The sequence below is a fragment of the Mixophyes fleayi genome, chromosome 4, assembly GCF_038048845.1.
Source record: "Mixophyes fleayi isolate aMixFle1 chromosome 4, aMixFle1.hap1, whole genome shotgun sequence".
Lineage (NCBI taxonomy): Eukaryota > Metazoa > Chordata > Amphibia > Anura > Limnodynastidae > Mixophyes > Mixophyes fleayi.
This window is the reverse complement of record NC_134405.1, coordinates 16,209,310-16,281,398: the sequence shown is the minus strand read 5'-3', so window position 1 is coordinate 16,281,398 and position 72,089 is coordinate 16,209,310. Positions and strand designations below refer to the sequence as shown.

Genomic DNA, 72,089 nt, shown 5'->3' with positions numbered 1-72,089 from the left:
ATAGCAGAGACACTTACTATGTGACCAAAATTCAGAGGTCTGAGAAGTAACATTTAGGTAACGGGTTTTGGTCTCCATTGCTTCACATGCAGACCCAACCATATGTTGGGTTGATGACACACAGAGTATTAACCCTTTAAAACACAAAGTTGATACAATTAATTTTTCCTTCTTGACTAAACTGCAAATGGGTGCAACCTTTCCCACCATCCATTGACTTTATCGGCTTAGCTCAAAGGAACTCAGTACCCATTCTATTAGGATACTATTAGTATTGAGGCAGCTACTGCTGCGGCTTTTGGGCCTGCTATTGAGGCTATAATTCTGTTATGAAGAGAGAGATCCGATTGCTACAAGGCCTCGCAGCTGACACACATTGATTAACATAGGTTGCTCAATAGGTACATGTTACTCAGAAGCACACATATTGTGCCTGATTCATTAAAGAAAGTAAAGCAAAACCAAGGAGTAACTTTGCACCTTGGCAAAACCATGTTGCATTGGAGGGATAGGTACATTCAAAGTGTGGGGAAAGATTTATAATTGGGGTAGGGATTGTCCTAGATCAATTTTAAATTTCAGTGTACAAATAAAGCTATCAAGTATTTGTGTTCTAGATGAAGAAACAGCCAATATTTAACTTATGTGCCTCTGAGGTTTAATAGTATTTTTTAACTTCATATGGGTTACTACACCTCCCCTTTTCCACCCCTACTCCCTACTTTTCCCAGTGACTCTTTGCTGTTGTATGTTGTTTATTTGTGCACCCGGGCAACATTTGACAAGAAGGTATTTGGTTTGCAGGTGATCTCAGGGCACACATGGATGGCTGGTCACCCATTGGTGTCCTCGGCATTCAGGCACTATATGACCCATGTGTGGTCATTCTTTCCCCACCCCGTTTAATTTCTTGGCTGGTTAAAAAGGGTGCACTGGCTGGATCTATGGCCATGTTAGTCTCAAAGGATCTGACTCGAGGCCCTCCCAACATACTTGTTGTGCTTCTAGGAGGTAACGTTTTGATAACAGCAGATCTGTCGCATTGCTAATTAAAATCAGGCTCGATTATAGAGAGATCAAACTTAGATGATCAGCGATAAGTTGCGCTGGCCAGACATATCCCTAGGATCTGCTTTCAAGGAATGGTTAGTGCCTCCAGCACAAGACAATGGTTGCAACCTGAACGGGTCAACTAGCCTTTAGTTATGGAGTTCCAGGGGACTGGTAATGGTATACCCTTGATTCAGTGAACATGTCTTTCCCTAGGCACAATTAGTTTCACCTTCAAGGTTTAAAGAGGAATATTAATGCCCATCATTAGAAGTCTCCATGAGAAGAGCTACATGAATATAATTAGGGCCGATGACACTGTTGTTAAGATTTGCAAGGGCATTGGCAACTAAATGTCCCTTAAGTACGCTGGAACAGTATACCTTGATTAGACAAGATGGGGTTCACCTCACTGGAGATGGTTTGTGACTGGTCCTAGAATGGCTCTGATGGGGGGTAAGGGGTTTCACTTTCAGTTGTTTTATGGTGGTCTGTTTGTCTGTTGAAGGACCACAGCTGTGTAGGAAAACACTGCGATCAGTGACTGATACATACAGCACAATCGTTGATTAATCGCAGGTTGCTGCCCCCTTCGAGGTAAAGGTGGCTCTTTGTCCTTTTGTGTGGAGGACCTCTTGACCAGCTTTGTGTGGGCACCTCCTTGTGAGTCTAGAAGGGGTGTAGTCACTCTGGCGCCAGATTTAGCACCAGCCATTCAGTAAGGGACTTTCTCCTTAGTTTAGTATATTTAGGGCCATTTAATCAACCACTAGTTTGGTTCAGTGTTTATTTGTTTTAGATGTCTCACATTGTGCTTTCACCACCATTAATTTATTATAAATAAAACTATGACCTAATTTTGCCAAACTTACAATTGTGTCCGAGTCTTTATTTGTAATTTACAGTATTATGCAATAACATGTGGGAAGGTGATTGTGCGGTGGAAAGGGGGCATCAACAATATGCAGTCTATGGGGATCTACTCCCTCACCCTCTTTTCTGCCATCCTGTAACAATCCTGTCCAAGTTTGCTACTTTTCCTGTCTGCTCTGTTCTCCTGTGGATCACATGACTCGCCCTCAGGGCGGATCATTCAAACCTGTTCTATTTAAACTCAGCACTGACACCTGCTCACTGTCAGTGCAACTTGTTTCCTATCCTGACTCCATGGATCCCTGAGTATCCTAACCCTGTGTATTCCTTGTGAAAGATTTCCATTTCTTTAGCCAAGTGCTGTAGCACTTCTCCTGGGATTTCCTTGTTGCAAGTATCTTCATGTGCATATTCCAAGACTCTGTTTACTCTCAAGTGTGCCTCTACTGTGATACACAGACTCTCATTACCTTCAACCCTGCTGTATAAGAACCTTTGTCATACCAAACAGGCTGGTTCGCTTACACTGCTAATTCCTGGACTCTGCGGTGTATAGACTTTACCTTGCATCTCTGTGTAGTGTCATCTACTAATTATTGAACCCTGTGGTATCCTGGATATTGGTTATTGCTACCTTCCCTATGGTGCACAGAGCGCTGACTATTCTCATCTTTGCTATGGCTATTGTAGCTGATATCATTTGTGCTGTGAACAAGACTGCTGTTGTATATATCACCTTGCCACGCTCCGCCGTGGCTAATTGACAGTTGAGAGTCTTTTTGGAATTATAGGGTATTACTGGTGGTTCATCCCTAATTTTGCCACCACAGTGGTCCCATGATCAGACCTTACAAAGGGAAATCAGTCTAAAATGTTGAAGTGGTGCCCTGAGTCAGAGGAAGCCTTCCTGACATTAAAAACGGTTTTGTACGCAGCCAGTATTATTAACGCTAGATTTTTTTAAAGAGTTTGTGGTGAAGAAAGATGCCTCAGATGTATGGGTAGGTGCCTTGTTAGCCCATACCAGAGATGGGGCAAAGCACCCAATTATGTATTTGAATAGAAAGTTCAATGAGCATGAGAAGAGGTATGACAATGTAGAGAAGGAAGCAATAGCTATTAGGTGGGCGTTAGACATTCTGAGGTATTACCTTTTGGGAAGACAGTTTAATCTTGTGAAGGATCATGTCCCATTAAAGTGGATGTCCACAAATAAAAGTCTAAATGCCCGGTTTATGGAATGGTTTCTAGCCTTACATGAATTTAGGTATACAGTTGAACATAGACCCAGTATGCCAATGCGTTGGCTCGTATCTCCTGCTTAGGGACTACAGGTGTTTCGGTCCCTAGATCGAATCAGGAGATGGGGATGTGTGACAAAGTCACTGATATGGTGTATGAAAACAGCTATAAGTCGCCTAGGTTCCTAACCTACTGCTTTTAAAACCCCAGGAGAATGTGTGTCTGTTGTAATTGTGAGCTGCTGAAGGACTAGAGGCATGTTGAAAAGCCAGAAAAGGGTCCTGGAGTTTATAGATGGAGAGAGAAGTACAGGCTCCATCCTTTAGGTCTGTTAGCCGGGTCTGCTGGGTTACGTGTGAACTTGCTGGAAATCAGGAGTTGTACCTGAATGGGGCTAGTAAAAGGCTGCTGACCAGCTCAGTCAGTCTCTCACGGCCTGGGGACTGAGACTGTACAGTCTCTGTGGGAGAAAAGCCTGATATTTGTCTGTAAGTGAACTGTGCTGATACTGCTTTCAATTTACTTTAGTTTATTAGACAGAAGTGACAAATGTTTAGTTAGAGCCAGATGACAAGGTGTTTATTTTGAAGTTCTCTTTAATTTCTCTGCTTAATAAAACTGGCTGAGGCCAGTTGCGCCAAACGCTTAGTCTTGTGTGACTTATCTGCTGCATTACATTGCCGTTTACCCCAGGAGACGGCACCTGATCCCCTCACTTGCTTACAATATACACACAGAAATATGTGTGTGTTTGTGTGTGTATAGGTTGTGTGCAGTATTCCCTCTAAGCTGAGCGATCTGGAAAGGAAAGAGTTAAAAGGTGGTCTGTTTGTCTGTTGAAGGACCACAGCTGTGTAGGAAAACACTGCGATCAGTGACTGATACATACGGCACAATCGTTGATTAATCGCAGGTTGCTGCCCTCTTTGAGGTAAAAGTGGCTCTTTGTCCTTTTGTGTGAAGGACCTCTTGACCAGCTTTGTGTGGGCACCTCCTTGTGAGTCTAGAAGGGATGTAGTCACTCTGGCGAAAGATTTAGCACCAGCCATTCAGTAAGGGACTTTCTCCTTAGTTTAGTATATTTAGGGCCATTTAATCAACCACTAGTTTGGTTCAGTGTTTATTTGTTTTAGATGTCTCACATTGTGCTTTCACCACCATTAATTTATTATAAATAAAACTATGACCTAATTTTGCCAAACTTACAATTGTGTCCGAGTCTTTATTTGTAATTTACAGTATTATGCAATAACATGTGGGAAGGTGATTGTGCGGTGGAAAGGGGGCATCAACAATATGCAGTCTATGGGGATCTACTCCCTCACCCTCTTTTCTGCCATCCTGTAACAATCCTGTCCAAGTTTGCTACTTTTCCTGTCTGCTCTGTTCTCCTGTGGATCACATGACTCGCCCTCAGGGCGGATCATTCAAACCTGTTCTATTTAAACTCAGCACTGACACCTGCTCACTGTCAGTGCAACTTGTTTCCTATCCTGACTCCATGGATCCCTGAGTATCCTAACCCTGTGTATTCCTTGTGAAAGATTTCCATTTCTTTAGCCAAGTGCTGTAGCACTTCTCCTGGGATTTCCTTGTTGCAAGTATCTTCATGTGCATATTCCAAGACTCTGTTTACTCTCAAGTGTGCCTCTACTGTGATACACAGACTCTCATTACCTTCAACCCTGCTGTATAAGAACCTTTGTCATACCAAACAGTATTCCCTCTAAGCTGAGCGATCTGGAAAGGAAAGAGTTAAAAGGTCACTCTAATGAGGGCTTCACCCGAAAGGGTTGCATTCACAATATGCAGGATGTTTCCTAGTAAGATACAGGTTTAACTCTATCATTTCCAGATTGCTCAGCTTAGAGGTAACACTGGTTGTGTGTATAGCCATCTAATAGTTCATAACATCATCTACAAAATTAATTGATAAGTGGTGCACTTTAGAATTGTAACCTTGTGCCTTTTTCAGACTGGTGGCCAAGATAGATTCTTCTCCAGGTACTTAAATTTATTTGGCCAAGAAATTAGGTAGCCATGAATTGTAGCTTTGATAACAGGGTAGGAGTTACAAGTATAACATTACATCTATTTCTGCTTTCTCAATCAACACAGGAGAACAACCATACTACCATCACTGAGTTCATCCTCTTGGGATTTAAGGGTTCTCAAAGTGGAAGGATTTTACTTTTTACTTTCCTACTTGTGGCATACTGTTTGACTTTATGTGGGAACCTCCTGATCATCACACTGGTGTCCTACAACAAGAACCTCCACTCTCCTATGTATTTCTTCCTCTCACAACTGTCTTTGAGTGACATCTTGTTGACAACAGATATTGTTCCCAACGTACTTTATATTGTATTGAATAATGGAGGATACATTAGTTTCACTGGCTGTTTTGCACAATTTTATATCTTCTGTGCTTCAGAAACATCTGAGGTCCTTCTTCTCACAGTGATGTCTTATGATAGATATGTGGCCATCTGTAGCCCCTTGCACTATGCTTCTATAATGAACAGTGCATATTGCACTAACTTAGCCATCATCTCTTTGGTGTTGAGTTTTTCCATTGCTTTGATTGACACTTTGCCAACAGCATTGCTGGAATATTGTGGACCAAACATTGTTGATCATTTCTTCTGTGATCTAAATCCCCTACTAGAAATTTCTTGTTCAGATACAAATAATGTACAATTAGAACTTTATTTACTAAGTGCTCCTGTTCTTATCATACCATGCACAATAATAGTAGTATCTTATGTTAATATCCTTTTAAACATCTTAAGGACTCCATCTACCACTGTCAAACAGAAAGCCTTCTCCACCTGTAGCTCCCATCTGACTGTGGTGGTTATATATTATGGAAGCATAGTCAGTGTTTATGTTCCACCAAGAAGTATGCAATCATTGAGCGTAAGTAAAATGTTATCCCTCCTTTACACAGTGGTGACCCCTTTGTTAAACCCCTTTATATATAGTTTGAGGAATAAGGACATCAAGAAAGCTTTGAACAAAACAATCTATAAAAATGTAAAGTGATTCAATTCTGTTTGAGTCACAATTAATCAAATTATTTTAAACAATGATTTATTGTGTTTTATCATGCCCGGGCTTACTTTTGCCATGTTGCATTTAATCCAATAATATACATGTGTATATATATAGATATATTAAGGGTGTGCACCGGCCACTTTTGGGGTTTTGGGTTTTGGGTTCTGATTAGCTTGAGGTTTTGGGTTCTGATTTGTTTTGCCAAAACACCCCACAAAAGATTTTGGTTCTGATTTCGGGTTTTGGGTTCTGATTTTTTTTTTAAAAAAGCATAAAAAGTGCTAAAATCCATTATTTTGTTTTTTTTTTCACTCCTACACTATTATTACCCTCAATAACATTCATTTCCACTAATTTCTAGTCTATTCTGAACACCACACAATATTATTTTTAGTCCAAAAGGTTGCACCGAGGTAGCTGGATGAATAAGCTAAGCGACACAAGTTTAATGTAGTGAGCAAGAAAGATCATCCTGAATAACTGGAACCCTTGTTTGCTTTGTGTAGGAGGAAGAATATTCATAAACTATACTTACACCGCACCTTGGATTCACATGATGTCTGCTATTATAAGCAATTACTTTTTTGTAGCATTAGCTTTTTTTTATATGTATACTATTCATCTTTTTATATATCTTATATGCTGTGAATATCATTTACAGCAAATTTCTGTGAAATGCGCGATTTGATAAATAATATGGTGCTTAATAAGCAAGAGCTGAAGACATCCATACTAACACATTAATACAAATGGTTTTGCAGAAAAACACACTCTTGAAGTTCTTTAGAGGATATTAAAAATAACATCTCATTCCTCACTTGTGCAGATGAAAGTTATTTTGTTTTCTTGTGTTCATTTTTCTAGCCTGAGTCATAAAAAGATGATCATAGGCAGATTTATTCAAATTAATATCTAAATGTCAAATCAAATTGCTGGAGGGGTTAAAATGGAAATTGGCAGCTAACACTGGGACATGTGATGCTTTTTTATGGCAATCTCTGAAGTGCCTAACAGATTAATACATTAGGTCCTCTGACCTTAATGAAATTCATCTAAAAATGTTAATTGACACATATGTCTGTGCATTTAGTTTCACAGGGATCTTTATTTTCTGCATATCTGTATGTGGGAGATAATGCACTACCTAGTTAAAAAGAAATATCATCCAGAGAATCCAGTTTGTAGATGAGCTCACTATCAAACAATCTGCGGGGGATCAAGTCTTTCAGCAATCGGTATGTTGCTAGATACATGTGTCAGTCACAAACAAGTTCCACGGATCAAGAGATAAAAAATATACAATTATTATTCCATTATAAAAATGTTTTTCACATAGCCATCGATCTGCCTTGTATGCTAGGCACCTGTACTGTAATTACTCACAATAGATGTCACCGGCTGACGCACGCCACCCATATGGTTGTCACTGCTTAATAAAGCTGTCCACATTCAAACTGGATGTTCAACTGGATGTACAAGTGCTGCGGATCTCAGTAGTCGTCATCACGCCGTCGGATCTCGCGAGATCCGACGACATGATGACGAGGTTTTGCCTCGTTCTGAGGTTCGTGATCTGCGGGAACCCCCGAACAGTGCTTGGATACGGGCTCGGATCAGCACTGTTCAGGGGGGTTCTGATTTTCTAATTCCGGACCCGCTCATCTCTAATATATATATATATATATATATATATATATATATATATATATATATACATACACACAGTATGTCTTTAAATGTCTACTTGTTGATTGTGTTCTAAGTACAGAGGGAGTGACTTTGTTAAGATGAATAGACACTAAATATTTGAATCAATGCAATGCAATGTGTAATAGTTTCTCTGCCCATGTAGGTATGTGGTCCTTAAATAGGGAATTTTAAACTTTTGTCTTTACACTTTAGAGAATATATTTATTGGTTAGATACCGATTGCCTCATTTAGAGTTTGGCGTAAGTGCTGCATGCACAGTAAAGCAATGTTACATTCGTTTGCCCATTAAAAGTCATGATTGTCGGCATGTATATGCAACTCAAGTACAGTAGGGAGGTGCACACAAAGTGTGGTATGCCCTCTGGAGATGTGGCCTATTCTCAGTAGGGTTCAACTCCAGTTATTCCTGTTTCCAGGCTTAGCTTTTGCCCCTGTAGCAAAGATTCATGACAGTCAATAAAATGGATTATTTACCGTATTTCCCCATGTATAAGACGCACCTTTTTCCCAAAAATGTTGGGTCTAAAAAGTGGGTGCGTCTTATACAGTGCCAGCGCTATTTACCTCCCTCCAGAATGAAGAAGAAGAAGAAGACCCCTGTTGGACTGGGACCACTTACTACCCCCACCCACAGTGGAATAACGGGACAATGATCCCACCGCTCTCCGCCTGCGGTGACACAGATCCGGTACCGAAGAGTACCCAATACACCCTATAAATACTAATCAGTCTAACTGTTTCCTCTCCCCGCACCTTTTTGGATCTCAGTGCCTGAGCGCTGATCGCGGTGTGAGGATAAGAGAGAGGAGTCGCCGCCCCGCCACTGCCATCTCAGAGGAAGCGAAGGGATTTACACGGCCAGGGTCCTACATGGTGGTGTCCGCTCTGCTGCCTGCAATTCGTCCAAGACAAGTATGAGCGTTCACTCACCACAGTACTTGTACCCGTAGAATTGATCAGCTCATTCTGTGAACAAACTCCTTTTTTGTTTCCTAGTTTCGGTATTCTAAAAGAGCAAAGGTCCCTCAGGCGTCTCCCGCTCTGTGTGTTCAGCGAGGGAGAGCTTTGCACTGCCTACACAAGATGCTAATGAGTTTGGGAAGCAGAGCTTACAGAACAGAGCAACTCTTGAAAATAGCTTGAGTTCAATAACTTTGTGTAATACATCTTTTTTAAAATTTTGGGCCCCAAAATTAAGATGCGTCTTATACATGGGTGCATCTTATACATGGAAATACGGTAAAAAAATTTTTTATTGCTGTTCATCATGGGTTGCATTTCCTAGAGGAATAGGGCCTGTAACAAAATGCACTGAGGACTCATACCAACACTCTTTAGTGGTTGGGTGGTGGGGGTAACAATGTAAAGCTGGTCAAAAATTTTAATATGTGGTACTACTCATCTCTTATGCAGACCTTTTTTGCTTGCTTGGTACCTTTCCATTCTTCTTTCCTATTAGCAATTTATTTAAGCTCCAATGCCACTTTAAAGACCACAGAGTTAATCCCTTTATCACAAGCCACTTTCCCAGAGAGAAATCTACTGGATTTATGAACTTGGGACTCTGTTACCGCAAGGTCTGAATGAAAGTTATGAGATAGTTCCCTTTCTATGTTAACCGACTAAATAATATTACTCTGTATTTTAAAAATTATGAATTTTATGAATTATACAATGGGTTTAATAATAATCTCGGCCTATGCAAAGCAGGAACTTTTTTTGTTTTTATGATTACATTTATTCTTATATATGATTTTAGGCTTTTTCTGACAACTGAATGTCTGATGAATGAGGTTCTTTTTTCTATATGATCCATCCTGTATTTTATTACTAGGCTGTTATTGTTCTTTTGCCAAGTGGTTATCACTATATCTTATATATTTTGATTTTAGTTAGAGCTAGGAGGTTTTTATTTGATGTTTCACATTTTTCAACATAATCCTAATTTTATTCTTATTTCAATGTAAACATAGACAGGCAATATCTATGTAGAGATATAGGTAACAATTCATATAATGTGCTATTTATTGATTTTTTTTTATAATTGTGTACCGTATGTTGCTGTCATATTGCTGGTTATGAAACTGCATGTAAAGGATGCATGGTTAATCTGCCCTCTATAAAAATGGCTGCCATAATAGTTATACCTGGCTAATGGTATGAGAATAGCACCAGGAAGCAAGATGGCCACAATAGAAAATGCCAGTTATACCTATAGGGGCATATTCAATTGTTGAATATCCCCGCCACGTAAAAACTATTACCGTTATTACGGTAATAGTTAGCTGGATTTCAGCCCGTGGCTCAGGGAGCTGTGAGCTGAAATCCACAAAGAAAACTACCGTAATAACGTTTTTTCAGCGCACTATTATCGTAATAACGTTAATTATGCGCGGACCGCAAGATTTTCGGCGTTTCCGCCGACAATTGAATATGCCCCATAAAGATCAAATTATACTAGGTACACTTGCTGATTAAAGATTGTAACTACTAAGGTTAAATACAAAGTAGGTCCCCACTTAGACAGAAAATGATGCATTTTACTGATGCGCACATGCGCAGACGTGCGATGCACCGAGTGCGCATGCACAAGATAGCGCAGCACATTATTTACCACCAATGAGTGTATACACAATACTTATTCCTCATAATGAAGTTAGTTTGATAGGAATGAAACGTGTTGAGGGTGTTCTTAATAATTATTATTTACTATTGGTTTGTTGCATTTGTGTCCTATAAAGGCCTGGGAAACATTCTCCAGCTAACTTTTTGTGTGGAAGTTGAGTGGAAGACATAACATTTATATACCAGGAAGAGGACACATTCTACATTTGGATTCCAGATAAGCAAGTTATCTTTTTATGTTTTGTAAGAGCAAAATGTATATGTTAATGTGCAATAAAAAGTCTGTATAAATATACTACACTATATAGTATTCCTATTTCTCGGTTCCTGGATAATGGAGACTACTAGTTATTATACCTATGGAATTAACTGGACCCATTGGAAACAGACATAAGGACCATTTACAGATAAGCATTCCTTATATCTATTCTAGTACGCATATATACCTAAAGATGCTGGGTGACAGATGTTTCGCTAACAGGTTTTGACAATATAACACTAATATTGTTTTTCTACTATTTTGTCTTTATCTAGCACAAACAATCGAGGACCCATTTGAAGGACATTTATGAATTTTAAATACATGGTGATATCAAGAGGCGAAATACAAACGGATACTAAATAGATAAGCGTGATTTATGCTTTTATTTGCTATGCACATATACTGTTCTGCTGTATCTAAGGATGATACACTATCTCTGGTGCTTTTGTTTTATTTATTACAAGATTGAGAGCCCTTCAGGACGAGAGATTAATCACTGGGGATTTTGATCCAGATGAGCTACCTTTACTTATATATTCGGTACGCTTAAATTTGTAATCTTGGGTATTGGACATTATTAGTGCATACTACACTATTGGGCTCATTTTCTGCGGTAGAATATAAATATATATATATAAAATGTGTAACTAATCTGACGCATTTCAGATGAGTTACACTTTTCCCACATTGTAATCGGCTTTACTAACAGGCAAGGATTCAAAAATCTATGATTGGTGCTTCATACTTATCAGTGCTGCATTCTCATAAAGCAGAGTTTCCCAAACCCAGTCCTCAGGGCTCTCCAACAGTGCAGGTTTTCCCATATCTCCTTGCTGGAGAACAGGTGTAATCATTACTGACTGACACAGTGTAACAGATCCACAGGTGGTCCTAATTATGTCACATGTGATCCAGAAAACCTGTACTGTTGGGGAGCCCTGAGGACTGGCGTTATGAAACCCTGTCATAGAGTGACCCTATTCAAATCATCTGGGACCCTTGCTGACTATTATGTTGGATATGGTGGAGAATTCCTGACTTGGAGATAAATCGGGCTGTGTGAAGATCAAGAGAGGGGATAATATTCCCTAAACAGTAACCACTCCACGATTGGGTGAGACTGCTCCTAATTGACATTTGCCACTTTTGTAACATAGAAGTATTCTGACTATTTTATTCAGCTGGGTCCTGTATTATTATTCATATATTGTCAGCTGGTGCAACATAGGAAGCATGTATAGATTACAAACAAACGCTGCTTCTACATTGCATTCAATGAATTTTCAGCAATAACTACAACAAGAGGTTCACACTACTGTACTTTTTAGATCAGTAATAGTCAATAAAAAAGTATAACGTTTGGTGCAGTATTTGTTAGATAGAATTCCTTTTATCACATATAAGTATCTATTTGAACATCAGATAACATTTTAGATCAACTTAAGGAAGAAATACAGACATAAAAAATTGTTCACAAACCTCTCACAGCTGTAACACAAAATATAATCCTCATTATAGGTTGTAAGGATACAACAAAACTGTATTTTTAAAGAAATAGACTCTGCCCACAGTATGGATCAACCACAAATTACTAATATTAGTAGCCCTAAATATATTGACTATTATCACACGAATACATAGCAGAAAATTGCAGAATTGTCTAAAGACCTAAAATTCTGCACTGTTCATTGTATCTTCGCAAAGATACCAGAGATGTTATCTTCCAGTGAGTTAACTAATCACTCGGGTATGACACCAAAGGGATAAAAATAATGGTGGATTTTAATGAAAGTTCACACTGCACATTAACATCAGCTCCAATACACAGTACAGTGATTACTTCAAAGTTGTTACTGAAAGCACAGTTAATTGTTGCTTGAATGTCCACAGAGTTTAGCAATGTAAAGTGGAATTTAACAGCTGCCACTGGCAACCACACAGTCCTAGAAAGCATGCAGTAGGTAGAAGCTGAGTCTCCAGTTCACTATAGTAGCAGGGAATAGCTCAGTGTCACACGGTTTGGCATATCATCTTACCCAACCGGCTAAACCAATAGTAGGAATCTCGGACTGATGGAATCTAGATCACTGCTCAGCCTTCTAAGAAGTAGCACACACATCAATGTGTTTGCATCCCACCTTTATACTCATGACCTTGTGGTGTTTCCTATGGGCAGGCTGCAAGGTGTCACAATATTGGGACAGACTTGGGGCTATGTTTATCAGATCCGTTTTCACAGAATAGGGTTAACTGTAGACATAGTGAAACTGCATCCCAAACCCACACTGCTCAGCTTATTAAAGCCAAGTGATTGACAATGTGCTATTAAATTGCCCTTAGTCTCTCTCGATCTGTGTGTGTGTGTATGTTAGGGGATTTAGATTATAAGCTTCAATGGGGCAGGTAATGATGTGAATAAGTTCTCTGTCCAGCGCTGTGGAATAAGTGGCGCTTTATAACTAAAGAGATGATGATGATGATTAAATCTGACACCCACCTGGCTAAATTTAAAGGAATTTCCAATGTGGCTTACAAAAACATTTAGTTACTTATGGCCAATTATATAATTAACTTTGAAAATACATCGCACACAATGAGCCTGAGTCGTTAGGGAGAGCAAAGCCTAAAAAAGGAGTAACATTAGCACCTGGGCAAAACCATGTTGCATTGGCGGGGGAGGTAAATTTAAAATGTGGGGACAGATTTATAGTTGGGGTAGGACATGTCCAAGATCAGCTTTAAATTTCAGTGTAATAATAAAGCTAGCAAGTATTTGTGTGCTAGATGAAAAAACAGCCAGTATTTAACTTATGTGCAAAATAAAAAACTCATTTGCACCCCTTGCATTGTAACATGGTTTGTCCCAGAGAACATTTACTCTTTTTTTGCCTTAATGACTCAGGCCCAATATGTATATACCAGGGCCACCTTTGAATGAACATGAATAAAACCCCTGTTTAGGGTTAAAGTTACATAGTAACACATTACAAACACTGGGTAATGTTACCCCCAATTAACAAGACACTCTCCGCTACCCTTGTACCCTGAGAATCTGGGGAATGCTAAAGGACTGGAAAAGTACATTTTGTTATAATCCAAATTTTAGGAGAAACGAGGTGCAGGCTGTTTAAGGTGAAATCAACCTTTCATTTCATCACAATCATTATATTTAACATGGTGTATAGTGAGAAAGCCAGTTCATTGAGTGTTGGTATCCATTTGGGCAACATGAAACATTCCTGAGTAAAAGCTGGAATTACTCAATAATTTGCTAAAAGGTGTTTATATAGAATAATATCATGTGGATTTATTAAGCTACAGAAATTTGATATCATCATCTCTGGCCAACAAATTGAGTAGACAATTTGGAGACATTTGAACATTGTATGGTAAGTGACTCTCCAGACAGTATGGGTCAACCAATAATTACCAAGAGTAATTTTCATATATAGATTGACAATTATCACACACACAGCAGAAAATTATATAATTCTGTATAGACCTAAAATTCTGCTATGTTCATTGTATCGCTGTGAAGATACAGGGGTTGGTATCTTCCATTGGGTTACCTTATCACTCGGTCATGACACCAAGGGATGAAATAATGGTTGGTTTTATTAAAAGTTAACACTGTACATTAACGTCAGCTCCAATACACAGCTGAGTACTCCAAAGTAATTCCTTAGCTGTGAGGCACAACATAATTTAACAATCAGCTCTGGAAACTAAACATTTCAGGAGAGCATGCAGTAGGTGGAAGCTGAGTCTCTCGTTCATTATAGTAGCAGAGAATAGCTCTCTTTCTCATGACTTTGCATAACATCTTACATGGCTGGATAAATCGATGGTGGAACTCTCAAACTGATGGAACAATATATCTCATTATCTCTGGCACCCACCTAGCTGAATTTTTTCAGATATGGTTTACATAAGCATAAACATTTAGATACTTATTGTGAATTATATCATTAATTTTGGAAATACACTACCTCCAATGGACCTGATTTATCAAGAAGCGCATACAGAGCACAATGCGCATTTGTTTTTAAATGCAGGTAAATTGGGTATCAATACACCCAAATTCAACAAGCAGCGGATCTGAAGATACGTGTGGTGATGAAATTGGGTACAGGTCTACTTGTCACTACTAGACAGGACACTGCAGGATATGTTCAACACATATGTGGAATATAAATTCTCAAAAGAACTCACAGAAAAATAAAAAAAATGCTATTCAATGAATCCCACCTGTTATAAAGATAGTCATTAATAACAAAAAAAAAAATTTTTTTAATGAACTACATTTATTAGGATGTTATGAATGTCTACTGTACATAGAAAACATTTTCACAATTGATCCTGATTGCAAACACATGTATTCACATATATACTCTTGCCATCTTAACTAGTAATCAGCACTTAGACTAGACCTGTAGCTGGAGCAAGAAATGTGGCTGAAAAACAAGTACCTGAGAGATGCCCAAAGCCTGAAAAGGAAACTGCTGAGTGCGTTCACGATTGGCGTACACCCTTACTGTAAACTAACTATGTGCAAATTCCACTTTCCCATCCCGTTCTCTCCCTGAAATTGTTGTAAATGTAAATATCCTCTGCATTCGAAGATGAATTGAACGTGGCTGTGTTCTGTGGTGTCTGGTCTGGTTCTGGGCATGCTCAGAGTGATTTTGCGGTTGATACGCACAAAATTGCAGTTTATGTCCCTTCATGAATCTGGCCCAATATGTTTATATAATGTCCACCTTTTAGTGCAGAAGTTATACCCCTGATGTACAATATTGAATGGAGTCACAGTGGTTTTGCAAAGACATCTAAGATACCTCACACACCTCATTACACAATTACATCAATTACAAAAATGAAGCTTTTTTCACAGTTCATATTCCAGGTCCTTCTTTCAATCCATTTAACAGCAGAAACAAGTGAAAGAGAAAGAACCTTTAGAACACAATGAGAGGTTATTTTAATAAGTAGACAAAAGTTTACACAATGGAAATTCCTGATGCAAATTCTGTTTGATAAAAAAAAATGTTGGGTTATCTCTGATAAGGTAAAAAGTCTTACAAAGTCTTCTGAAATAAATATCAAGTCTTCATTGCATTCACATCAAATCTGGATACTACTCAATCTGAGAGAAGTGTCCCCTTGTAAAGACATGTACAAATTGTTTTGCCTTTAACAACACATGTTATACACAGGGCCGGTGCTAGGGTCCTTTGCGCCCTAGGCACACTTTCAAAATCCGCCCCCCCAGGCACACTTTCAAAATCCTCCTCCCCCCCAGGCACACTTTCAAAATCCGAGCGCCCCGCCCCACTTTCAAAATCCGCCCCCCCCCCCCCCCCCCCGCCCTCCCCCCACCGGCACACTTTCAAAATCCGCGCTCCCCCCCTGTCTTTCCTCACCTTACCTTGCCTCCATAAAGCTGCTCCTCTCTGCTCCGTCTCCTCCCCTCCACTCACTGACACTGTCGGGCCTTGATGATGATGTCACGCCCGACAGTCAGTGAGTGGAGGGGAGGAGACGGAGCGCCCCATCAGCTGTTGGAGGGGAGGGCGGCGTTGGTGATCCATAGCCCCTTCTCCCTCCCCGTAGATTTATCTGAAGCTGTGCGGCGGCCGTGGAAGGTATGGTCAGCGGTTGCCGCACAGTTTTAAAGTAATTTTAATTCTGTGGCGCCCTCCAGAGCCCGGCGCCCTAGGCAACTGCCTAACCTTGCCTAATGGGAGCGCCGGGCCTGGTTATACAATGTAATACATATTTATAGTTTGCTAATATGGTAATAGACGAAGTTACTTATTCACATTGGCTATCTTGAAATATAAATCAACATGTATAAACATTCTTTCAAGCAGGTGTGGAGGCATCATGTATCTCACTTCACCTTATTTTATTTGACCCTTCTTAAGCCTAAGAGTAAACAAATTTGTCCAGTTTTCACTAAGAATACATATATACAGACCAGGTCAAATTTTGACCAGTTCCAGCTGAATTCTGAAGAGAAGAGAATTGGACACAAAATATAAGTATATTGTATTGCTTAATTGACACAATATTAACCATAAACAGTCAATATTGTATGAAACAGGTTGGCTTCCACATCAACTCCAATAAATATTGTGGACTAATGTGAGATAGTTGTTTAGTAATAGAGAATACCTTGATAAATTCAAGGTTTGCCTCTGGAAAACCTTGTTAAAGACCCTCATAGTGGGTTTAAAAAAGTCAGACAGTGCATGTAAAATATCACAGGTCTACCTACCGGCAATGTACACATCAAAAAGAAGTGTTGGCTGTCACCAATGTACCATCTTAGTGGTGTGCCTATCATTTATCCAGTAGGAGTACCTGTATTTCTCATTTGTGTGTTTTTTAGATTTCTTTTGTCTCGTGTGTTATTAAATAAAAACACTGTTTTGTTACAAAACATATTGCACTAGATCATTTTTATTTTATTTTTTGTCTCTATACCACCTTATGAGAAGACTCATTTGTATGGCATTGTTCCCACACAATCTATAAATTAAATGGAATTAATTTAGGAGAATCTATAATGGAAAAGGATTTGGGAGTGCTCGTAGACAGTTTACTTAGCAATAGTGCTCAATGTCAAGCAGCAGCTGCAAGGGCAAACAAAGTATTGGCATGCATAAAAAGGGGCATAGATGCAAGGGAAGACAGTGTAATTTTGCCACTGTATAAATCGTTGGTAAGACCTCATCTTGAATATGCAGTACAGTTCTGGGCACCACTCTATAAAAAAGATAATTTGGAACTAGAAAGGGTGCAGAGAAGGGCGACAAAATTGATAAAGGGTATGGAGTCATTAAGTTATGAGGAAAGGTTAGCCAGTTTAGGCATGTTTACTTTAGAAAAGAGGCGTCAAAGGGGAGATATGATTACTATGTACAAATATATTAGGGGTCAATACAGAGAACTTTCATGGGAACTTTTTACCCCAAGGACCATACACAGGACACGTGGTCATCCCCTAAGGTTAGAGGAGAGGAAATTTCACAACCAGCAAAGGAAGGGGTTCTTTACAGTAAGGGCAGTCAAGATATGGAATTCATTGCCAGGGAAGGTTGTGATGGCAGATTCAATAGATATGTTTAAGAAAGGGTTAGACAATTTTTTAGCGGAAAGGTGTATGCAGGGATACGATCATTAATTAAAATGTAGGATAGTAGTGGATATATGGTAAAAATAGGACTGCAATATTGAGTCTGGGGGGATTTTCACAATTGAAACAGATTGGCGGTTGCTTACTCTGGATCAATTTCAAATATAATTGCAGGATCGCAGGAGATCCAAAATAGGTTGAACTTGATGGACTGGTGTCTTTTTTCAACCTCATCAACTATGACCCTATATATATATATATATATATATGTGAACTTCAAGATCAAATACAGCAAGCATAATACCTACATGGGAGATGTCATGATAGAAGATGATCCACAAACGTTTACTTTGTGAAGGCACTAACACAAGTTTATGTTCTCTAAGCTTTTGTCCAAAGATGATCTGCACTTTTAGAATGATCTGCATCGCCTACCTGTATTATTTAATTCTAATTTATATGAATTAAAATATTTCCTGTACAAACAGTGTTGCACTATTTTTTGTATATTTTATCTTTTACCTGTTGTTCACTGCTCTCGTGGAATCCCTTGAAACCGTCAAAATCCATCTCACAAATATAAGTATTATATTTATATTTATATATGTCATTTATTTAAGTCTATGTGAAAGAGATAGCGCCTGAATATTTCTGTTTACTATTTTCTCTATTTATTCTCTAGCAACTCGTGTATGGTTGCAATAGGATCAATTCAAGCAGCAATCCAATTGGTGCGCTCTAAGGAACAATATTTTCTATTCTTTGCTATCCTCTGGAAAATATATCAAGTAGAGCTGACCAAAGTTGCAATTTGCAGTGCATTTGAACAGATAAAGTTTTGTGACATTTTGCAAAGTTCTGGAGAAATAATCTTTGAGTTCCAATTCTGCTTCACATAACTCAGAATATTTGTATTGTATGTTCGTGAATTTAAAGTGTATGAATAGAGGCAATTTATGCATTCTGCCATGTGGTGTAGTTGAGGTAAGACTAGGAACAAAATATGACAAATTCTGCAGTGAAACGTGGAACAAGTATAATATTTTGTCAAATTTTTAGATATAGAAATGTAGGAAGTACATAACAGAGTTTAGAGGCATCAGCTTCATTATAAATATTTTCTATATTATTATTATTAATATTATTATTATTTGTTACAAAAATAACTGTCTGCTTATAAGACCCCTATAACCTCTTCATGGAAACTTCACTTATAGTAGCCCCCTTTCTGGTATAATGCTATATGTTTGCAAATGCTTGGTTGCAGCCAGGACTCAACCCATAGTAGAAGTTGCTTATTAACCTTCGCCTATTTGAGGTGACACTAGGAGACTAGCAGGTCCGGTATAGTGGCAGTGGATACAACAGATAGGAAATCCAAGCATCTGTCAAAGAAAATCAAGCTCCTGACAGGCAAATTCCAATATAAAAGTTAGACAGACAATGATCAAAGGCAATTCTAAACAGAATCGTGAGCAGGCTGTGGTCAAGGGGAGGTGGTAGTCAAATGCAGAATACAGAGAAGCAAACTAAGGTCAAAAGGTTGGTCAAGGCCACAGTAGAGAGAACAGTGTTCAGCACACCGGGTCATACAAAGCTAGCACCAGCACAGGAAGTGGGGAGAGAACTTACAAGAGGATAAGAAGCCAATAAAATTAAGGCACTCTCATAATACAAAATTACCCTGCACATTTGTATAATAATTTAAAGTTAAGCAACTGCTGCTATCTAGCAACCAGTTACATGCCGGAAAACTTAATCAGAGGAGTGGGGATGCCAGTTGCCGTTGCTAGGCCACCAGCCTACAGCAAGATAATGCTCATTCCTACTAATAGGTCTGGAGATGCTGGATGCAGTTACTAGGCAACCAGATGGGTATCAATAATAATAATAATAATAATAATAATAAAAATAATAATACATATTATTATTATTTTTATTATTATTATTATTATTATTATTATTATTATTATCTCATATTTCTAAAGCTCTGAAATGTTATGCAGAGATATTTACTTTCACTATAAAACAATGAGCCCAACTTTTAGTCCTTATTACTCTCTATATTATGTATCAGCACATTTAGTTTTTTTATGAAGGTCTATCAGTTGTGGCCTTTTTTCTATAATTATTGTACACATGAGGAGCAGTACACATCCATATCTAAGGACAATGTATACAGTGCTTTCATATATTCTGCAGAACCCTATTGAGATGATAAGCTGGAGTCATTTAACTTGAATAACTTGAATACAAGCATTGTTGTCTACTCTGTGTAGTTGAGTGTCCCTTTTACTACATAAAAACCGTAAAATTTGCCCTCTATTTTTAAATATATCTTCTAGTTTCTTGTGTCCATGAAGAATATCAACTTTTATTGACAGTGTTTGGAAACCTGAAGGATGCTTGATGAGAGATAGGGATGTTCAAACCATTCAAGCTAGTTTGAAATTTGATTTAAAAAGTTTAGTTCGAGAAACTCAAACTTATGGTTGAATCAATATCAAAAATATTTACATAATTTTTTGTTTCTACTATAGAGTGTATTTTATAACACCTAAGCACTATAAACTCGAATGAACTTGGAAATTCATGTCCTCAGCTCACAGATAAAAAAAAACTTTAAAATAAAGTATAAATTGTTGCCTTTTCTGGCTGTTCAAGCATAACTAACTACATTGTATAAACAATACAGATGGTTTAATACATACACAAGGGCGCTTCCCTAGTCGCACTTCAAATCACGTCACTGGTGGTATGGACGTGAACTTCAGCATCTATTATATGTACTGAAACAGAAAAAGGGTTTTCATAGCGCAATACTGTCTAACACATGTGTCTGTGGTCTAAAAGTGGAAGAGGACATGTATCTCAGTCTGCGGTTCACCACCAATCACCCGTGCTCCCCCTTCCACTTCACACCCCAATGGGTTTATGCTCACAAGATGCAGATGAATATAAGGCCCCACATATCACAGAATCCTCTTTCTGAGCCTTCCTTGGCTTTCTGGAGTCTCAATATATTCCTGTTGTACACCTGTCTGGGAGACACTTCACATGTGCCGCAAGATGCACGTATTCCCTCAGATGTTCCAAAAGTCATATAAGAAGAGAGAAACAATCTAGTGTTTCACCTTTTAATGAAATCATCTACACACAGATGCATTCACTTAATGAGCTGGGTTAAAACCAAGGCAGAGTAGGTGCCAAATGAGTAGTAAGGAATTGCCAAGGTCAAAACCAGATAATAATAAGATACCAAGTCATAAAGAGGCAGCACAATCAGGTCAGAAGCAGTGGTCAAAACAATAGCATATTCAGGAGCAACAGGTATATTGAGAATAATAAAGAAAGACCTGTACATGGGACAATGGATACTCTGGTGTTGTAGAAGTACCACAGTGGGGTTTTAAATAGGGAAGTAAACGAGGAAGTGGTGGTCAGCAAGGACAGCTGAGAGCTCTGTCTAGAAGCATCCCTTTGTTTGGTTATGTACCACATTGAGAGTTGCAGGAAAGGCTTCCCATTGCATAGAAAAATAACACTTCCGATCTCAAGAGGGGAAGGGGAAGGTGTCCGTCCCTGCGGGATGGACATTTTTCTCTGAGAATATATTTCAGGTACACAAGTGGAATCACACATACCGACGGACATCAGTATAATAATCTATGAGAACAATCATGAAAGGTGTTTTTTCCCTCCAATGTACCTATATTTACCTAGGTAATGCCCAAAAAGTATAAATATATTTACTTCACGATGCTGCTCAAAGTCCTATGTTCCAAGAAAAAAAAAATCACCAGGGTATAATATCAAATTAAAAAAAAAAGTAATTCCAAAGCACATCTTCTGAATAGAGTTCACTGTGATTAACAATATCATGGTCATTAAGGGGTTAAAGCACATACCAAGACCAGCACAGTGTTATAATGACAGTGATAACAATATATGTGTGATTTCTTACAAATTATGACTAATAACGCCATTAATGCTATAGTGCTTACTGTTGTTATCACAGATTATAATAATAATGTCAACAATTTACATTTAATTAGGAGTAAGTGTGGATTATAATGATCTAATATATCTCTTACTGTAGATAATAATAACATTTTAGGCAAACCCAGAGTTTTGTAGCCTGTGTAAAAAAACTCTTTGTCTCATGATTAAACTATGACTATTTCATGATTAATTGTTAATAAGTCATTATGAATGTAACATTCGATGACTACTAATGTACTGTATTTTTCACTAGACACTATGGGCCTAAGTCACTAAGGAGAGCAAAGCAAAAAAAAAAATAGGAGTAACTTTTCTTCGGGACAATTCATGTTACAATGCAAGGGATGCAAATAAGTTTATTATTTTAATAAGTTAAATATTGGCTGTATTTCATATAGCAAACAACTACTTGATAGCTTTATTTTTACACTGAAATTCAGGAATTTGGAAATCCAACCAATATACTTCTGCAAATATTTCTGTAAACTCAACTGCAGAGAAAATAGTGGAATTACAGATATAAGGCTTAACCCATCACATAAACTGTTTACTTTCAAGCCACTTTCCCTTGGCACAGAATATACCATTGTCTGTAAATTACACTCTTAATTTAATCTCTTTTTTTAAATCTGTTTTGCTTGTGCATGTATGTCAATTGTTTATTAATTGTTTTTATAACTTGTAAGCATTGTAATCTTTGTATATTAAATTAAATAAAATAATAAGTGATGTCCTTATCGCTCTAAACAAATTCACTGCTTGTTTAGAAGAGACAGATTGCTTGGCTGGGTTAACTCTTTATATACCAGTGTGAAGTGTTAACTGGTTAGCTACCAGAGCACAGAGTTTGTGCAATTGGTTAATTATTTCATAGGTTTGCAACGGGCCTTATACGTAGCAGGTAACAGTTGTTGATGGTAACAGTTGTTGAGAAGTGTGAAGCGTGTGTCTGTGTTGGGAAAGGGACCAGCTAATCTATGGTCTGAAAGAGAGACGAGTGGGAGGTTTAGGCTGGAATCATGTGTGATTCCTTACAGTAAGCTTCCAAGTCACGAGTGCGCAGACTGCGGTTTGTGAATGGTAAACGTAGTTAGGAGCGATTTCCTGACAAAATAATAGTGATATATTGTTTGACTGTGTGAATATATAATAAGATAGTAAATCAGGGAGTGGTTAGAGGTGGCTGTTCTTGACATTAATGTTGTGACTAAAGGTGATGCCTACCTGATGCCCCATGTGGATGAGCTAATTGAAAGACTGGGAATAGCCTGACACTTCAACACTGTAGATTTAGCAAGTGCTATCAATACATGGGGTGAGAGAAAAGTTGGTCTTCTGCATTCCAAAAGGTCTGTTTTAATGCAAAACTTTGCTATTCAGATTACATTGGACTCCAGGCCCATTCCAGAAAATGATGGACAGAATTGTACGTTCTAACTGACAATATGTCAGTGCTTGTATTGATGATGGTATCATCCATAGTTCTGATTTGAAATCACTCTTACCCAGGGTACAAGTGGTTTTAGACTCCATCTGTGAGGCAGGATTGACAGCCAACCCAAAGAAGTGCAGTATAGGTATGGAAGAGGTCAAATACCCAAGGAAAAATAGAGAATTTAAATAAAGGATATTCACTAGTGGGCCCAAACCTGTAATCAAGCATAGGAGTCATGGGGCTGTTGCTTATAGCAACCAATCAGATTCTAGCTGTCATTTTGTAGAAGGTACTAAATAAATGAAAGCTAGAATCTGATTGGTTGCTATAGGCAACATCCCCACTTTTTCAAACCCGCAGCTTAGTAAATCTATCCCATGGAATATTATTGACGGTTTATACCCTTAGCTGTCTCTTTGCCTGACTAAACCAAGAAAAAACAATTACTTGTGATGAAGTGTAATCCTGAAGATGAAAATAATTTTCAAAATCTAAATGTAGCCTTATGTACTCAGCCTGTGTTTGTAACACCAGTCAATTTACTTAAGGAGAAAGCTTCATGACAATGAGAAAAAAATATCCCAGTGTCGAAAAAGAACTATCTTAAAGGAAGATAATTTTAATCTATTTATCAAACATGCCTCTTTGAGATTGATGTGTGAAAATAAAGAAAAGAACATCTGTGTTACTAGATGGTTCTTGGCATTACAAAATTTTAAGTTCACAGTAGAGCTTGGCCCTGGGAGCCAGCTAGCAAATCCAGATGCATTATCTCAAATACATGATTTGAAACTAGTGGTGGTGGGGGAGTATGTGATGGAATGCTGGGAAAGTTATAGAGGGTTTGATGTGTGTCCCGGGATTCTAACTTATGTTTTTCAAATGCCAGGGAAAGTGTGTAGTGTGATGGAAAGACAGCATTGCAAAAGGCTTGGCTCAAGTAAGAGCTGGGTTACAGGTTCCCTGGAGTAAATGAAGAGAGAGAACTGGCTTCACTCCTGAGACCCTGTTCGGGTCTCTGACCTCCCAGACAGACATCAGGCTGATTAGCAGCTGCATATATAGGAAATGGATAGAGGGTGGGTCCGCGCTCCCTTGAGTGAATGGTGGTATGTGTGTTGCTGCCTGGGGGAAAAATGACCAGGGAAAAGTCCCATCCCTTAGACACGAGTATAGAAAAAATAGATGAATCCCTTGGCGCAGTATGGGAGAAATGAACAGGGTATGGGTCAATCAATGTGGGATAAGCAATTTTATTTCTAGTGTACAATATCTCAAAAGAGAGGCACCAAAATAATATGTATAGACCTTCACAAATGTGGGTATATCAATATAAAGCAGGTAAGTGCAGTCAGATAATGAAGATACACAAAGACTCAAAGAAACCTCTGGCAAACAATGCATATAGAAAAATGTCAATCACAATCAAGTGCTGTACTGTGCCTTGATGTAGGGTGTCACAAATCTCTGACAGTATTGTATATAGAGTAAAGTCAATCACAGCATGATGCCGTATTGTGTTTTGGAGATTATATTGAAATGGAGCTATAGAGTGTTAGTCCATAGTAGCTCAGTATTAGGGTGTGGATAAACAAATGATAAGTATTCCACGGTAGCATAGAGCAGAAATACAAGTTCCACCTGGGGAATCAATGAATGTATTCCCACTGCGGCTTGGAGAACTCCATGTCTGCCGATGTATATACGGATGGGTCCAATATTGGGTGGGTGGTGCCAGATGCCTGGTAAGTAGAACTTACGCTTAGTAGGGTAGAGATGGTCCCTTCTCTAAAATCCCTTCTGCACCTCGCTCGATAATGAAAGAGTGATGTGGCGGTAGTCATGGTAACTGAAGGGTCGCGGACTCGTCTCCTTTCTTATAGCGTATGCACATGCGTCTGTTGAGATAAAATCCTTCATGCTGCTTCAGACAGAAGGCTCCGTGGAGAACCTGAAAGAATGAGAGAATTCTTTGAAGTGTGCCACCAACGCATTTCACCTTCTGCGAAAATTTCCTGAGATATGAACACCTACTTAGACAAGAACTCAAACAGTGGTGGGAAGCCACCTGTCTCTCTAAATACTTAGAGAAAAAGATTGTTCCAAGGGGTTTAAGGATTACCAAAAAACCCACCTTTGATCTAAACAATGAACAATTCATGAATACATGGAATAATGCCCTGGAATCCTTCTCTTTCACATTTATGAGATTGATAATTGAAGACAGGGAAACATCCTTAAAAAACATAGAGGAAGAAATTACCCTCATACAGGATACAGTTAAACCTATTCAGCACCTTGAGGACTACATCAATCTAGAAACACTTACCCTGAACAAGATTAAAAGCATTGAGGAAGAGATTATCAAAAATTTTGGAGGGACATTAGGGATTATGAGCAAAACATGATCTTTCCCACACCCCATGCCCCCAAGTGATCTATACAGAAATACAATAGTAAGAATAAGGAACTTACTTAACCTAGAAAAGGGAACTCGATTAGGAAATCACACAATCACACTACCAACAGAAGGAAATCTTTTAAATCCCCACTTATTAAGGCTATACTGGAGAGAGGTTCCCATAACAGAATCTACAAGCCACATAACCCTAGAAATATACGTAGCCCACTGAGACCATCCCCTATAAGGAAGTATAACTATTCCCATAGAGTCCGGGAAGGTTATAAAAAAGGAAAGGACACCTACGAGAAAGGGGTCACTGATTCACAAATCGGACTTAGTAAGAGACTTGATCAGACTACACACTATCAAAACCATCATTCTAGTGCAACTCTAGAAGTAGAAGAAAATCCAGATATTTTTTTAGAGCTGGCACAGAAGTCACCTCCTCCACTAGACCTATGTCCATTAAAACAATTCCCCCGACCATTACTAGACACTCCGCACCAGTTTGTGGATTTACGACTACAAACTCCAAATGTAAGAAAGAGACAAAAACCATCAGAGGAAAGCGAGGAGAAAAGACCACAAGGGGCAAGACCCAAGATAAGAAAATTGCACCCAACAATAAAGGAATCTTCAACCTCAGTAAGACCACCCTCACTCAGCCACAGATTGAGGTTTTAGGGAAAGGTTTCAAATTTGCCCCTGATCAACCCCAAAATAAATTTGAAACCTATATTAATCTGCATAAATTGATCCTCAAACTGACTTTAACAAAATTCTTTATCCAATCTGACAAAGGCATACCTTTGGAAAAACAAAATAATATAAATGGTGAATTTGTACATACTGAACTGAAAGAAAAATCTAAATTCTATCCCAGTCACCTCAAGGGACCCTTTATCACTGCATTCCAAAAGCTTGTTGAGGATGACTTTAATTGCATCCCAACTAACAATCAACACAACAAAAGCTCTAATCTGAAGAATAAAGAAAAACGGGCTCTGAGAGAACTTAAAGACAACCATAAACTTATTATAAAATCGGCAGACAAAGGTGGAGGGATCACCATCCTTGATAAAGAAAATTACATAGAGATGCTCAACAGACAACTTAGATATATAAACACCTATGAATGCCTTCCTAGTGACCCCACCAAAAAATACCAAGAGGAACTTCTCCTCTTCCATATACCAGCATTCCAAAGAGGCTTTCTTAGCAAAGCCGGATTTGATTATTTGTACACTCAATTCCCCCATATACCGGTACTATACCAACTCCCAAAATCCACAAAACCCTTGAAAACCCACCCGGCAGACCCATAGTGTCTGGAATCTCATCACTCACTAGCCACTTGTCCAGTTATATTGACTCATTCCAACAGCCCCTTGTCACCAAGCAGAAGATATATATATATATATATATATATATATATAATATAAATGTCTAGTGGCGTGTGTTAGTCTGTCTGTGTGTGGAAAAAAAAAAACAAGCTGCAGCGTCACCTGCTGGGCAGAGTTATACACTGATCTATATATTTCTTGAAGGAGAAGTGAGAGTTGGGAGTGGTTGGTGGTTGCCGGGGGTGACAGTGGGGAGTTTTACTGACACTGTCCCTGCCGAGCGGACCTGCACATACTGTGCAGCCCCCGGCAGCCTCAGAAGTCGGAAAGGGGGCGTGGCCTAAATCGCCCCACCCTAACATCCCCCCGGGGAACAAACATTTTCTAGATCCGCCCCTGCATGTGTAGCGGCGTGTGTTAGTGTGTGTGTGTGTCTGTGGAAAAAACTATTTTCTCAGAAAGGGCTCATCCGAATGACCTGAAATCTGGTATACTGACATTATTTGACAAAAAAATGCATGAGTATCATGCACAGGTTAACTTGTATATATATATATATATATATATATATATATATATATTTACGCAAGACAAGTGGGAGCATGCTTGTTAAGTCCAAGAGGCCATGTACAATAAATGCAAATTGAAAAGATGGATTTAAACTTCGAACTTGTTGAACTTCAAATTCCAACTTTAATTCTGTCTAAGCTGTCAAACAAGAATCATACTGCTTCAAAAATCACAAATATAATGTGGATGTAAAGTTAAAAAAAATTTCCCTAAAAACTTCAGTTTTTACCGAATCATTTCCCGACTGCTCAGCTTACAGAAAACAGTGCACAGCTGTACAAAGTGGAACAAAAGAATATATTTAATTTTCATACATTTTTATTTATGAATGTTATAGTGAATGCAAAGCAAATATTACGTTGTCATTTTTGCTTTTTAATGAAGTTACTGTTTTTCCTGATATTGACAAATAATTATAGCAATCTTTGTACACTCCCAAAAGAATGATTTGAATGATCAGCCACAGGGAGAAAAGTCAAACAACTCTCCAAAGATCTACTTGTTTTTCATAGTTGTTTTATTAATCTATGCAATGTGGTATATATGGAGGTGGTGACTTCAATATAACCATGTTACACATTTACGTCTTTGTATTCAACTAACAGCAAGAAAGAGAGCAATACCAAGGTTCCAGGAGAGTAGAAATGAGTGACCATCTTCATCCTGATGTAAGTACTACTTGGCTAATTTTCAATCAATAACATAAAATACAATCTGTGGAAATAATCTCTTTGGTATTATAGAGTATCATGATAGTAATTTGCAGCGACGAGGATACATTTGGTGATTTGGATTCCTGAGATTGGTCACTGTAAAATATTTCAAACAAACTAGGCATATGGCAAGGGAAACGCTATTTGGTGTAACATATACATTATTGAATGCTCATTTTATTTGTTTTTTACTTATATTTTTATTTTTGCTACTTTTTTTTTTTGACAACCACCTATTTCTCCCAGTAACAGTGTTTACGAAGGGAGGTGTTAGAGGGGAATTATAGTTTGGAGAGCATAGTCACCTCTCCAATTTCCCAGTTTACAACTCATTTTAAACTGAGCTATTTGAAAATATTGTATGTACTTTGTCTACTGAGGAGCAACCATAACTCTTGTAGTACTGCTGAATATAACAATTGAGCGAAGGTGAGGCAAATTTTGGAGAGACTAAAATTCCATTCTAGAACAGATCACTTTGCAGAGGTGCTATGTTCTAGAGAGACAATCCTTGAGTTACGCTTTTGTTTCTCCATTCTGCAGAAGCGACATCCTGCACTGAATCTGTAATTTTCGGAAAATAAATAGCATATAAATAGATTTCTGACAACGACCGTGTCAATTCATTTTGTTGTATGTTGTGGTTGGGATATGATGTGAGAAGCCCAGGCAGAACAAAAATGATGTCCCTGAGGAAAGTACTATACTGAAATGTTGGAATAGATTAAATATAGCCTTTTGATACAAGCTTCAATTTGTCTTAAATCCTTGAGTGCCGCCTCATCTGCAATCTATTTATTGTAATATCCATACAAGTGAAGAGCCGAGGAAGGCAACAGGAAGGACCACGGAATAATCAAGTGGGAGGATCCAGTGCCAGCGACAGAAGATACATCACTATACAGATAAGCCTTATATATATATTACATTCTGGTACGCAGAGTTACGATGGAATGCTTTTGGTTCTAGAATTTTGGTGTCTTAAGGATAATGCACTATGATCTTCATTCGTTTCTTTCTGAGAGTATCTGATCTCCTTGGACACTATTGAGAAAAAACTGTCGTTTGGAAGATTCATCTATTCATAATACTATTTGAAGTGTCTGGGATTATCTTCCTTGTGGTACGCATATTTAAATATATCCATTTAGTAAGGCGCCTGCTTCATATCTATTTTTTTATCATGTTATCTTCTTCTGGACTAACCTACCAGTTTTTGAAGCAGAGCTGCCACGTGCACATATGGGACTTATTTTCATTTTCATATGAACTTTAATTTATTTTGTGTCAGAGATACAGTGAAGCGCCAAGGGTATTCACACATTGGTCTATAGGACAAAAATCATGTTGAAATTCCAGGTGCAACACAAATGTTATGAGCTATTTTATGAACACGTAGCTTGAGAAATGTGGTAAATTTCCAGTACCAATTGCAGAATAAGGGGTGTATGTTGAAAAACAATTTTGAAAATGCTGCTCATGTCTGATGAATATATGTTTAGAATATTTTAGAAAGATAAGCTTGTTTTAACTAAATTAAAGATATTATCTTAGCAAATGATGATCAAGTTCCTCACTGTTCCCGTTGCCGACCAAATCCATATCTAGTCATTGTGCAATTACTAAATGGTTGGCAGCCTGCAGAGGATTCCATAGTTCTTGAACTATGAGTTTATCTATGTCTCTCTATAGAAGGAAAATAATATTAATCTGCACGTCTCCTTTAAATATATAAGAAAATTGAGCTTCATTTTTTTTCCTGCCTGGGTAGAAAGTGATTCAAAATCAGCAGCAATAATATATAAAAAGCATCAGGATGCTGAATTATGAATGTATGTAGATTATCTTTTATTCTGTGTTCTGTATTTTTTAGTCTCAATGTAACTGACTGCTGCCTAAGGTTTGTGTTTGTATGAGGAAGATTAGGGGCATCAGAAATTCCAAGAAAGGTGGTCCTGGCCTGAACCCTGGTACTGAATCCTATATATTTAACAGTCTCTGAGAATGTAGACCTTCTTTTAGGTACATAAAAGGGCCTTCTGCCCTCATTACTAAGGGAAATTAGCCAATGTCATGACAGGAATATATGGAGAATATATCTGCTCTTGTAGTCTTGTTTAGTCGTGTATTATATGATACATGATGAGCAATGCGAAATTTTGGCTATCACCTTACTTTGGTCTTTAAACCAAATTGAAGTAACAGACAATCTATCATAAAACAAGTGCCTCTGGCTCCTGCACTGAAATTGCATTATGTAACAATGAGGCAATATTTAGCAATATTTGAATGATTTGTTATTCATTCTGAGGAAATTATATATGTGTCTTGAATAAGTTAATTTTTAATGTGTATGTTTAAACCTAATGTGATTTCTACTAATGTTGATCTTATTTATGCTTCAATTCCTATCCTTTAGAATCTTCATTCAATCTAAAAGCATTGTACTGTACACTCTGTAAGGAATTTTGTAAGTCATAAGTTAATACTTGTCTAACTGCTGCTGCATATACTCTTAATACAACTCTAATCAACAAGGATGAAGGCCGGTATCATATTATGATAACAGCGATGTTATAGAAATGGTGACTAATTATGTCATTAATGTTTAAAATGGATCATGGTTTTGAGAACAAATAATCAAAAATGTATTATGAACATGTGTGAATTACACAATCTAATATATACTTTATTATAGATTATAAAGATATTTGAAGTCACCTTGACTAAAACCTTTTGTCACTTTTTATGGAGCTCTACTATATTTTGCACCATATTGGCCTGTTTGATTATATTTCAAGTTTACTCCTGTGTTTAGAGTTTGTATATCTCTAGATGCTCAGTTTCAACTCTGACTCTCACTTTCCTCAGTCAGAACAGAATAATAACCTAACTATGGTCAGTGAGTTCATCCACCCTGGATTTCCGAGTAACCAAAATGTAAGAATCATCATCATCATCATCATTATTTATATAGCGCCAATATATTCTGTAGCGCTTTACCATTGGGGACAAACATAGTAAACTAATAAACAAACTGGGTAAAACAGACAAAGATGTGAAAAGGCCCTGCTCGCAAGCTTACAATCTATGGGACAATGGGAGTTTGACACATGAGGCTAAGGCTAAGTCTACATTTTGCATTTCGGCCCAGCCAGGCTGCAAAGGTAAAAGTTACTCATACGCTAAATGATCCTGTCACACAACTATGCTGGTCAGGGGGTAGTTGTCTTGTGTGAAATTGTGTAATGGGTGATAATAGGGTAATGTAGTGAGATTGAGTTGAGGAATATTATAAGCTTGTCTGAAGAGGTGGGTTTTCAGAGAACACTTGAAAGCTTGTAGACCAGAGGAGAGTCTTATTGTGCGAGGGAGAGAATTCCATAGAGTGGGTGCAGCCCGAAAAAAATCCTGTAACCGGGAATGGGAAGATGTAATGAGGGTTGATGAGAGATGCAGATCTTGTGCAGAACGGAGTTGCCAAGTTGGGAGATATTTTGAGACAAGAAAGGAGATGTATGTTTGTGCAGCTTTGTTAATACCTTGTAGGTTAGTAAAAGTATTTTATATTGGATTCGGTAGAAAACAGGCAACCAGTGTAGATACATACAGAGTAATTCAACAGAGGAATAATGCATTGCAAGGAAAATTAATCTTGCCGCAGCATGCAAAATAGATTGCAGGGGTTTGAGTCTGTTTTGGGGAAAACCAGTATGGAGGGAATTGCAATAGTCAATGCGGGAGATGATAAGTACATGAATTAAGGTTTTTGCAGTGTCTTGCGTGAAATATGTGCGAATTCTGGAAATGTTTTTTAGATGTATGTAACATGATTTAGATATAGAGTCAATGTGGGGAACAAAGGATAGGTGTCAGTCAACACCTAGGCATCAAGCTTGTCGGGTGGGATATATGGTCATGTTATCAACAGAGATAGAAATGTCAGGTATGCTCTTGTTGGTGGGTGGAAATATTATTAACTCTGTTTTAGAAAGATTAAGTTTGAGTTGGCGAGAGGACATCCAAGATGATATGGCAGAAAGACAGTCAGTTACACGGGAAAACACAGATGTCGAGATGTAGGAGAGGATAGATACATTTGGGTATTATCCGCATAGAGATGATACTGAAATACAAAGGAACTTATTAGATTTCCAAGAGAAGCGGTATAGATAGAGAACAGCAGAATGTCTTACATTGTAATCATATGTGTGATCTTTTTTATCACCACACTGTTGTCCTACCTCAAAAGCCTCAATTTTCCCAAGTACTTTCCCCTCACACAACAGTCTATGTATGAGATCTTGTTAATCATAGATTTTGTTCCCAACATTATGTCCCAGCTCAATTCTATCATCTTGGATCTCTCACCATCTGTGTTTGCCCCTGTTACTGAATGTCTTTCTGCCATTTCATCGTGAATGTTCTCAAGTCACCTAAAACTCAATCATTCAAAAACTGAGCCAATAATATCCCCACCAACCAAAAGAAGATACCTGATATATATGCTGCTTGTCACCCTTGGTTCAGTACTGTTCTTTGTTCGTTACATAAATCATTATTCAAATCCTATTAGAAACAGCTAAGAAACATTTCCATAATATGCGTATATCTCACAAAAGACATTGCAAAAACTTTAATTCATGCACTCATTATCACCTGTATTGAATTTGCAATTCCTGCCTTACTGGTCTTTTACTAAACAGAATTTCACCTCTACAAATTATTTGAAATGCAGCAGTTAAACTAATTTTTCTTGTAAAATGTTCTTCTACTGTTGTTCGTTTCTGTAAGTCCCTACATTGGTTGCTTGAATTTTACTGAATCCAATATAAAATATTTCTGCTAACATACTAGGCCAGTAAATATAAAACTTTCTCAGTTCCAGGCACCCTTAGGGTCTCCAAAAATTTTTCAAGGCACCCCTAATCCAAAGTATTTACCAAGAAGTCCCTTGCCTTGCTTACAAATGGGCCTGGTCGAGGCACCCTTGTTAGATTGCCGCTGCACCCCAGGGAGCCACGGCCCACAAATTGGGAACCACTGTACTAGGCCATAAACAAAACTGTACCACATGGAATTCAAAAGATTCAAAATCTCTTCCAACTCTACTCATCCCCTCTGTACAAGATCAGCATCTCTAAGCTAAAGCTGCCATTCCCAGTTACGAGCTGCACCCACTCTGTGGAATGACATTCCTCGCACAACAAGACTTTTCTCTAGCCTCTAAATCTTCACACTTTCACCTAAAATCTGACTTCAAATCTTCAATAAGCTTACCAAATATTAAAACTACCCTATTAACTGCTTTAGACTTCTCTACCCAATTATCACCCTATAAATAGTTCACACAAAATTTACATGTATTCTATTAATTTACAACCCCCTGATCATCAAATTGGATCACCAAGCTTCACAAAGCACTTTTTCTCATTGCAATTTGGCTGAACCAAAATGCTATAAGCATCACTTTACCTCATGCAACAAACTCCAGTTGTACTATAGGTTATAAGCTTACGAGCTAGGCATAAGAAAAAGAATATGGAGGATGCACTACTGCTCAGATGTATATAATATCATAAAGAGATTTTTTTTCCACGACTAAGCACAGAGCGAAACGCGCGTCGGTGTTCCGCTGACTGATCTATTGTCTATATTACAATAAGAGGAACTTTAGAAAAACAGTATCTGTTTTGCTCCATTAGCCCCAAAGATTAGCAGGAGCAACAGATAGGTAGTTAGCAAGACACGCTAGAACTTATCTATTGAATTGATACAAACAAGTAGAAATAGTTGGCTTATGCGCCCAAGGTATTAGTAGCAGCTTTGGTCCCATAAGTTTTCACTGGCAGTAATCCTATTACTCACAGGCAATGAAGGATCGTGTTTGCTCTAACAGCTCTATAGATTAGCAGGGGCAACGGTCAGGCAGACAATAAGTTAATATACAATCAAGACGTATATCAGCTTACTATTGATGCCAATAATAAATTAACCTGGCATGTTTATAACTAGATACATTGACTATTTACCAAGCAAATTCATTTCATTTATTACATATAGTCAGTCATGAGTGTCTGCCAGTCTATGATCCTCAACTATTTATACTATTAGCCTTTATATAGAGGTTGGATATAGCCTTTGCAATTATTGCTGCTCACAGTATAATATTTAATACATATAGGTGTCAATTGCCAGTCAACAATTGCTATATATACATATGAGTTGTATATATAGAGTTCTATTATCTTTATCCTGCTGACAGAGATTTCCTCATAAAATTATTGGACGGTATAAATCAGCCAGCGGATTTTAAAGCACACAGTTGTTTTGAAGCTTTATTTATTTTACATTTCGCTGCAATAAACAGTCAATAAAGGTTAAGTTTTATATATGAGTGCAACAAATCTCTTTATGACATTATATACATCTGAGCAGTAGTGCATCCTCCATATTCTTTTTCCTTTTTTGTACTTATGCTTGTTAATATGGCTGCACTCTCCAGATCATGGCATCAATAAGAGATATGAACCATGATATTGTTATATAGGAGAATATGCTCAGAAACTTTGGTGCGGTAGATGTAGAATTCCCTTTCCCGATTCTCTCTCCCGTTAGATATACAGCTAGCTAGGCATAAGATAAACGGTAGAGAGGGCCCAGCTAATGAGAGATTGTATTGTACAACATAATTTAATAATGACCTCATCATGTCTCTTATATCTTTTATATTTTGCTATCGCCTGGTGTAAATTACATGCTACTCCCTATTGATTTAATCAATTGTTTTCTGCCAAATGTAGATTTATGTTCTATTGTACAAGGCTTTAATGCAACAGTACATAGATCTATGTCCTGGATGCCCTGTAGCACTGCTCTTCAGATACACTCAAGTCCAACTGTCATTGGCAGCCTCTACTTTAAATAGCATGCCAGTGTACCAAGCATATGATTGCTAAAACATAGCACTCAATTAACTCAACACAATCCTCCCCATGGCAGAAGAAGAACATCCACACTAGGATGCAAGAGAGTTCTATGTACAGCTCTGTGGATTTAGTGGCTCTATATAAATAGATGATGATGATGATCATCATCATCATCATCATGGCATGACAGCTAGCATTTCTGAGGTGCACAGGAGACTTGCATCTGCACCCCTGTTAAAAAACAAATAATCTATAAATTTGCTAAATAATCAAATAAAAAAATTAGAATAGATAATCAAAAAATACCCAAAAACAAAAAATATAGTTACAATTGTTTCCACCTTACAGCCAAAGAATGTTAATCAATAAATGCCATATTCCCATCACAGAGTTTGTCTAAGATTTATTTTGGAACTTATGTTTTGTCATATTGAAGAATCACTTAAATGTTGCTTTTTTTTTTACATTATTCTTAATCTACATTAAAAAATGCATATTTAATAAGCTTTCTTATACTTTCATCAATCACAGGAGAACAACCAGACCATGGTCACTATGTTTATCTTCTTGGGATTTCAGGGCACCCAAAAAAAAAGGATTGTACTATTTATTCTCTTTCTTGTGATTTACTGTGTGACCATATGTGGGAACCTCCTGATCATCGCACTGGTGTCCTACAACAAGAACCTCCATTCTCCTATGTACTTCTTCCTCACACAACTCTCTATGAATGATATCTTGCTAACCGCAGATATTGTCCCCAACTTGCTTTATATTTTACTGAATGATAGAGGAAACATTAGTTTTATTGGCTGCATTATTCAATTTTATTTATTTGGTGCCTCAGAGACATCTGAATGTCTTCTTCTCACAGTGATGTCTTATGACAGATATTTGGCCATCTGCAACCCCTTGCATTATGCTTCTATAATGAACAGTGCATATTGCCTGAAATTGGCGATCATCTCTTGGGTGTTGAGCTATTCCATTATATTGCTTGACACTATAACAACATCAATGCTACAATTTTGTGGACCAAACATTATTGACCATTTCTTCTGTGATCTTGCTCCCCTACTGGAAATGTCTTGTTCAGATACAAATATTGTTCAATTACAAGTGTATGTACTAAGTGCTATTGTGGTTATCTTTCCATGTATAATAATCATAGCATCTTATGTTAATATCCTTTTTACTATCTTGAGGATTCCATCTAATACTGTCAGACAGAAAGCCTTCTCCACCTGTAGCTCCCATCTGGCTGTGGTGTCCATATTTTTTGGTACTCTGTTTGGTGTTTATGTCCTATCAACAAAAGGACAATCATTGAACATAAGTAAAATCTTATCACTCATATACACAGTGGTAACCCCTTTGTTGAATCCCATTATATACAGCCTCAGGAATAAGGACATCAAGAATGCTTTACACAAAACAGTTCATAAAAATATATTTTGTGGCAATCTTGTTCTATAGAAAACATTTTCTTTTGTTGAATCTACACAATGTTACTAGAGATGCTCAGGCTCGGTTCCTCTGGAACCGAACACACCTGAACGTAGGTGATCCGAGTACCAAGCCGAGTCAGCTCGGTACTTTCGTGCTTTTTTGGAATTGAAAACTATGCAAAAAATCATTGTGATGTCATCAGATCTCGGATCTCGCGAGTTTTGGAATCACTAAATACCGCTCTCCATGGCTCTAGCACTATTTGAGAGAGGGACACAGAAGGGGTGCATAGAGTATAGAGCTGTTGAGCAGGCAAAGTTAGAGAATTGAAAGAGGAGGTTGGTAGCAGTGTTAAACAAACTAATCAGTGACATTCAGGAGCACTCCATAGCTCCAGTGTTAAATCTCATTGCAGAAAAATACAAATAATAGTGCTGGCAGGGTTGGTGTAATTCTGCAGTCCAATTCTACTGTGTAATATAAGTAACACACACAAAGGAGAGTTCCAGTGTTAAATCTCATTGCAGAAAAATACAAATAATAGTGCTTACAGGGTTGATCTAATTCTGCAGTTCAATACTACTGTGTTATATTGGTAACACAAAAAGGAGAGCTGCGTTGCTAATTGTAATTGCTGAAATACAAATACTAGTCCTTGCAGGCTTTTCTTCTGAATTTGCACCAAAATGTGTACGGTGTTATATACACCCAAAGACAAGAGCTCCATTGCTCCATTGCTAATTGTCATTGCTGAAATACAAATACTAGTCCTTGCAGGCTTGTCTTCTGAATTTGCAGGCAAATTCTACTGTGTTATATAGGTAACAGGCAAAGAGGAGTACTCCATTGCTAAGAGTCAGTGCTAAAATAGAAATTATAGAGCTGGCTGGCTTGGTCTAAATCTGCAGTTACTTTTTACTGTACCATAGCTCACTCAGAAACAGGAGAGGTGGCAGGGTTCAGTGCAGAAACAGAAATTTTAATAACAGGGCTGTCAGTGTTCTTAAAAGTCTCCAGTGACATTGTACTGTGCCATAGCTCATACAGGAACAGGAGGGGTGACGTTGTTGTTGTTGTTCAGTCTCAGTCATGATGATACTAATCCTTCTACCTCATGTGCTAAAGCCTATGTTCAAGTGCATAGTGTTTATAAGTCAGGGAAACAAAAATGTAAATACAAAGCTTGTACCTTTTTAAAGAAAAAAAACCTCTCTAAAAAAGGTGAAAGTTTACTGTAGAAAAACATAAAATTGCCAAGATGCCATTCTACCCAAAATATTACCAGGCATACCAGCATCATGTAGCTCCCTTCTCTTAGCTAGATTTCAGCACCTGCAATCTACACTGTCATCATATTCACCCTCATCATTGTGTACATAATACTCAAACAATGCTAATTCGTTCACGCTGGAATCCACCATCACAGAAGTCTATGTACTTTGATGTAATTGCCGATAATGGCCTTCCCCATGGAATTTGCAGTTCATTTTATGGCAGAACTGTCAGGATTTTTGGGCAATTCTTTTAGACTAGACCAAATGTCTAAATGTTGTGCTGACTCATCTGCATCATCACTGGGTGTCTTGGTAAAGCTAAGTTATTCCAAGAATCATTTGCCAGAGAAACTGAAGGAGGAGATGTCATTACAAGATGTTGATAGCTCTTGGATCCTGGTGAAGCGAATTAAGATCTTAATCTATAATTACAATATAGTTAGCGGATTTGCTTACTTCAATTCAATTTCTCTACCTGCTTCTCAAAAAGTATAATTAAGGCAATCACTTGACTCAAGCTAACCGTGTCTGCACTCTCTTCACAGGTGAATACTTCGCTGGACTAAAGTACATTCCCCCCTCAAATGTTGCAATGACATCCCTTAGTTTTTGTAACAGATTGTCAGCTGTATGCCTCTTAGTGAAGCCGCTGATACACAGAGTAGCCTACTTCTAAAAAATGTGACGTACTTGGGTACATGCTGCTGCTGTCCCTGCTGGGGAAGGTGAGTCACCAACCCAGTGGCCTGTCACAGTCATATAATCTTTAGTTTTCCCAGTTCCACTTGTCCCCATATCTATGGTTATGTGTACAGTGGGTAGAATGGCATTTTGTAGCCCAATAATTACATTTTTACGAACCTTCTGGTAGAAGTAAGGAATAGCTTTTCTAGTAAAATGGTGTTGTGATGGAATTTGGCAACGGGGACACAAGACCTCAAGTAATTGTCTAACCCCAGCTGCATTAATAGTGGATATTAGACGCAGATTTAATACTAGCATAGTCCCCATGGCATCTGTGATCCGCTTTGTGACTAGGTGGCAGCTTTCATACTTTCTTCCTCTAGCACAGAATTGGTTAACAGTCAATTGTTGTAAACTACTAGTAGTCTTCTGCTGGGTTGAAGATCCACCCCCAGCAGCAGCAGCAGTGGGACTAATGCTCAATAATTCTTCAGAGGAATCATGGTTAGTAGAGGAGTTCATCAAGCCTTAGCAACTAGGATGCAGGACTAACTCCATTCACTTGTGAGGATATTGATGATGAAGGTGTTGGGGGTGTAGATTGCAGGTGCTGGGATCTAGATAAGAGAAGGGAGTTAGCTGATGCTGGACTGCGTGTTGTTGTTTTTTTAACATAATTTTCTGATTTTCCAAACAGCTTTCCATGAACCCGCTTCAAATGCCGTAACATGGATGAGGATCCTAGATGGTTAAGGTCCCTACCTCTACTGACTGTGGCTTTACAAACGCTACAAATGGCTATACAACTGTTGTCAGTATTTGTGTAAAAATAATTGCACACATAAGAGGTGGATTTTTGGTCTTATGCCCAGGCATGACAATGGCCTTTTTCTTATCACTGGCAAGAACTGCTGCAATCTTTGTTTGAAAATGTATGAAAATAATATTGTGATCTGTGAGGTGGTCAAAATTGACTGCAAATGACTTGAAATTAGTGTTATTGAAGCTAATAATAATGTAGGATAAAAAAAAAAGCAAAATTATGTGATTCTAGCATATTTTTGCAATTTTTTTAAAAAAAATGCAGATCCAAAACCAAAGCTAAAACACATGAGGGCGGTTATGCCAAAACCAAAACACGTACCTAATCCAGATCCAAAACCAAAACCACTTCACAGGAGTCAGTGACCATCTCTAATTGTTGCATATAACTGCTGTCATGAGTATGGCCTAATCCGGATAATTATGAAATAGATTTTAGTGTTATGATGATCGATCCTAAAAGCTGAAGTTATTTCAATCAATTGGTTTCCAATAAATTACTGAGTATAAGCAAGCAAGCAAGGGATTAACATATGTTGATGAAGGATGCAGGGATTCAGATACCTGATTTTTGTCACTTTACTTTTTTTAAGTTTTTTTAGAGCCAAAGTCCATTAGGTTACCTGACCCCCTTAAATGCAGGAAAGGGGAATAATGAGAGATAGAAAAATATCCTTTTCTATATACACAGTAACACTACAGAGTATATGGATACACACTTTAAACAACAGGTCAGCGGATCACCAGAAACAATATGAGTCCCAGAAAGGTTTCTCACCAACTTTAACCACACAAAACTACCACAGGCAAAAAGAGTCTGTCAACCCGAGTTCCAGGAGTCTTGGTATCTTGCAGTTCCTGGCCACTTGGCCAACTCACCGGCAGCGTGGTGGGGCTCTGAGTATCAGTCTTCCCACTCTTACCAATTTACCCAGAAACTGGCGTATATCTCCCGATAAAGTGAGGTGGTGAGGTGGTGACAGGTCCCAAGATGTATCAACATACAATGAGGTACCCTTGATGCTGGGATGCAGGCTTAAATATTTTATTCAAAATATAAACTAATACATCATGTTTTTATTTTGCTAGATGCACACAGATATGCAGTGTTAAGGAGAAGTGCTGACAACAACTGTCGTCCTGTTTTGCATTTATGGGCATTTTTATTGCCATGCAGCTGGTACCATATACAATATGAGATAAACAGAGCGCGGGCTTATTTTTATTTATTTTTCTATCTGGTTTTGTGTCAAGCTGTAGCAACAGCCTGCTTCCTTGGATACAGGACAGCAATGGGCATCGGATCTGCTAGTAGAGAACATAACTCAACACCAGTCAGTCTAGTTCCTGGAATCAATCCTCAGAAAGAACATCCCCCCCCTGGAGTGGCTCCTTATATCCATGGTCAAATTACCATCATGTTTTCCCCACCCTGGTCAAACCCCCAAACCTCTTCTTCTTAGACATTGGTGGGTGATGGATCAGGGGGATAGGAGTGGGCATGGGGATGAACTGGCCTTCCACAGTGGCTAACCTGCTGTGTCCCTGCCACAATATCTGGGCTAGTCCTGTGGAAAACAATGGATACTAATTGGCCTTCGCCAGCTCCAGATTTTGGATAGTACCCAGTCTATCCTGGAATTAAATCCTTACACACTTTTGTGATGTGTCAGGGCTTCCAGCACTCCAATACTTCCTGTTCCTTCTGGTTGACAGACCGGTGGGAGATGTTATTCTGGCAATGTGGCTTGGTTCCATCACATATATATTTTTATCTATTTATCTATCTATCTATCTATCTACATATGAGAAGCAAAGAGAAGTGGAGTGGTGTAAATCACACTGACACTGGACTGTGGAACAGTGGAAACTTGTTCTGTGGAGTGATGAATCACGCTTCTCTGTTTGACAGTCAGATGGGTGAGTCTTAAACTACAGCCGCGGTTGCTTTATTTAACTCCAGGATTGGATTATATTTTATTGTGCTGCATATGTGATATATGTTTTTTATACTATAGATTTCTTTATGTAATGTTTTATACTATATACCATATGTTGGAGGTTGCATTACTATAAATGTTTTTATATAATTTCACCCAGTGCCTCTCTCTATATCTCTAGAGAACACCTACAATACTACCCATCACTTTCTGTGTTGAATCAACAGCGCAACCCTCACTGTCTGTTTTTTTGTGTCTTTGACCTTTATTGGTGGTTGACAGCAATCCACTATGGGTTTGCAGCAGTTGTGAAGCTAATCACTAGGAGTACCTCCTTCTTCATTAGTTCTACAGGAATATTGACTGTCCTCCCACTGTGATCTCCTGTGTGCGCCAATTAAACCCCTTAATGGGTTACTTGGGTTTCGCATATGCCAGGAGAACGTTACCTGCCTGGCTGCATTATGCCAACTGTGAAGTTTGCTGGAGAGTGGATAATGGCATTGGGCCGCTTTACAGGCTTTGAGCTAGGTATTCCAAGTTATTTTGGACAATGGTATGCTTCCAATTTTGTGGCAATATTTTTTTGAAGGCCCGTTTCTATTGCAACATGACTGTGCTTCTGTGCACAAAGCAACAATTACAAATACATGTTTTGATGAGTTCCGTGTGGAAGAACTTGACTGGCCCGCACTGAAGCCTGACCTCAACTACATCAAACATCTTTGGGATTAAATGAAATGGAGATTGCGAGCCAGGTCTTCTTGTCCAACATCAGTGCCTGACCTTATAAATGCTCTACAGAATTATGGGCACAAATTCCCACAGGAACATTCCAAGATCTTGTGGAAAGCCATCCAAGCAGAGTAGAAGCTGTCATCTCTGCAAAAGGGGCACCAGGGACCAGTTCCATATGGAACTGGTCCCCCTTTTGCATAGAGTCACTAGCTATGAACATTCACCGCAACCCGGAATACAACTGTCTCCAGGAAGTCATGAGATCGTACTTTATGCAGAACATATATCACATATGCAACCTTGATGCTATCAACCCTACCTCCTTCCCCTCCTCGCTTGAATCTCTCCTATCACCCCTTCCCTCCCTGGCCTGTCCTGACCAGGCGTCTTCTCTCTACAACCTCTCTCTCACTACTGCCCTTGATGCTGTCACCCCGGCCTCCTCTATCCGCCAACGCCGCCTGATTCCCCAACCATGGCACTCCAAACTCACCCGCTTCCTCCAAAAGTGCTTTCGCACTGCTAAAATGCCTCTGGAGGAAATCTTGTTCCCTGGCTGACTTCCTCCACTTTAAATTCATCCTCTCCTCTTTCTACTCTGCCCTCTGCCTCGCTAAACAATCTTTCTTTAAGTCCCTCATTTCTTCTCAGTCCTCCAATCCCTGCTGCCTCTTTGCCACCTTCAACTCGCTACTCTCTCCCCCCCTCTGTCCCGCCTTCCCTCTCCGCTTCTGACTTCACCACCTTTTTCTCTTCCAAAATTTAGGCCATCAGACTGAACATCTCCTCTTCCCCTTCTCCAGCCACCCTCATTGCTTCTCCTCCCTCCAACAACCAACTTTGGTGCTCCTTTTGCCCCACAACAGGCGAAGAAGTCCGCTCTCTTATTCGTTCCTCCCTACCCTCTACCTGTCCTCTCGACCCCATCCCCTCTCACCTCCTTCGCTCTCTCTCCCCCACTGCCTGTTCTTATCTCGCACACCTATTCAACTTCCCACTCTCCTCTGGTGTAGTCCCCTCCTCTTTTAAACACGCTCTTATCTCTCCTATACTAAAAAAAACAAATCTTGACCCCTCCTCTCTTGCTAACTATCACCCTATCTCACTACTCCCCTATGCCTCCAAATTACTTGAGCGGATCGCCAAACACCTCTCTGACCATTCCCTCCTCGACCCTCTCCAATCCGGCTACCGTCCCCATCACTGCACCGAAACTGCCCTGGCCAAGGTTACTAATGACCTCCTATTGGCTAAGTCCAAGGGTCACTTCTCCCTACTCATCCTCCTCGACCTCTCCGCAGCCTTTGACACCATGGACCACCCCTCCTGCTGCAAACTCTTCTCTCTCTCGGTCTCTCTGGTTCTGTCCATGCCTGGTTCACCTCATACCTCGCCAACCACTCCTTCTCTGTATCCACATCTGGTTCTTCCTCCTCCCCCTACTCTCTCCCTGTAGGAGTCCCACAAGGCTCTGTTCTCGGCCCGTTACTCTTCTCGCTCTATACCTCCTTCCTTGGTGCTCTCATCTCCTCCTTTGGTCTTCAGTATCACCTTTATGCTGATGACATTCAGCTCTACATCTCTTCTCCTGATCTTTCTTCCACCCTCCTCTCTCGGGTATCTGACTGCCTCTCCGCCATCTCCTCCTGGATGTCTGCTCGCTTTCTCAAAATTAATATCTCTAAAACGGAACTTATTGTCTTTCCTCCACCCAGACTCCCATCCCACCATGACCTCTCTATTGTCATCAATAATACCACCATCTCCTCTGTCACCCAACTCCGCTGCCTTGGTGTCACCCTCGACTCCTCTCTCTCTTTTGCTCCCCACATCAATTCCCTTGCCCACACCTGTCGCTTCCAACTACGCAACATCGCCCGCATCCGTCCCTTTCTCTCACAGGACACCGCCAAAACTATCATCCACGCACTCATCATCTCCCGCCTCTATTATTGTAACCTCCTCCTTACTGGCCTCCCCCAATCCCGTCTCTCCCCCCTCCGCTCTATACTCAATGCGGCCGCTAGACTCATCTTCCTCTCACGCCGCTCCTCCTCTGCCTCCCCTCTCTGCCTTGCCTTACACTGGCTTCCCTTCCCCTAAAGAATCCTTTTCAAGCTCCTCACCACCACTTACAAGGCTCTCTCCCACTCTACCGCCCCCTACATCTCTAACCTCCTCTCCATTCACACTATTGCCCGCTCCCTGCGGTCAGCCAATGATCGCTGCCTCTCCTCCACTCTCATCACCTCTTCCCACTCCAGAATCCAGGACTTTTCCCGGGCAGCCCCCCTTTACTGGAATGACCTCCCTCGTTCCATCCATCTCTCTCCTACTTTGTGCTCCTTCAAACGTGCACTGAAAACTCACCTCTTCCGTAAAGCCTACCAACCATCTACTTAACCACCTCACCTCCTCCACTCGCTCTTCCTTCTCTCTCTTTGCCTCTTCTAGCTTCACTCGTGCCTATACTGTCTAACCTCCCTTAGGATGTAATCTCACATGAGCAGGGCCGTCTTCCCTCCTGTCTCCTCACCTGTTCTTCTACTCCATGCTTATTGTATTAGCCTGTGTGGAGCTTCTGAAGTATTGGTATTTTTGTTAATTGTTCTGTACTGTTTCACCCTGTATAGTCCACTGTTTGTACTTGTGTACGGCGCTAGGGATACCTTGTGGCGCCTAACAAATAAATGATAATAATAATAATAATAATACCATTACCAACCCTCTAATCTCCCTCCCCAATCTATGCCAAGAACTCCACACAGTATCAACCCTCTCTCACTTCGAAATGAATACTCTTAAAACAGATATCTTATACTTTGACATCCCCCTCAAACAAAAACAGCTTTTGGAACTAAATTTCCCCTGTCATCAGAACACCTCCCACGCCAGATACCTGGTTGTTGCCCTCACCTCTATCAGACCAACTACCCTCCCCTTATAACCTGCATCAAGCGTGATTTAACTTTATGGGATAAACTCATGATCTCATGGGTTGGCCGGGTCACCTCAATGAAAATTAACCTTCTCCCCAGATTTTTGTATCTCTTCAACACCTTTCTCATTATGGTTCCCCCTCCTACCCTAAAAATGTGTTAATGTCACTGATGTTCATAAAATCCACTGATGTGTTTCATCTGGTCAATAAATGTCCAAGGATCACAGCTCGCACCCTTCAGCATTCCCCCATAGCACGTGGCCTGGGCATCCCCAAGCTTTGGAATTACTATTATGCAGGCTGCCTAGCTCAGTATGTCCATTGGCACTCTCCCCCGTGGGCCAGAGTTTGGGTAGACATAGAATCAGACTTGCTAGGAGGCTCACCGATCTGCTCTACCATTTGGCTACCCACTAGACTTCGCCCAAACCGCTGCCCACACACACCCAGTAGTAAATCACTATCTCTCCATCTGGCCCCGATGTGACAGAATGGCCTCTCTTTTTCTATCTCCCCCAACAGTGATGTTATGCACAGAAAACAACCAGGTACAGGGGCGTGAGAGAGCTGCCTCGCATGCGCTGCAGCTCAGTTTCGGCAGCACTGTGCTATACAGCAGCCCCGGCGCTGTCAAAGAAGCGTCCGCGGCGGTGCACAGCACCATCGCGGATGCCTCTTTGACGGCGCCGCGGCTGCTGTATAGTACAGTGCCGCTATGTAGGGCACTTTTTAAGCGGAGGGGAGGGGTATCTGGAGACTCAGAAACCCCACCTGCGTGCGCCCCTGGGGTAGTAGAAACAGGTCAGACACTGGCCCCTCACGGAAAACAGTTGGCAGCAAATTCTGTAGGCAACAGTAAATATGGACAGAGGAGCAATGCCACATTAATAATAGGATACAGCGCCAGTTCAGTTTTGTGCAGTGAGAAATGATTAAATAATGAAAAGTGGTTTAGCGTGACCTCTTCTGGGATGTGATCATCAACAAATTGCATAAGCAAATTATCCAGACATTAATAGCAAAGCCAGAATTTTATATCTGAAAAAACTCTTTCAACTTCGCAACTTGACACATCCTGTTAGTTCATTAATAAATATTTGGTGTGTTACTATATCAGTTATAGCACATATATGTTAAGATATATTGGTTCTCATCTGAGTGTGTTAGGCTAACAACACATGCAAATAAATACAGATGTACTGATATCAAAGTGCTGATCAACAGATATTCCTTGGAAATCCACATATGCTTAGGTGAATAAATATCTATCAGACATGGCGGCAATAATATAGTATGTGTACCTGAGGCATTTCTCCTCCTCCTTTGAACAGTGGTTTCATCAGAAGATCTTTAGCTAGCATCCGTGGTCAGTGTAGAACCAGGTCAATACACAGAGATACAGGTTAATCAGATCGTTGGATACTGAGCATGGAGACTAAATAAATTGGTAAGGCATTCTTGCACTAACCACAGGCATACAACCCAGCACCTGCACAGCATCATTGCTCACCAAGATACACTTCAGATTAACCCTTCTTCCATAAGTTCTTTAGATCCAAACTCCCAAATCTGGAAATTGTTTCCGAATTGGCAGCTTCTAACATATTTCCTATATTGTGATTTCCTAATCACATAAATCATTCTAGGCCTCTGAGCTTCAGATGTCACTAAGGCGGAAACTGTTCATGAAATCAGCTCTAGAGTTCAAAAATCATGATAAATTCTCCAACTTTAGATAGATCAAAAATTTGAGGCCAAATTCAAGCAAGGTGAATTGGAATGACAATGTTCTAGCTTGGTCGAGCATAAATGTCTAGATTGTATAATATTTTGAATGGTTTTCCATGTGAATGGCAAACACAATGTAAATATGAACTTCAAGCATGAACACAGTAATGTTTGAAATTCATCTTAAAAATTACATAAAGGGCTAGATTTACTAAAGGGCTGTTTGGTCAAACTGCCGCTTTTTGACCATTTTTCCGGCAGTTTTGAAACCGCCAAACAAATCACAAACCGACGTCAACTCGGCTAGAATTTACGTTTTTCAAAGCATCAATAATATATAAATAATTCAGGCAATCATTATTTATTTATTAAGGGGCAAAATTCATTTGCAATTTACTTATGAGGATTTATTTTTTTAATTTTAAGGGGGAAAATTATTATATTTTTCTGGCACTATGTAATGCCAAATTGTGCAAAAAATATAATACTATTAATAATATTAAGCGATTGATAATGGTGAATCTTATTGTTTTGATTGCACAATTTGCAAAAAATCTAAATTGACTATTCTACCTTCCATTAGATTATTCTATAATCCACAAAGATCCTTTCAGTTTTTACAGAATAATTTTTCAACTGCTCAACATGAGTGAAGAGTGGTCAGATTTACTTATAGGAATTAATGTATATATTTTAATTTTCATGCATTATTATTTCTCAGTGTTATAGAGGCTGTTTTGGCAAATACTTCATTAAAGTTTTTGCTCTTAATGAAGTTACTGGTTCTTGAGATATGGGGGGACTAATTACCAGTAATCCTCTAATGCACCAGTGGACTGATTTTTATCATACACAGGGACAAATCAAATAACTCTCCAAAGATCTACTTGTTTTGCCTAGTTGCCCATTGTTTTGAGGCAACATATACATTTTTTTATGCTCATTTTATTTTATTTTTTACTTTAGTTTTTGACAACCAACCAACCAACAGTGATTTAAGGGAGGTGTTAGAGGGGTGATGAGAATATGAAGAGCATAGTCACCTTTGTAACTACTCAGTTCACAACTTTTTTTACACTCAATATTTTTAAAACATTGTACTGTACTTTATATACTGTGGAGCATTCATAACTCTTGTAGTGCTGGATGAATTTTACATAGGAGATGTAGAAAAATTCCATAGTAACTTGAATTTCACATTATAAAATGTAATTTTGCTGAGGTGCAATGTTCTAGTGCTACAATCCTTGAGTTACACTTTTGTTTCTCCAAAATGTTTGGCAGTCTGCAGAGGATTCTGTAACTCTTTAGCTCTTACTCAGTTTATGTCTCTCTCCAGAGAAAGAAAATAATATATATGCTCTCTGTACAGCGCTGCGGAATCAGTGGCGCTATATAAATAAATGGTGATGATGATGATGATATATCTGCTCATCTCCTTAAATATATGAGAAAGTTGGGCCTCTTTTCTTTGCCGCCTTGGAAGTGAGTGTTTCATTCACAAAAAAAAACATAGAAAAAAAAATCATGGCTCTGAATAAAGGATATATATTATGATTATATTTTAATTATGTAAAATATTATTAAAATTTACAATGTGTACAGGGGCAAACGCAGGATTTCTAGAGGGTAGTTTCCACACCACGCCGCCAGTGGGCGTGACCAGCATGCATGGGGGCGTGGCTATAATATCAGACAGTGCTTTGCTGCTCTCCAACTCTACAACTCGTCCTATCCCCATAATATACAGGGGCACTATTATTAGGTGCACGCAGATCTCCCCTTTCAAGTAGAGCCATGTGAAGCAGGGGCAGGGTCCAACCACCCCAATTATACAGTGCCCCAGGCTTGGCGGGGGGTTTCCAGGCACTAGAAACCCCCCCCCCCTCGGTTTGCCTATGGTATAACCCGCGTACAATAAAATATAAAATGAGTAAGTAGTGGAGAAAAAAAATATTGAAGTTGATGCTTGATTACTGCTATACAGCATACATAATTTACACATAGTTAAAAACCATACCAAAAAAGTGAACTAAGCTGAGGCAATGGGATAAAACTCCCATACAGGAAATGAAACAAACATAAACTGATGGGAAGGGGATTCCCTTTAGAGAGACCAAAACAAACTTTCTAGAGAAAGAGAGAGGGAGACACAGAAAGAGTCAATCATGGCAGCTGCTCATTTGGTAGTCTTTTACATATGGACTGCCATATTACTATTTACTCAAAAACCATTGGATTACATAGCTGGGACCACTTTACATTTTACTTCAGGGATCCCATTTTTTAGGGGTGTTTAAAAAGGTATATATCACTACCACAAAAACAAATCAGCAGGGTCCTCTGTTTCATGGTGGAGAAAAAGAATAATGAAGTTGATGTTCGATTACTGTTGTACCACATACATAATTAACACAAGAAACCATTAAATTAAAACCCTTTAACATAACTGAAGTTGAGTCAATAATCTCATTATTTTTCCCTTGTTTGGAACTTGCTGTAACGGTCTGTAATTTTCCTTAAAGTGTCACCAGAAAGTATATTCTGCCTACCAGTACTTCCTCGGATAGTGGGCACTCCCGTTACACAGAGGACGTGAATAAAAGGATCAAAACACTTATCTCTTGAAGGTCAGGACAGCACATTTGTTGATTGGTTTTGTTTCATTAAGTGTATCAGTACATCTTGTTCCTCCTCATTACATTGAATGATATACCCAATGTACCAGATGTTAGCATACACTGCTGCTATGTATGTTCCAGGTTGCAGATCACTTTTGTCCACATTTTTTGTGACTGTGGCCATAGTAACACTAACTTTGGTTCCTCCTGTCTTTATGTCGTCTGATGGCAATCGATATATGTGTAGCTGTCATTACTAATAGGCTGTAATCTGCAATGAGAACGTGTTCCTGCCACAGTGTTTGCTGTTTCTAGACGGCTATGCAGCTTGGTTTTGCAGTCTTGTATTTAGTTTCGTGATACGTAAAAAAAACTTTATGCCACATGTACATTTTCATTTGCCCAGGTCCAAAGGTGTCAAGATGTGATGGGTTTCCACCAACTGCAGACTGGTGTGTGTGGCTAAACGTTTAACTGTCCCTCCAATGCCATCACATGGACTCTTACCATGAGATGTGGCAAAAAATTTAATTCTTCTTGAACGTTGACGTCATATTTATGGAAGCATAAATTAAAAAAGTTTTTACACTTCTTGTATTGTGCACTAGCACCATCACTAAAGTAGTAAACATACTCCAATTTTGACAATATTATCGCTAAATGTTTCATAACTACCGTAATGAAGGCATGCACAGTTATAGCTAAATGGTCACGGGTATCGCTAATAACGCATAGGCTCACACAGTTTGAAGTGTCACAATCATCTTGCCTAAAATATACAACAAGCTGACAGTCACCATGTTCTTTGGTCCAATTCAGTGACATAACTTTTAAGCTTTTTCTGGCTCCTTTTATGTGAGACAAGAAAGGATTACAGCATGTTTTCTGAAATTCTTCATATCTTAGCAGCAGAAGCTTTTCATGATGTTAGCAGACTGAGGTTTCAGGATCATTGGTTACTGCATTTAAAACTTTAGTTTTCAGAATCAAAAGTTCTTTTTCTTCATCTGTAGAGTGGTCCCAGCTATGTAATTCAATGGTTTTTGAGTAGATCGTAATATGGCAGTCTGTATTTAAAAGACTACCAAATGTACAGCTGTCATGATTGTCTCTTTCTGTGTCTCCCTCTCTTTCTCTGGAAAGTTTCAGTTTTGGTCTCTCTAAAGGGAATCCCCTCCCCATCAGTTTCTGTTTGTTCATTTCCTGTATGGGAGGTTTATCCCATTGCCTCAGTTTAGTTCACTTTTTTGGTATGGTTTTTAACAATGTGTAAATTATGTATGCTGTACAGCAGTAATCCAGCATCAACTTCATTATTTTTTTTCTCCACTATAAAACAGACTACCCGGCTGATTTTTTTTGAGGTAGTAATTTATACCTTTTTTAAACACCCCCCAGAAAATGGGATCCCTAATGTTAATTGAATCTAGTGTTTTAATTATATTCGAAAAACGTGCGTTTTTGCCATAACGCAAAACATGAGGCAGATACAGTAATTTGGTTTGGAGTTTTGGATTCGGGAGGAAGAGTTACCTTAGGGGTCCAAATTTTGTGTTGATTCCTTAATAAAAACCCGTAATACTTCAAATAAACTGGATAAAGAAGCCGCGATTAATAAATTATTTAATAAATTGAAAAATAAATATTTAATCAACTAATTGTCAGACAGTCGAGATATTTGGCAGAAATAGTTGTTTTGACATCCTCTCTTAACTAAAAAATGTTCTTAGAAATCTGAGATGGGTGGTGGACAACCCTGGTTGAACTGACATGGAATGACCCAGGGAGAACATATAAACTCCACCCAGATAAGGCTATGGTTGGGAATTGAACTCATGACCCCAGCGCTGTCAGGCAGAAGTGCTAACCACTTTGCCACCATGCTGCCCAATAATAAATATTAATAAATGGTGCTTATGGAGCTATCTCAGATCATAGTTCTGAGGACAACAATCAAAAATGTATTAAGAACATCTGTCTTTTACACATTCCAATGTATACTTTATTAAAGGTTAGACACATATTATAGGTCACCTCAATTTTGTGCCTTGTCTAAAATATTTTGTCACATTTATGGACTTCTACTATATTTGCACCAAATTGCCTGGTTTGATTTCATTGCAAATAGGCTTCTGCCTTTTAGAGTTTATTTATCTGTTACAATTAATAATTAACGGTACTATTTTGCTTGCTGTTATTAGTATGGAACTTGATGTTAATTGATTTGCAGTTAAATTTATTTGACTTTGACTCAGAACATAAAAATAATTTAACTATGATCACTGAATTCATCCACCCTGGATATCTGTATACACAAAATGTAAGAATTTGACTTTTTTCTCTGTTGTTTGTGTTTTGCATTGTGACCATATGTGGGAACAAGAACCTTTCCCGTGTACTTCATCCACACACAACAGTCTATGGGGTATATTTACTAAGCTGCGGGTTTGAAAAAGTGGAGATGTTGCCTATAGCAACCAATCAGATTCTAGCTGTCATTTTACAGAATGCACTAAATAAATGATAACTAGAATCTGATTGGTTGCTTTAGGCAACATCTCCACTTTTTCAAACCCGCAGCTTCGTTAACCATAGATTTTCCCCCAACATTATGTCCTTATTCAGTTCAATCTTTCAAAAACTGAGCTTATAATATTCCTGTCTGCCAACAGAAGCTATCTACCTGATATAAGTTTTTTTTATTGACAACATGACAATAAATCCTATACCTTAAATATACCAGCTTGATACCTTCTACCACCTAGCCTTCATTCAGGGTACTACCTCACTTCTTGGCCAATTTCTTTCAAGTGAGCAGCTAAGTTATTTATCACTTTCACTTTAGCGTCTAAAACAAGTCTATAGTCCTTGCTACCATTGTAGTTGTCTTCACTCTCTGACATCCAGCACCCTTCTGGCCTCCTCTCTGGCAATATCAAGCACCTCCTCCCTGAGCTTTCTCCTCCTCCTCCTCCTCCTTCTCCTGTACTGTTGTTGGGTGTTGTAACACACCTTTTCAATCCTTTTCGGGTAATTTAATATGGGTATTACAGTACTTGAGTGGTAGTTTCACAGGAGTTTCTTTAAATTGTGGAAAATCTTCTTTTCACAACCTGGGTGTTACGAGCCGTGGCAGTACTCACAGCCGCCGCGACTTGCTTCCAGTGCTCTCCAGCGTCCCGGCCATCACCTTGACGACCGTGATGTCACTTCCGGGCAGCATCCGACCGTTGCCTTGGCGCTAGTTATTCAGCGCCACATCCCAGCAATGTAGAAAGTGCGCGCAAACAGTCCCCCAGCCTGTGGGCTAAGTAAGTTAATTAATTAAATCATATGCTGGAGCTGTAGATACTTGCAGAGCTAGGCTCTGATTGGCTGTCAGTAATATTTAAGGGAGGGCTTAGCCTCCCTGCCGGTTATAGCATCCTATTTGTGTACTATTGCTGACCTGCTCTGGAGACTCTGATTGCTGGATACCCGTTGTGACCTTCTGCCTGTTTACTGGACCTTGCCTGATTGCCTGTGACCCTGACCTTTTGGCCTGTACTTTGAATTCTGCTGTTCTGCTCGTGACCCTGACCTTTGGCATGTTTTATGATTATTCTACCCTGCAAGTGACCCCTGACCTTTGCTTTCGTCTGACCATCCATCACCATCTCCGCTGTCTCCGGGCCTGCGCTGCGGTTTAGTATAATGAACCTACACTACACTGGAGTTAAGTACTGGGGGCATCCAAGTACCTGTGAGCGTGTCTAGCTCTACAAGAAAGGCGGCTGCTATAGGTGAAGACCTCCGCCTATCAGTTCTGCAGGTTCGTTATCTGACCAGACAGCCTAACACTGGGACAGGTCTTTTCATTCTCACATTAGTGGGTTATACTTCAAATACAATGCCATTCATGTGCAAGGCACTATTCCAAAGGGCTGGAGGAAAAAAATACAATGACATCTCTATGATGGTGGACAAGCAAAGCAAAACATAAGAAAATTGTCTACAGTGAACAATGTGGAAACATTCAGTGAGTTCATTATTTTATGATTATTGCCCATGTGTATCTTAATTGGGTTTAGTCCCAAGACTGCAGAAGTTATCCACAGCTAGAGGAAATGTTAATTAATGTAAATGAAATTCCACCGATTACAATATCTAAAAGTTCACATACCACTTCCAGAAAATACAGTAAATTTTATCTCATATGTTCAATAAATACTTAAAAAAATGAAATTACCATGCTACTATACATTAATATTAATTTGATTCTCAAACTGGTTCAACATCTCAGCTGCAAAGATCTGATTGGCACGCAGGCATGACCAAACCCTAATGGCTTTTAACCTCTAAACCTCTATGGCCAAAAAATAATATACTGAATTAAAACAAATGTTGCAAAATATCCAGTCTTCAACATACAGAGCTATCATATGTATAGGAGAAACAGAGAACAGGCAGTATTCCAGTATACTTCCTTCCTAAGAACTACTGTGACAACCATGACTATGCCTTGAGTACAGATGAGCCACAGTACTTTAGAATGATGATAACTAGGGGCCTGATTCATTAAGGATCTTAACTCGAGAAACTTCTTATTTCAGCCTCCTGGACAAAACCATGTTACAATGCAAGGGGTGCAAATTAGTTTTCTGTTTTGCACATAAGTTAAATACTGAGTTTTTTCATGTAGCACACAAATACTAGATAGCTTATTTGTACACTGAAATTTAAAGCTGATATTTGTGTGCTACATGAAAAAACAGTCAGCATTTAACTTATGTGCAAAACAGAATACTAATTTGCCCCCCTTGCATTGTAACATGGTTTTGTCCAGGAGACTAAAATAAGAAGTTTCTCAAGTTAAGATCCTTAATGAATCAGGCCCCAGATGGTTTCAAATGCAGCAATATAGACAGGCATAAATCATATATTTCAGAATAAAGAAAGGCTTATCCGGAGCACAGTAAAATTTATTGTTCTGCTTGTCAACAGCAAGTAGCAATGCAAAAAATGAGTTGTGGTTACTACGTAGAAAGTTCTTGCTCAATAATGAATCAGGAATGAATAGACTCGCAAAACTTGGAAATGTAATCACAAGTCCAGAAACAGAGGAACTGATGACAATCTGTAATAGAGTACAGTGCCACCAATGCAATGCTAGGAACAGCAAACAATCAGGTAGTAGAAGCAGGTCAGACAATCGCCCTTCATGGAAAATAGTTGGCAGCAAATTCTGTGAGTAGCAGTAAGTCTGCACATAGAGGAACAACGCCACAGTAATTAATGGGCGCAAGTTCAGTGACGTGCAGGGACAGAAGCTCAAATAATGAAAAGAGGTTTAGGTTCCACTTGCCTGAGATGTGAGCAGCAGCAAGTTCCTCCAGCAAATTATCCGGACATTAATAGACAAATTCAGAATTTGAAATGATAGAGACAATTTCAATGTTCGTTCTGTAGAAAGGAGGAGTGAGACTAAATGTCTCTTAATAGTAAACAAATCCAATAGCAAAAAAGAAAATGTCTGGTTAATACTAATCACAGGCTCAGAATGGCAGGCAGCGAGCAGCAGTGATATATTGAAGATGTATGTGCTGATATGCAAAGTATAACTGAAATAACTCTTTCAATGTAGTATCTTGACACAATGATTGGAGCTAAGCATGTATGATATTAGTTCATCAATAAACGTCTGGGGCCTGATTTATTAAGGATCTTAAATGAAGAGGATCCTTATTGCAGTCTCCTGGACAAAACCATGTTACAATGCAAGGGGTGCAAATTAGTATTCTGTTTTGCACATAAGTTAAATACTGACTGTTTTTTATGTAGCACACAAATACTTGATAGCTTAATTGTACACTGAAATTTAAAGTTGATATGTGTGTATTACATGAAAAAACAGTCAGTATTTAACTTATGTGCAAAACAGAACACTCGTTTGCACCCCTTCATTGTAACATGGGGCCTGATTCATTAAGGATCTTAACTTGAGAAACTTCTTATTTCAGTCTCCTAGACAAAACCATGTTACAATGCAAGGGGTGCAAATTAGCATTCTGTTTTGCACATAAGTTAAATACTGACTGTTTTTTCATGTAGCACACAAATATCAACTTTAAATTTCAGTGTACAAATAAGCTATCAAGTATGTGTGCTACATGAAAAAACAGTCAGTATTTAACTTATGTGCAAAACAGAATGCTTATTTGCACCCCTTGCATTGTAACATGGTTTTGTCCAGGAGACTGAAATAAGAAGTTTCTCAAGTTAAAATCCTTAATAAATCAGGCCCATGGTTTTGTCCTGGAGACTGAAATAAGGATCCTCTTCATTTAAGATCCTTAATGAATTAGGCCCCTGGTGTATCAGCAAATCAGTTATAGCATATATATGTTAAGATTCATTGGTTCTCATCTGAGTGTGTTAGGGTAACAATAATCAAGTTTATCATGATTAGTGATCATTTTGGTCCATTACATATAGTGATCAAACAAACTGATGATATTTGCCATGTGAATCAGATCTTCATTATTCAGATGCTCCAAATTGACCATAACACCTGTTGCAAAATCAACTAATTTATTAGAAGGATGTTATCTATTAATGCATTACAATGTAATAGACCATTTTGCACTGGATATTGTTGGAGGGTGTATTTTGGATGAAGATCAGGTCACATTTTATTCCTCAATGCAGATTGTATTAGGTTATTCTATAGTCCACAAACATCCTATCACAATGGATTTTTCCTAAAAGGTTCAGTTTTTACAGAGTATTTTTTATGACTGTTCAACATGAATGAACAGTGGTCAGATGTACTTATAGGAACAAATGTATATAATTTCATACATTCTTATTTCTCAGTGTTATAGAGGATGCAAGGCAAATCATTCCTTACAGTTTTTCCTTTTAATGAAGTAACTTATTCTCGTCCTATTGGGGACTAATTACCAGCAATCTTCTAATACTCCCTGTGGTCTGATTCTTATCACACACAGGAACAAATCAAAGAACTCTCCAAAGATCAATTTGTTTTGCATAGTTGTTTTATTAATTTATGTATTGTGTTATATATAAGGGTAGACATTCCAGTGTTCCATGATATTTTGGAAAATAGGTGCATAAAAATAATGGTCAAATTACGTTTTGTCTTTGAACCCAGTTATCCATGTACTTCTAATTCACCTGACAACAAAAAAGAGTGCAATACCAAAGTTCCAAGAGAGTAGAAATGAGTGACCATCTTCATCAGCAGGAAGTTACTGATGTAAGTACTATCTAACTAATCTCCAATCTATAAAATAAAATACAAATCTGTGACATACACCTCTTGGTATTACAGAATATCCAGAGTAGCCTTTTGAGGCAACAAATAAATGATGTTATGCTCATTTTATTTCATTTGTACCTTATTTTTTGTCAATCAATGACATAACAGTGATTAAGAAGCTAGGTAATAGAGGGGAAATGATAATTTGGGGCCTGATTCATTAAGGATCTTAACTTGAGAAACTTCTTATTTCAGTCTCCTGTACAAAACCATGTTACAATGCAAGTGGTGCAAATTAGTATTCTGTTTTGCGCATAAGTTAATTACTGCCTGTTTTTTCAGCCAATGTGATAAAAATTAACCATGAAGTGATAAATAGAAAGGACCTGATTCGTTAAGGAGCGTAACTGGTGATTGTTTGTATACAATGCTCATAATTGAACCATATGCCGCAGAACGCAGCAGCTTCCATATCACCTTCAAGCTCAAAGGACACTTACGACAGCTAATGATTTCAGAGAGAGGAACAGAATGGGGAAGGGGCATTTGACCGTTGTCAAAGTACAGTAAGAGTGTGCCAAGCTCGAGCACACGTGGCAGTATCCAATTCACCCTCTGGACATCTCTAAAGTACTTGTTTTTCAGCCGTATATCTTGCTCCAGCTACAAGTCTAGTCTAAGTGCCAATTATTGGTGATGACAGCTGAGTTTGTATGCTAGAACATGTGTTTGCAATCAGGAACAATTGTAAAAAAGTACTTTGTGTACATGAGACATTAGTTGCATTTGCATACTTGCATTTTCAGGGGGGGACTTTTATTTTTTAATTTTTGTCAACAAACCTTTTGCTATTAACAAGGGACATTAATTGGATAGGTTTTTTTTCTGTGCATTCTTTTATGAGTTTAATACGCACATATTTAACACAAGACATTTCAAAAACTTTAACTCATGCACTCATTATCTCCCATAATTACTTTTGCAATTCCCTCCTTACTGGTCTTTCCTGAAACAGAATTTCACCTGTACAATCTATTTTAAATGCAGCGGCTATTTTAAATTTCATTGTAAAAGGTTCTTTTACTGTTGCTCTTCTCTGTCAGTCACTACATTGGTTGCTTGTATTTTACCGAATCCAATATAAAATACTTCTGCTAACATTTTAGGTCATAAACAAAACAGTACCAACATGGAACACTTCAGAGTTTCAAAATCTCTTCCAACTTGACTTCTCCGCTCTGCACAAGATCAGCATCTCTCACCCACACATTATCTGCTCCCATTCCCAGTTACAGGCTGCACCCAGTTTGTGGAAACTGGGTGCAGCCTGTAACTCACACAAGACATTTCTCTAGCCTCCAAATCTTCACTCTTTCACCTGAAAACCTATCTCTTCAAGTAAGCTTATCATTCTCTTTTTTTACTGAAACAACCCTCTGACCACGAAACAGGATCACATAGCCCCATAAAGCACTTTTTTCCTACTGCAATCTGGCTGAACTAAAATGAAATAAGTGACACTTAACTTCATGCAACAAACTCCTATTGTACTATAGATTGTAAGCATGCGAGCTGAACCCTCTTGCCTCTTGTCTGTCTGTTCAAACCCAGTATTGTTTTATTACTGTCCAGCACAGTGGCTTAGTGATTAGCACTTCTGCTTTACAGCACTGGGGTCATGGGTTTAATTCCCGACCATGGCCATATCTGTGTTGAGTTTGTATGTTCTCCCCGTGTTTGCGTGGGTTTCCTCCGGGTGCTCCGGTTTCCTTCCACACTCCAAAAACATACTGGTAGGTTAATTGGCTGCTATCAAAATTGACCCTAGTATCTCTGTCTGTGTGTGTGTGTGTGTGTGTGTGTGTATGTGTATGTTAGGGAACTAGACTGTAAGCCCCAATGGGGCAGGGACTGATGTGAGTAAGTTCTCTGTACAGCGCTGCAGAATTAGTGGCACTATATAAATAGCTGATGGAGAATATTGTGTTTGTTGCTAATTGTAAAGCGCTCTGGAATATGCTGGCGCTATATAAATAAATGTTAGCGAAAAAAAAAGAATAAATAATTATGAGCAATACATTTTTGATTTCTAGTCAAATCAATATACTGTAAATTCTGAAAGAAATTGTTTATCATCATCATTGTTTATTTATCAGGTGCCTCAAAACTCAGAAGCGCCAGACAGTCGGTATAACAAATCATACATAGATGCAGAACAAGGACATATAAGGTTAATGGAGACGGTGCCGGGTAGAGAGGGTCCAGCTCATGACAACTTATAATATACAATATAATTTAATAATAACCTTTTCATGTCAATTATATCTTTGATATTCCATTAACACCTGGGGGTAAATGAATCAAGCTGAGAGTTTTCCGGCGGGTTTGAAAAACCAATCAGATTCTAGCTATCATTTATTTAGTACATTCTACAAAATGACAGCTAAAATCTGATTGGTTGCTATAGGCAACATCTCCACTTTTCAAACCCGTCGGAAAACTGTCAGCTTGATACATTTACCCCCTGGTGTAAATCAGAAAGCACTCCCTACTGCTTTAATCCATTAATGACTGCCAAATGTAGAGTTATGTTCTATTGTGCTAGGCTTTAATGCAACACTAAGTAGATCTACATCCTGGATGCCCAGTAGTACTGCTCTCCTCCTAAGCTAAAACCCAACTGTCCCTGACAGCCTCTGCGTTAAGAAACATGCCCGTGTGCCAGTCATGTAACTGTTAAAACATAGCACTCAGCTAACTGAACACAATGCTCAATATGGCAGAAGAAGAACGTCCGCACTAGGTTGCAAGAGAAATTGTGCAGCATCATCATCATCATGGCGTGCCAGCTAGACATTCTGAGGTGCATGGGAGACTAACTTCTACACCCCAGTTAAAACACAATGAATCTAAAAGTTAGTTAAATAATCAATTTAGTAGATAATAAAAAACTAAGCAAAAACAAAAATATAGTTAAAATTGCTTCCAACTCACAGCCAAACACACAATAATATGTTAATCAATAAATGACACATTCCTATCACAAATTTTGTCTTCCTTCTCTTCTAGGACTTGTGTTTTGTAATGTTGAAGTAGAATTAATTACTTACATTTAGCTTATTGCTATTATTGTTAATCTACATTAAAAATGTATATTTATTAAGCTTTCTTCTACTTTCCTCGATCAACACAGAGGAACAACCAGACTTCGGTCACTGTATTTGTCCTCTTGGGATTTCAGGGAACCCAAAATATAAGGATTTTACTCTTTATTCTGTTCCTTGTGATCTACTGTGTGACCATATGTGGGAACCTCCTGATCATCACACTGGTGTCCTACAACAAGAACCTCCATTCTCCTATGTACTTCTTCCTCACACAGCTCTCTATGAATGATATCTTACTAACCACAGATGTTGTCCCCAATATGTTTTTTATATTACTGAATGATAAGGGATACATTAGTTTTATTGGCTGCATTGTTCAATTTTATTTTTTCAGTGCCTCAGAGACATCTGAGTGTCTACTTCTCACAGTGATGTCTTATGACAGATATTTGGCCATCTGTCACCCCTTGCGTTATGCCTCTATAATGAACAGTGCGTATTGTATGAAATTGGCGATCATTTCTTGGATGTTGAGTTTTTCCATTATATTGATTGACACTATAACAACATCAATGCTACAGTTTTGTGGACCAAACATCATTGACCATTTCTTCTGTGATCTTGTTCCCCTACTGGAAATTTCTTGCTCAGATCCAACAATTGTAAAATTAGAAGTTGCTGTACTAAGTGCTCCTGTGGTTATCATTCCTTGTACAATAATCATAGTATCTTATGTTCATATTCTTCTTACAATCCTAAGGACGCCATCTAATACTGTCAGACAGAAAGCCTTCTCCACCTGTAGCTCCCACCTGACCGTGGTGTCCATATTTTTGGGGACTCTGTTTGGTGTTTATGTTCTACCAACAAAAGGGCAATCATTGAACATAAGTAAAATCTTATCACTCATATACACAGTGGTGACTCCTTTGATTAATCCCATTATATACAGCCTCAGGAATAAGGACATCAAGAAAGCCTTACACAAAACAATACATAAAAATATATTTTGTACCAATCTTGTTCAATAGAACACATGTTCTTTTGTTGAATCTACACATTATTATGCATAACTGTTGTCATGAGTATGACCTAATCCGGATAATTATGGATCTATATAATATTGTCATAATGATCTATCCTAAAAGCTGAAGTTATTTTAATCAAAGTGGTTTCCAGCAAATCACTGAGTATAAGCAAGCAAAGGGTTAATATATGTTGTTGAAGGAAACAAGGATTCAGAGGCCCAATTTCTGCCACTTTACCTTGATTATGTACTCAGAGATGTCATTATTCCAGAAAGTCAATCACCCTGTTTTGTTACCCACATAAGAGATCAGAGAACCTTAAAAAGTTTGGCTAAACTCCTAAGACCAGGAAGAATGGATGGATGGAATCCAAGTTCATACAATCCTTTATAGGAAACAGGCAGATACCATGTGTCAATTATATAGAAGTCTCATAAGGAACCTTTAAGTGTGAGGTATCTTTCCTAGAAGCCTAATAGTATTTTTTTCTATGTGTATGTGCAGACAATCATATCACATTTAGTAGCATTAAGGTAATATACTTGCTATGTTCCAGTAGAGAGTTATGATATAGTTTTGGACACAGTAATAAAACTGTTTTCAAGAGGGAAATAAGATGACTGTAAAACTTTTCCCCGCACCAACACAGCTCTTTCAGTGATGTCACAAAGGAGATGGGTGTGTGGTCAATAAAGAAAAAAGGTTCAATAACTCTGTACATTAGGTGGAAAATTTTAGCTTTCAGGGATCATTCTGCTACTGAGAAAATTGTCTAAATCTTCTAATCTTCTAACACTTGTCAGATTATGAGAAAGAGCACATGAGTGTTTGTTTCTGTGCATTCCTTCTGTTTTAATTTAAGTCACTGTTTTGCATTTATATGTCTGTATGTCAATTTGTATTCAACAAGGTTTGTGACTTTTTTTTGCCATATTACACCCTTGAGGTGGCTGAAATGGCAATATGTAGAAGATTCAATAATATTGAAACTGTATAAATATAGATGCAATTGGTACTTTCGGACAAGAGAGATAAGGGAAGAAAGAAATAACGTACCAGCTTTAAAATTCACGCTAAGCTTGTATTCTACTCTTTATGACTTGCTATCATGTACCTTGGAAGAAATAAAGTCTGCAAAAAAGAGATACATTTGTGTTGACCGGTCACTACATTAGAGATGATAAGCCCAGGGTTCCAACGCAGGTAGGTCTTGTCCTTACAACTATAATAATATATCAGAAGTTATGAAATGACTCCACAGGTTCTGGACCAAATAATGTTTGAAAATGACCTTTGTTCTCTTTATTACAGAAGTTTGGTGATATTTGTGTTTTTGGAAGTAGATTTAACTTTGGCCTTCACTCTTACTGCACAGCCCAGAAACGTATTGTTATCTCATATACCAATGTTCTTTACGTGGAATATGGATAATATGAAAACTTTAAACTTTTAAACTCTTTAAACACATATGTGAGAATCATCTCCTGAACAGGTCATATAGTTTATGACACTATTTTGTTTCAAATACTATACAAATTTAGCTTGTTTGGATTATTAATTTGTAATATACAACATAATCTTAAAATGAAGTGGCCATTTCTGACTGGGAAAAAATTCTCAGCACTTTAGCTTGTTCGCTATCTCATTGCACCAGTGTTTGTACTGTTCACATTTTTGTGCGCTTTAAATTATTAGATTTATAGATTATCACAGGAATGAATAATCGGTGCATTTGGGTTTCCAATAGATATATAATTATGTAGGCATTTTTTATGTGTCTGGTGCATGAAATCTGAAAAAGAAAGGTGCAATTATTATTATTATTATTATTATTATTATTATTATTATTATTTTTATTTATTCATATAGCTCCAACATATTCATTAGTGATTTACATTTGGAAAGAAATACAGTAATAAAATGAGACTGGGTATTACAGATAGGCAGAGAGGTAAGAGGGCACGGTGTAAAAGCTTACAATCTATAGGAAAATAGAATTTAATAGATACAGGTAAGTGCTACATATTGCATAATGGCACAAACAAATTGCAAAAGTAGAAAGTGACTGCTTAGTGGGCTTTATGATCCAGACACACAGTAATTTTGGTCATGGAGGAGAAGTTCAAATGGTTGATTGGGTATAGAAAGAACACATGCAAAATGTGTAGAGAGTGGTAATAGGATACCCCAGGAAGGTTAAGAGGTTGGTTGAGGAATATAATAAGCTTGTCTGAAGAGGTGGATTTTCAGTGAAGGCTTAAAGTTTGAAGACTATTGGAAGATCTTGTGAGTGAAGCATGAAAAAGTCCTGAAGCCAGGAATATGAGCAGGTAATGATGAGAGAAGCAGATCATGTAAAGAATGGAGGTGTTGAGTTGGGAGATATTTTGAGATAAGTTAATAGATGTATGTTAGTGAAGTTTTGTTGATGTCTTTGAATGGTAGTAGGAGTATTTCATATTGGATTTGGTTAAAAAAAATGCAACCAATGTAGAGATTGACAGCGTGTGACTCTTGTCAAGCCTCCAATTTTTTTGACTGCTTTGGTGGACATATAATCCCAGGAGCAACTATTCAATTTTACCTATGATTTTACAAGTAGGGGCAAAACATGTGGAAACTATTCTCATTTAGATCATTCCACAAGTCTCTTGCCTGATCATCCTGGGTCTTCTTTAGCTGCAGATTTATTCCCTGACCTTTAATTGGCATACTGCACAAGTCTTGGACTGGCATCAGATTGCGAGGATTCTTGTTTGAAGAAATTTCTTCCTCTAAGCCACTGTTTTATTATTTCTCAAACTGAATTTTCTGCTGTTCCTCCTTAATTTTCTGCCTTCAGAGATATATTCAGCAAAGAACAATCTGAAGAACTTCCCCCTTCTCAAATGTGAGACCATCCCATCGATCTACTCCCTGGGAAATTGTCTCCTCATGGTAGGGTTTATCCCCTCTCTGAACCTGAGTCTATGTTTATCAAGAAAATCTCCGAAAAGGATATATTGGAAAGTAATTTTCACCAGCAGTGGCAGGTTTCTTATTCGTGAAGTAGAAAGATGGCAGCCTCTGACCTTGTATAGATTATGGAGGTCTCAATTTCATTACTGTCAAAAGCCGTTATTCACTTCCACTCATCAATCAATTGTTTGACTATTTTAAATAAGCCTGCATATTCACCAAACTTAATATTCGGTAGCTTTTTATGTAATTTGCATTAGAGTCAGCGATGAATGGAAGACCACCTCTGTACACTACCTCCCTTGGTAATTTCATCACCTTCATCGGTCTCCAATATCACCTTTACGCTGATGACATTCAACTATACATTTCTTCTCCTGATCTTTCTCCCCCTCCTCTTTCGTGTATCTGACTGCCTTTCCGCCATCTCCTCTTGGATGTTTTCCCGCTTTCTCAAAATTAACATTGCTAAAGTACCATTCTCATTGTCTTCCCTCCTTCTAGATCTTCATCCCATCTTTTTTTCTCTATCACTATTAACAACACCACCACCTCTTCCCTTTCCCTTTCAACCCTGACTCTTGCCTCGCTTTTGCCCACCACATTCAATCTCCCGCCAATCCTGTCACTTCCAACTCCAGAACATAGCCTGAACCTGGCCCTTCCTATCAGGATGCCACGAAAACAATTATTCATGCACTCATCATTTTCTGTATGGATTACTGTAACCTCCTCCTCACCGACCTCCACACTCACCCCCCTCAGGTCTATACTTAACACGGCTGCGTGACTCATCTTCCTCTCATGCCGCTTCACTTCTGTCTCCCCTCTCTGCCTTACACTGGCTCCCCTACCCCTACAGAATCCTTTTCAAACTGCTCATCCTTACCTACAAGGCCCTCTTCCACTCCACTGCCCCATACATCTCCAACCTCCTCTCCATTCACAATCCATCCTGTTCCCTGCATTCAGTCAATGACCATCACCTCTCCTCCTCTCTGATCGCCTCATCCCACTCCAGGATCCAAGATTTCTTCCAGGATGTCCTCTTCTACTGCAACAACCTCCAACACTCCATCCCCCTCAAACGTGCACTTAAAACTCATCTGTTCCTCAAAGCCATCCACCTAACCTTCTATCCATGTTTGATCTCCTTTCCTCTCTTCCCCTGTCCCTCTACTTACTCCTCTTGTGATTGATCACCTTTGACTCCCCATTGTGCCTCAAGTCTGTTTGCCCTCCCTTTAGGATGTAAGCTCTTACGAGCAGGGCCCTCTTCCATCCTGTCTTTCTACCTATTCTTCTCCTGCAACTCCACTGAGCTATTGAAGTACTGGTATTTTTGTTCACTGTTCTGTACTATTTTACCCTGTATGGTCCACTATCTGTTTTATGTACGGCGCTGCAGAAATCTTGTCGTGCCCTATAAATAAACATTAATAATAATTACAATACCAGAGATGGTCACTGCGAATATCTTGTCATGCCATTCGGTCTCTTTAATGCTCCAGCAGTATTTCAAAGATGTTTGAATTAGATTTTTCGAGATCTTTTGTATGTTGTTGTGGTCTCCCTTGATGAAATCTTAATTTTTTTTCCAAGTATCTCTCTTCATATTGTTCCACGTGAAAGAAGCACCCTCCTGACATTGCAAGCATCAATTATTTTGTAAACTCTCCTTTCTCAGTTACATTGTCTCTGGTACTGGTTTGCAGATGAATCTTGAGAAGGTCCAAGCTTAATTAGCCCCAACCATCTGGCCTAAAAGCGATTCAGCATTTCTTGGGATTTGCCAATTATTATTGACAGTTTATTCAAGGACACTCCACCTTAGAGGCTCCCATTACTGCTCTCACTAAGAAGGGTAACAATGTTAAGGCATGGTCATCCAAGGTCACTCAAGCTTTTACCTGTTGAAAGAAGTTTTTCTCTTTGGCAACCAAATCCATCTAAACCGTTATTAGTATAAATCGATGCCTCTTCAGTGGGAGTAGGAGCTATTCTCTCCCAATGTTTTACCCTAGGGAAATTCCATTCTTGTGGTTTCTACTCCAAAAAATGTATTCCTGCCGAATTGAATAAAGAACTACTGGCAATGAGCTTAGCCTTACAGAAATGGTGACATCTCCTGGAAGGATCTCACATTCATGTTACCATTTACACGGACCACAATAATATTTTCTATCTATAGAGTGTGCAGTGTCTCGGTCACAGGGTATCTACCAGATCCATCTCTGGGTCATCTTTTGACCAGGAGAGAGGAATAAAAAAAAAGTTGATGCTCTTTCCCTATCCTTTAAAATCAGGGACTCTGTTAACCTAAATTTAAATAATCCTACTTTGTCTCCACAGACTCTTCATCTTGCAGCCTCTTCATCCACTCAAAAACTACCCCTGGCAAAACTTTTGTGCCAGAGAACCTTCGGAAGAGACTTTTTGTCTGAACTCATACCTCCAGATTCACTGCTAGGAAAACTTTCAAATTATTTTCTAGAAGCTACTGGTGGCCTTCTCTTTGAAGGGATATCAAGGAGTTTGTGTTGGTCTGTCAAGCTTGTGCTCAGCATAAAGTCCACTCGATCTGCTCCTTATGGTCCAGGGCTTTCTTTGCCTTCCCCGGATAGATCATGGTCCCATATAACAATAGACTTCACTATGGAACAGAAAGGGATTCAATAACATCTGGGTGGTAGTGGATCAATATTTTAAAGCTGCTCATTTTTTTTGTCTTGTTGGTCTTCCCAATGCTGCTACACTTGCTGAAGTTTTCCGAAAAGAGATTTTACCTGATCGATGGATACAGTTTATTTCTAAATTCTGGAGAGCTTTATGTAAGTTACTTGGCATTCAGTTAAATTTTTTATCTGCCTACCATGCTCAGTCTAGCAGCTAATTGGATAGAGTTAACAAAGACCTTGAGACCTTTATAAGAATCTATTCATTGGCTAATCAGGACAATTGCATGAAAATTCCCTCTTAAACCTTGACGTTTTCATATCCCACCTCTAAAAGTGGGATTAATGTAATGCGCTTGACTTATATCATTCCAGTTTGTTTTTTATTTGCTGCATCATGATGTCGCCGAATTTTCTTCTCACTGGCAGTGTATGTCCCAGGTCTCTATCGCAGATGTGCTCATATGGGTGCATGTGCACCCCATTCAATTAAAGACAAGCACACCTCCTACCTGCCCTCTCTCGGTTCCTTTTTTACACATTCTCTGTACACTGCTAGGGTGCCAGTGCATTTATCCTTGTTCATGCAAAAAGCCTGGTTCCATGGTTACACCTAATGTAACAAGATCAAAATCAACATTGCAAAACCAACTCCACTACCTGGGCTTCACCCTCGACTCCTCCCTCTCTTTTGCCTCCCACATTCAATCTTTCGCCCAATCCTGTCCCTTCCAACTCCACAAAATTGCCCGCATCCAGCCCTTCCTATCTCAGGATTCAAACAAAACCATTATCAATGCACTCATCATTTTCTATCTTGATTACTGTAACCTTCTCCTCACTGGCCTCGCCCTTTGCCATTTCGCCCCCTCTCGTTCTATACTTAACGTGGCTGCAAGACTTTTCTTCCTTTCACGCTGCTCTTCTTCTGCCTCCGCTCTCTACCTTGCCCTATACTGGACCCCTTATCCAACAGAATCCTTTTTGAGCTTCTAACATACAAGGACCCACTCCACTGCTCCATACGTCTCCAACCTCCTCTCCATTCACTCTCCCTCTCGTTCCCTGCGATCGGCCAATGACCGTCACCCTGATCATCTCATCCCATTCCAGAATCCAAGATCTCTCCTGGACTGCCACCCTCCACTGGAATGACCTCCCATGCTCCATCCAACTGTCCTCTAATTTGTGTACCTTCAAACGGGCACTCAAAACTCACTTATTCCTCAAAGCCTACCAGCCGTCTAACTAACCTTCTCTCCATGATTGATCTCTTCACCTTGCTCCTTCCCTGTCCCGCTACTCACTCCTCTTGCACTCCAACCCCTCTTCTAACTCCCTTTGTGTCCTCTGTCTGAATGCCCTCACTTTAGAATGTAAGCTCTTATGAGCAGGGCCCATTTCCTTCCTGTCTCTCTACCTATTCTTCTGCTCCAACTTCACTCTACTAGCTATTTATGGAGGGAGCTTTGAAGTCCTGGTGTTATTTGTGTACTGTTCTGTACTGTATTATTTGTTTATTACTCTATTTTCCCTGTTTGGTCCTCTGCCTGTATTCTGTACAGCACTACAGAAATCTTGTGGCATCCTATAAATAAAGGTTAATAATAATAATAGTGCGTATACCTGGTTGCTATAATCTGTTGGCCTTATTCTGGTTCTGTATCTTGCTGGCCATATGTATTTTTCCTGTGCAGCTTCCACCTGCTGCAATATTTCTTGTCTTACACTCTAGACCCACTCAATAACTCGATGCAGGGAGTCCACCAGCATCACGATACACTCCATGCCATGGGATTAGGTCAAGAAAACTGGAGCTGGTTCCGGATCATATCTCTGTATCTCCTGATATGTTCTGAGTCAAGAACCACACCGAAGTAGTGAGCTTCAGGGTAAGGATTTATTGTCATGTTGTCAACAGAAATAGAAATGTCAGGTAGGTAATTTCTGTTGGATGGTGGGAATATTTATAGCTCTGTTTTTGAAAGATTGAGCTTGAATTGGCGAGAGGACACACAAGATGAAATGACAGAAAGACAGTAACGAAGGTCAGCAAAGATGGTGAGAGATGCGGAGAGGATATGTAACTTTGGAAATCATCCGCATAGAGATGATACTTAAATCCAAATTAGTTTTTAGAATTGGTGTGGATAGAGAAGAGCAGAGGACATAGGACTGAGCCTTGTGGAATTCCAACTGATAAAGGAAATGTAGAGGAGGTGCATCCAGAGAAATGAACACTGAAAGAAAGATTAAATAGATAGGAGGAGAACAGGATATGACAGTCTCCTGAAGACATAAGGATTGAAGCGTTTGTATAAAAGAGTGTTCAACAGTGCAGCAATGAGATCCAGGCAAATTAGAGGTGAGTAATGTCCTTTAGATTTAGCAGTGACCAAATCAGTGACAACCTTAGTCAGTGCAGTCTCTGTGTTGTGTTGGAGATGAAATTCCAATAGGGAATGTGAGGAAAGAAAGCATGTGAGGGTAGTGTAGACAATACTCTCAAGAAGCTTGGAGGGGCATGGAAGATGAAAGATGGGATGTTAATTTGAGAGAGAATTTGGGTCAAAATTGAAAAAAATTCAATATAGGAGAGATCGCTGCCTGCTTGATTAATGACAAAAGGATACCAGTATAGAGAGATTACAGATTTTAGTTAAGGTTCGTCTGAGCACAAGAGACAGGGATCATATTGTGAGGATATAGTATCAAGAGGAATAAGTAGTAGTTTAGGAAGATAGGAAGAGAGAATATATTTTATCTTCATTTGTACGATCACCTGAGGAGAAGGTGCCAGAGGGTGTAGGGAAGTTGATTGTTGATTGAACCGCCCTGGCCAAAGTTACTAACAACCTCCTCTTGGCTAAATCCAGGGGTCATTTCTCTTGTGTTTCTGGCTGCCACTTTCTCTTGGGTGTCCTCACGTTTTTCATAAAATAAACATTGCAAATATTGAACTCATTGTTTTCCCTCCTTCCAAATCTTCATCACACCTTGATCTCTCCATCACTGTCAATAACACTACTATATATTCATTTCCCCAACTCCACTGCCTGGGTGTTACCCTCGACTCATCCCTCTCTCCTGCCCCCCCATATTCAAACTTTTGCCCAATCCTGTCGCTTCTAACTACGTAACATTGCCTGCATCCAGCGCTTCCTAGCTCAGGATGCCACTAAAACCATTATCCACTAAAGACTTGAGATGAACAGTTTGGATTGGGAAAAATCCGACCAAAAAATTAGTTTTGCGGTAACGAGTCTAACCGAGTCATGACTCGGTTTCTCACACCCCGAGGGAAAAAATGTCGGATTTCGCAAGTTTTGTATCGATATCGTCTATATATAGCCCCTCCTCCTTTTTTTTTAGCTGCCATTTTAAAATTTATATCATGAGGGTAGGTCATGTGCTGCAATTGTGTGCTCAAACGTCGCTTGCAGAGGGTTGGATAGAGTAAAAGATGCTATGTATATTGAAATACCTGTGATTGCACTGCGCCAATCTTAACAATTTATTTACAGATCAGTCTGTTGCAATTATGTGCTGATAAAGTGGGTGTGAGAGACTGAAGAATAGACAATCAGGGACTAATGGCAATAATAATATATTAGTAAACTAAATAGGAGTGGACAAAATCATTATTTCTTCTATTTAAAATTAGAAGACAATTATGTGAGGGGCAGTGTCACTGACATTTGAACTATTTAGTGGACAAAGAACATGGTGCTGATTGACTTTGAGAAACACACCACCCCCCAAAAAATATATTTCTTGTTTTAAAATCCAAGTATTTAAATCTGAAGGCAAATGTGCCAGGGGCAGTAACACTTCTAAGTACTAGTAAGTGGCCAAAAGACAGGGTGCTGTGAATGACCTGGCATTGTGTGCTAGAACTACTATGCTGAAAGGATGATGATGATGATACTACAGGCGCTGCTGAAGAAGGAGGTAAACCTTCCCAGTGTGCTATCATGGTCATGCTGTCTTTTGTTTGACTGGTACTGCTTATACACAGTAGTAGTAGTTAAGTAGATTGTACAAACTATGACTTTTTGTTTAGTTTAATCTACCCCTGAGGATTTGCTGTTCGATAGAAATGGAAACGAGCGGAAATTTGATAACGTAGACAGGAGACCTCAACTAATCTGCTAAATCCTGATGTTTTGATGGTGGAAATTGGATACACATCCAATGATAATATGGATGTCATGACTTTAGTCATCCGCAGTGCAACAGGATGCTGGCTGTCATACTTGGTTCCTCTTGCAAAAGCGTGCTTCACAGACAATAGAGTTTTAAAACTATGCTTATTCGTCTTGGTCCCCTTCTGTATAGAAGTTTCACCCTCAGCAGCGGCCGAAGCATGCAAAGATGTCTCTTGAGAACCATGGTTTGCAGTAGGAGAATCAGTTTGCATTTGAAAATTGAATGCTAGATTATTACTTATATAGAGGAGGTTGATGATGAAGGTGTTGACAGTGAAGATTGAATGAGGTTTCTACCCATTCTGCCTGCTACAACATAACATATTTCCATCTATTAATAAACTACTTGAATGAACTCTCTGCAAATAAAATAACAGGGAGTAGGTGACTAGATAAGTCCTTACATCTACCTATTGTGGAAAAACTACAGATGCCTTAACAAATGTTGTTTGGTTTGGGATAACAATATATCCACACACAAGATGTGGATGTTTTTGCCTTTTCGGTGGTACTCGTTATTACGATGCTGGTTATTGCGACACCAAATATATGGACAAAAGAATTCTGAATAGTATCAGTGTGACATGAATAAAATGTAGACTTACTATAAACCAGCCACAGATGCTCTCCAACCCGACTGCTATAAATTCAGAATACAGGAAATACAATTATGTCATATATTATAGCGACATAAGGATTTCCGTATTTAAAGCAGCAATGCCAGGGCCTAGCAACTGTACAATTTAATCTAAGGGTTAGGGATACGGTTAGGATTAGGATTAGGGTTAGGATTAGGGTTAAGGTTAGACACCGGATCCTGGCATTGTCGCTTTAAATACGGAATTTCCAATGGCGTTATATTAAGTGACGTAAATGTGAAATGCCGCATTTTCTCTATTCGGAATTAACGACAGGCAGGTTGAAGATCTTCTGGGTCTTTTTTATAGTAATTCTACATTTTATTCATGTAGCTCTAATACTATTCGGAATTCTTTTGTTGATATACAAGTTGTCGCAATAACCAACATCGCAATAACATACCCTACCCTATGCTTTTATCATGGGCATGAGGTGGTACCACTGGTGGATGCATTACTTGGACACAATTTTCATCATCCTCCTCATTATCTTGTTCACATACAACACATTCATCATTTTCAAATCCACAATTATCCAGCTTGTTCTGTTGCATATTAGCAAGTTCCAGAGTAGCATCCTCAATTACGAAGTCTAAATCATCATCATTACTAGTCATCCTCACATTTCCAAATGGTTGATACACTTTGGATGAAGGCTGC

At 38.9% G+C, this 72,089-nt stretch overlaps 2 protein-coding genes across 2 annotated transcripts; both read left to right on the top strand.

Annotated features, from left to right (window-relative positions):
* Positions 1-26,260: 26,260 nt before the first annotated feature.
* LOC142150463 (olfactory receptor 10A7-like) lies at positions 26,261-36,833 on the top strand. Its single transcript, XM_075205656.1, has 3 exons — positions 26,261-27,067; positions 28,321-28,383; positions 35,889-36,833. Exons 1-3 carry the CDS (start codon positions 26,261-26,263, stop codon positions 36,831-36,833), a joined length of 1,815 nt encoding a protein of 604 aa, XP_075061757.1.
* Positions 36,834-56,776: 19,943 nt separating this feature from the next.
* LOC142150462 (olfactory receptor 5G9-like) lies at positions 56,777-60,953 on the top strand. Its single transcript, XM_075205655.1, has 2 exons — positions 56,777-56,812; positions 60,009-60,953. Exons 1-2 carry the CDS (start codon positions 56,777-56,779, stop codon positions 60,951-60,953), a joined length of 981 nt encoding a protein of 326 aa, XP_075061756.1.
* The last annotated feature ends 11,136 nt before the right edge of the window (positions 60,954-72,089 follow it).

What these genes read in the sequence shown, in the direction of transcription:
- LOC142150463 (XM_075205656.1), top strand. Translation starts at nt 26,261, where the DNA reads ATGTCCATTAAAACAATTCCCCCGACCATTACTAGACACTCCGCACCA. An exon ending in CTCAATTCCCCCATATACCG is followed by an intron (nt 27,068 to 28,320) that starts GTACTATACCAA and finishes TTCAACTAACAG; the next exon opens with CAAGAAAGAGAGCAATACCA. An exon ending in GTGACCATCTTCATCCTGAT is followed by an intron (nt 28,384 to 35,888) that starts GTAAGTACTACT and finishes CATCAATCACAG; the next exon opens with GAGAACAACCAGACCATGGT.
- LOC142150462 (XM_075205655.1), top strand. Translation starts at nt 56,777, where the DNA reads ATGAGTGACCATCTTCATCAGCAGGAAGTTACTGAT. An exon ending in ATCAGCAGGAAGTTACTGAT is followed by an intron (nt 56,813 to 60,008) that starts GTAAGTACTATC and finishes CGATCAACACAG; the next exon opens with AGGAACAACCAGACTTCGGT.